Genomic DNA, 71,287 nt, shown 5'->3' on the forward strand with positions numbered 1-71,287 from the left:
GGGTTTATATTTAGGCTTTCTATTTTATTCCATTGATCTGTCTTATGTCTATATGGCACTCTTTTTGATTACTATAGTTTTCCCATAAATTTTGAAATCAGGAAGTGTGAGTCAAACAACTTTGTTCTTCTTTTTCAAGATTTTTTGTCCATTCAGGGTGCCTTGACGTTCTTATGAAACTTAGGATGTGTTTTTCTATTTCTGCAAAAGACATTGTTGGAATTTGGTCAGGGTTGCATTGAATCGGTAGATCATTTTCGTTGGTATTGTCACCTTATAATATTAAGTCTTTCAATTCATGGACACAGAATGTTTTCCATTTATTTTCATTTTCTCTAATTTCATTCCATAATGCTTTATACTTTTCTGTGTTTAAGACTTTTGCCTCCTTGGTTAATTTTATTCCTAAGTATTTTATTCTTTTTAATGCTATTGTAAATGGAATCGTTTTCACAATTTCCTGTTTGTGTGGTTCATTGTTCGTGTATGAAAACAACTGTTTTGTGTGTTCATTTTGTAGACTGCTACTCTGCTTAACTCATTTATTAGCTCTAATAAGTTTTTTTGGTGTGTGGAATCTTTAGGGTTTTCTACAAATAAGATCACGTCATCCATGAACAGAGACCATTTTACTTCTTCTTTTCCAATTTGGATGCCTTTTATTTCTTTTTCTTGCCTAATTGCACTGGCTAGAACTTCAAATACTATGTTGAATAAAAATGGTGAAAACCAGCATTCTTGTCTTCTTCCTTATCTTAGGGGGAAAGGTTTTAGTCTTTCACCTTTGAGTATGACATTAGTTGTGAGTTTTTCATATATGGCCTATTATGGGGCTGAATTACAGGTGTGTGACTTATGGATACAATTAGTCATTTCAGTGGAAGCCGGGGATAGAGATGGAGTTATCCAGGAATGACCCGTGGAGGACCCTCTTGTCCGATGGCATGGGCCTCTGTGAATTGTGCGGGAAACCAACAAGGCTTTTGGCAATTTTATACCAGAAGAAATACTGTCAACCTGGACTGAAGGAGACAGAGACAGGACTAGATGAAGGAAGGCCATGGGATTTCTGGAATTTGACAGGACAGGCCAATAAAGTTATCCAGCTGCAAACATGTGTTATCCTTCCAGAAAAGAGAAAAAAGGCAGGGCTGATACTGCCACTTTAGGACCTAGGGCACAGCTCAGGGGTCAGGGCTGCTTTCAGTTACAGAGGGGTGGGGCCACTGCTGCAGGTGAAGAGGATGAACCTGGTAGTCCCAGAAGGCAGGGCCACCAAGGTGGATCCAAAGAACAGAGCATGTTGCCAAAGAAGACTACTCCCATGTCTTAAAATCTAATAGAATCTTCCCTGCTAGGTTTTAGACTTGCTCGGGACCTGTGACCCCTTTCCTTTTTTTTTTTTTTTTTTAATTGAGGTACAATTGACATATAATTATATGAGCTTCAGGTGTACAACATAATGATTCCATGTTTGTATACAATGGGAAATAACTGCCATAATAAGTCTAGTTATCATTGGTCACCGTAAATAGTTACATATTTTTTTCTTGTGTTGAGAACTTTTAAGATTTGTTCTTAGCAACTTTCAAATATGCAATACAGTACTATAAACTATAGTTTTCATAACTACATCCCCATGACTTATTTATCCTATAACGGGAAGATTTTATCTTTTGAAACTTTTCACCCACTTCACCCTCTCATTCCCCCTCCCTTCTGACAACCACTAATTTGTTATCTGTATCCATAAGCTCGAGGGTTTTTTGGTTGTTATTGTCATAATTTGGTTGGTTGTTTTGTTTTGTTTTAGATTCCACATATAAGGGAAATCATAGCAACAACATGGTTGGTCCTCGAGGGCGTTATGCTAAATGAAGTAAGTTAGACAGAGAAAGACAAATTTCATATTATTTCACTTATATACGGACTCTAAAAAACCAAAACAAACAAATGTGACTCCTTTCCTTTTTTCAGTTTCTCCCTTTGGAGTGGGCATGTCTATCCTTTATGTGTCTCACCGTCATATTGGGGAAGCATATAACTTGCCCAGTTTTACAGATGCACAACTGGCGTTGAATTTTCCCTCGGGATAGATCATGACTTGAGGTTCCCACAAACCTGATTTAGATGATATTTAGATGAGATTTTGGATTGAGATCATCTTGGAATGGGTTAAGACTTTGGGGGCTATCGGGATGGAGTGAACACACTTTACTTGTTAGGACGACATGGATTTGGGGGATGCAGAAGACAAAATGTTATAGGTTGAAATGTGTCCTGCCCAAATCCATATGTTGAAGTCCTAACCCCCACTACCTCAGAAGGTAACTGTATTTGGAGGTAAGGTGTTTAAAGAGTTAATTAAGTTAAAACAAGGTCATGTGGGTGGGCCCTAATTCAATAGGTTGGTGTCTTTATAAGAAGAAGCGATTAGAACACAGGCATGCACAGAGAGACCATGTGAAGACACAGGGAGAAGAAAACCATCTACAAGCCAGAGAGAGAGGCCTCATAATAAACTGACCTTGCTGACATCTTAATTACAGACTTCTAGCTTCCAGGATTGTGAGAAAATACATTTCTGTTGTTTAAACCACCCAGCCTGTGGTCCTTTGTTATGGCAGCCTTGGTAAACTAATACATGGCTTTTATTATGTGGAAGTGATTTCCTTGTATTCTTAATTTGTTGACTTTTTAATCATGAAAAGGTTGTTGAATTTTGTCAAACGTTTTTTCTGCATCAACTGAGGTGATCGTGTATCCCCCCCCTTCATCTATTAATCTGTTCTATTGCATTCACTGGTTTGTGTGTGTTTTTTAAGTTGAACCATCCTTGCCTTCCAGGAATAAATCCACCTTGGTCATGATATATAATCATTTTAATGTGCTGCTGAATTTGGTTTGCTGGCATTTTGTTGAGGATTTTTGCATCAACATTCACAAGGGATATTTTTCAGTACTTTTATCAATGGGTGGTACTGGTGAAACACTGGAAAGTGGGAAGAAGGGAGAAATGTTTTTTTCATCTTGGCTTCTGATAATATCCCCCAGCAGTGGCAGCATTAGTGGGAAATGAATGCAGCTGAGGGTTACTAGTCTGGCAATAAAGTTCCAGCAGTCATTCCAGAAGTCTTGGCAGTATGGTATTTGTGGGCTCTGGTTCCAATGGCGGCAGCCACAGAGGTGGGGCACCTTAGGCTCCCAGATTCTTGTGGCTTTGGTTGGAGTATGGACTCTTGGCATCCTGCGATGGGGCAGCCCTGGTTCCAAAGGCAAATTCTCCCAAGAGTGCTAACACCTTCCTAGGCTTGGTCAGTAACCTCATCTTCCCTGTTTCACTCCTCAAACCCTTCCAACACTTTTGTATTCAATTCTTATGTTCAGTTTGTGGAGCTTGAATATTTAACATGGTTTCAATTTTTCTGATTGGGCATTGACTGAAACACCTTCTATTTTTATTCTATTTGCTAATTTTTTCCGTAATCAGTTGGGGTTGTTGCATTTTATCAAATATATTTTTTGGCATCTGTCAAGATGATTATGGCTTTTTCCCTCCTCTTTAATGTGTTTAAAGATTTATTTATTTATTTATTTATTTATTTGACAGAGAGAGAGAGAGGGAGCGCACCCAAGCAGGGGGTAGCGCAGAGGGAGAGGGAGAAGCAGGATCCCTGCTGAGCAGAGAGCCCGACACGGGGCTCGATCCCAGGACCCCGAGATCATGACCTGAGCTGAGGGCAAATGCCTAACCAACTGAGCCACCCAGGCGCTGCTGATATGGTTTAACAATAAATTGCAGTAGAAGATTTCTTAAAGATAAGTCATCCTTGCATTGGGGAACACTGGGGGTAAACGCTACTGGATTGTATTTTTTTTTTCTCTTCATGCATTGCTTGGTTCATTTACTAAAATTTAAATTAAGATTTTTCTTCTTAATTTTTAAATTAAGATTTTAATATTTATATGTATAAATGAGATTATCAGAAGTTGACAGTTTTTTTCTGTAAAAGTCAAGATAGTGGATATTTTACACTGTGCAACTGTACAGTCTTCACGGCAACTATTCAACTTGGCTGTTGTTGAATGAAAGCAGCCATTGTCAATACATAAACAGATGACTGTTGTGTGTGTGTTCCAATAAAACTTTATTTATGAACACTGCAATTCGAATTCCATATACTTTTCATATGTTACCAATATCATTCTTTCAAGTGTTTTTTAACCTTGAAAACTGTAAAGACTAGGCCTAGCTCACAGGTCATATAGAAACACTTGGCAGGCTGGATTTGTCCACAGGCTGTTGTTTGCTGATCCCTGGTCTACATTTTTCTTGTTGGAGAATCCTCTTCGTCTAGTTTGGAGTCAGTGTTATATTAATAGTGCTCAGTGAACTTTGAAGTTTCTATGCTTTGGAACAGTCAAAATTACATGGGAATTATCCTTTCACTGAAGGTGATAGAACTAGTTCATAAGACCACCAAGCTTTGGCACATTTTGGGGGAATTAAATTACTGAATATTGTTTCCAGTTTTCTCTGGTTAAAGGAGTTCTTCTACTTATAAACTTTGAACTTGTGAACTTCTATAGATATAAAGCTCTACACCAGTAATCCATTGGTTCCTCCTGCCACCAGGATTACATTTGTGTTTGGAAAGACCACTCTGGCCGTGGTATAGGGAGTGGATTGGACTGGGATGAGTGTGGATGTGGGAGGGAAGGCACTGTTGTCCAGGAAGGTGGTGGCCAAGACTGTAGATGAAAGAAGAGAAGTCAGAGAGACTGTAAAAACATTTTGGAGGTGTGTTGGGGTCTGCAAGACTACTTCCATGTTCAATGATTCACTAGGAGGACTTCGAGGATTTGGCATATAGTCCTACTCATGGCTACAATTTGTTACAGGCAATAGATAGATACAAAGAAAGATCAGCAAAGGGAATGGTCCCTGGAGTCATGTCCAGAGGAAACCAGGTGCAAGCTTCCAAGAGTCTTATCCCAGTGGAGTCACACAGGACATTCTTAACTCTTCTAGCAACGTGTTGTGCCAACACGTGTGAAATGTCCACCTGGAAGCCTCCCAGAGCCCAGAAATCCAGGGTTTTTTTCAACTGTCAGAAGTGGAGGCACTGTTTGCCTAGCACATACCAGAATTTCTGAACCCCAGAAGGAAATCAAGTGTTTAGCACAAACCAAATTGTTTGTACAAACAGTTTAAGCTCAGTGAACCACTCTTTTTTTTTTTTTTTAAAGATTTTATTTATTTATTTGACAGAGATAGAGACAGCCAGCAAGAGAGGGAACACAAGCAGGGGGAGTGGGAGAGGAAGAAGCAGGCTCATAGCGGAGGAGCCTGATGTGGGGCTCGATCCCATAACGCCAGGATCACACCCTGGGCCGAAGGCAGATGCTTAACCGCTGTGCCACCCAGGCGCCCCTCAGTGAACCACTCTTATCAAGATGCGGTGGAACTCTCCCCAAATCCAACTTCCCAGACGCCAGCCCTGGGCAACCTTGTGAGCACGCCTTTCCAAGGATAACAGTCTTAGGCCTACAATGCTAGTTCTTTTCTATGTTTTCTGACCCCTCACTATGTTTTCTGCACAGGAAGTACATTCTGTATTTTTCTACCACATTTTTACCCAAAGGTTAGAGACTTATTTAGGCTCTTAATGCTTAGGAGTAAATAGCTTTGTCATTGAGACATGTGCCAGAGGATTCTCACGTCCCAGGTAAGGCAGGTGAAGCCTGCACAAACTGTTAATTAATCCAGATGGGACAACATTGAAGACTTCCTCTCTGAATTGCACAGGGTCAGGTATTGGGGGTGCAAATGGTGAACAAAACCCAGCCATGATCTATGTGTGCCTTGATGAGCTCACAGTCTAGCGAGGAAAGAGAGACATTTACCAAATAATCACAAGGAGAACTATTTAAAGACAAAATGTGAACTCTTCCCTGAAGGAACGGCGTATAGTACAATGAGAGCGAAATGTGGGCCTCAAACATGGTCTGCAGGAGCAGGGAAAGTTGCTCCGAGGAACGGGTGTCTGCGCTGAGCCTTGAGCGATGGGTGAGCATTAGCTGGGGGCGTTGGTATTGGAGGTGGCGAGGGGAAGGGGGATAGAGAAAGAGTCCTAGGGCTAACACATAGACTAAATTAAATGAAATATGCCAGAACCTCGAGACACTGGAAAAACACCACCATTTTTTTTTTTTTTTTAAATCTTCTCTGTATCTGTTTACAGAGTTTCTACAAACAGACTCTGAAATCTTCAGGATAGCAGGTCAATTTCAGCCCAACAAGAAAAGGATGCGGAGATGCAGCTGGGGGGAGCTGGGAGCCCAAGCACATTTGCAAAGAGCTGCTCAGAGCAGAGGATCTGGGGCTTCTCTGATAAGCGGGGAGTCACGGAGGTGTTTTCAGATCTAGAAGCTTCCATTTGAAATCTCACACACCACCTCTTAGCACTGAAAAGCCCAGTGCTTTCTGCAAGTGGCACTGTGAGCGACCCACGCACCCTCTGCTCTCCATCCCCTAGGCCCAGACTCTGAAAGGGAAAATACCAGTGTCTGGGTCCCGATCTGAGTTCGGTCCAACAAGTATTTATTCATATATTTATGAAGCTCTCCTAGGCGCTGGCTTCTGTCACGGGGCAGGGAATGACAAGGTGAATAAAGCCAAGCCCTTGTCCTGGAGGGAGGTGTGCCTTAAGTGCCCAGTTTCCTGTCTTTAGGACGATGGAGGCAGAGCTGTCTACCCTTCCTCCAGCCAGCACCTGCGCTGTGCTCGGTTTCTCACTCCTGGCGTTGGCCCTCCCAGTGGCTAGCTTTCCACCCTCTCTCGGGGTCCGGGTCAGCTCTCTCACGGCAGATTCCTCGTCCTCAGTTTCTGTCTTACTGCCCTCAACCCCACGGTCCCTTTGCGGCTACCCAGGGATGAGGCTTCAGACAGCACAGGCCCTTGTCACATTGGAGAGTCTTTGCTGTCTTTTGCCATTTGCTTGGTCTCTTGTCTTGAAAAACAAAACACAGTAAGAACAAAAAGAATAGACGCATTATCGAATAGTTTGTGTTTACCTGCGGAAATGGAGCCTGTAGGCTCATTTCTTAGGTGCTTATGAGGTAAAATCTATGGACAATAAATAATTTATTAATGGAAATTTACAAGCCAGCTACGTATTTCGCTTGGAGTGCGGAGTTTCAGAATTCTACACAAAGAGGGATCCTCGGTCTGGTCCTTGAGTTTAAAATAGCTAGAGATGGAAAGGAAAGAAAGATTTCCAGGTGGAGGACACAGGGTGGGCAAAGGCGTGGAGCGGGAAAGGATCTGGTGGGTTCTTGGACCCGTGTACTTCCGTGTGACTGGAGCCAAGGGAGGAAGCAGGAGAAAGGCTTGGATGGTCTCATGGGTCACATTGCTCAGGAGTCTGGTCCCACGGGAAAAATTTCTCAGTAGAAAAATAAAGTGATAAGGTCAGCATTTTGGAAAGATTGCTCTTTATGTGATAACAGCCCGGGTCACACATGATAAAGGAATGACCTGGGAGAGTGGGCACCAGGAGGAAGGTGGACAGATCGAGGGGACATGGTTGAGTTGGACTTGACAAGACCTAATGACTGCTTAGAGGTTGGGGGGTCTGGAGTCAAGAATAAAAGTTTTCTGCTTTGGGAAGCTGCGGCTGGGGAAGCAGTGCGAACAGTGGTTCAGTGCCCAGCCCCTGGGCCTAGGAGCAGTGGAATCCTGGTTTCCATGTTAACTTGGACTTGCTATGAGCCCTTCTGTGACTCAGTTTCTTAATTTGTAAACTGGAGGAGGATTGCATCTACTTCAAGGTGTAGATGAATTGTAATGTTTCTTGTGGGCTTTAAATGAGTTAGTATATATGAAACCTTTGGGTGGGGAATGGCACGTAGTAAGCACTAATAAATGTTAGCTAATATGAGTAGGGTGGGTCATCAAAACTTAAAGGTACACAGCTGTGTTTAAACTATTAAATAGTGTTGCACAACTCACAAATTCTTACTGATGTGGTTTTGGAACACAGGTGAGGTTCAGTGGGGTTGAATCCAGAGCCAACGGCCAAGAAAGAATTCTTGAGACGTCTTTGGTGCAAAATGGTGGTTTATTAAAGCGCAGGGACAGGACCCTTGGGCAGAAAGAGCTGCTACCCCAGATTGTGAGGGGTGGCTGATTATATACTATGGGGTTGGGGGAGGTAAGGAAAAAGGGAGGTTGAGAAAATATTTTCATATGTTAAAGAAGACTCACAGGATACCGAGGCCTTGCTGTTGTCAAGTTAAGGTTGTTTACCCCTCCAGTAAGACATTAACATGAAGATAGTTGGGAACTTCCTGGAGGAACATTACACTGCCCACTTCAAGTATCTGTCTATGGGCTGCAGGTTACAAAGACATTTAATTGTATCTACATTCCCTTCCGGAAGCTAGGTTATTGATAGAAATGCTTTGTTCTTTGTAAATTGCTAAGACATTTGTAAACTGAGGGAGAATCACGTCTTGCAGGTTTGTGGTCTCCATAGGTTAACTATTTCTTTGTCCTTCAGGGCAGCCAGGAGTGCCTGAGGAATGTCACGTACATCCCATGGGGAGGTGGGGGGGGGGGGCGTCAGTTTCTGCTTTGTCCTCAGCTAGCCTTCTGTTCCCTCATCACTTACCTCTTCTGTTTCTGTTATTCTTCTGATATTGATCGTGGAAATTTGCATTGTTTTTCTCTCACCTTGTAACAACTCATCAGAAATGTTTATGACCTGGATCCCTTGTTTGCTGTGAAACCAGCTCTGCCCAAAATGCAGTGAGCTCTACTCAAGATGCTTTAATGGGTGTTTCCAATAGAAGAGTTGAGTGGTTATTCAGACAACGACGGAATTAATATATGAATACATTAACTTGGAGCTGCGCTTGGTGTGTTTAAAATATTATTACATGTACGTAGTCATTCAACAGATACTTGTGGTCCACCTAGGAAGTGTGAAGCAAAGCGTGAGGTGTTGGGAGTCCAGAGCCGGGTACAGGAAGGCAGCATGGTCAAGGGCAGGTGTGTGGCCCTCGGTGATGAGGAGTATTGAATTCAAGTTCTGTCTCACCCCCACCCCCACCCCGGGGCCTGATTTTGCTAAGGTGCTTTTATTCCCTCAGTCTGGAAGAATTACCTTCTACTTTGCAGGGGTGTTGTGAGTTGTATAAAGCCCTGGAAGAGCAGTTTGTATACAAAGGAAACCCTTCGAGAACTCTTACAGTCTCCGTGCCCTCAGGAGCTCCCCATTTGCACTATTATTATTCAGATCAGCCTCTGTTCTCTGGTCTGGCTGGGGAGCCAGTGCAGGGGAGGGTAGCCTGGTAAGTGAAATGACAGGAAGAACAAGCACTGGCGTAGGAGGACTGGGAGTTCAAAGTCCAGCACGCAGCGTTGATTGAGCACAATATCAGATACATTTATCCTGCAAGAACCTGATACAGGTTTAGCATCAGATGAGGGTGCCAAGCCGGTGAGATCAGCTTGCAGGCATAATCTTACAGAGCCGCCTCGCATCAACCCCACAGAGCAGGAGCTATTATTGTCCCCAATTTACAGGTGGGGAAACTGAGGCATAGAGAGGTGAACCTAACTTGCCCGAGGTCACAGAACTAAGAAACCAGGATTCAGACCGAGGCATTCCAGCATCGGAGCCTGCGTTTGGGACCACTTAGTACCCTTTTGCCTTCTGCCTCCTCCTCCAAACCTCATTTTACAGCCAGTGAGAGTGTGGCTGACGGTTCTTGACAAAATTACTCAAATCCAGGAAAATATAGGGAAAGGTCAAGTAGAAGAAAAGTAATGGATCTGGAAGAAAATAAGGCCTAGCCATTTCTTTTCTCCAGGCTGAGCCTAAGAAACACCAGGCCAGGGGCGCTTGGGGGGCTCAGTTAGTGACGTGTCTGCCTTCTGCTCAGGTCACGATCCCGGGGTCCTGGGGTTGAACCCCGCGTGGGATTCCTTGCTCAGGGCAGTCTGCTTGTCCCTCTGTCTCTGCCCCTCCTTCTTTTTGTGCTGTCTCTCTCTCTCTCTCTCTCAAATAAATAAAATCTTCAAGAAAATAAAAAAAAAAGGAAAAAGAAACACAAGGCCAATCAGGCTCCTTCCTTCCTTTGCCCGGTTTCCAAAGTGGCCCAGCCAAGCTCTTCTCTTGTGGGATGTGCAGCTTAGAGCTTTCTATAGGGTTTTTTTTTTTAAGCATCACATTTTAAATCGGCTTCACTCTCTTTTCCTGAGAGGCATTTGCTGCACCATTTCTCCTGTTCTCTGCTGAAAGCCCACGTGGACAGCAGTGCGGGGCTTGTGCTGCCTTACCGGCGCTTGCCGCTAGAGGGCCCTGCGCCTGAGATTTCAATTTCAACGCATCTTCGTAAAAACTGGCCCACAAAGTTCTGTTCCATGCAAAGAGTAATTTTGCAGACCCGTTGGTCACAATCTAGTTCATTTGGAAATCTGTGAAGGGGAAAATAAGATAACACCCATTTTACAGAAAGAGAATCTGAGAACCAAGCCCTTAGGGGATGGGGTGAGTAGCTTCCATCTTTATAAATTAAGAGTCAGAGGAGAGAAAGCGAGGGACAGGAGCTCGGTGGTCCCGAGTCCCAAAGGCCACGTGAGGAATTCCTGGGCACCGGTTCCCTCCCAGGCTTGTTCTCCTGCAAGACCCAAGGAGCTCTTCTTGCCTCTGCCTCTATTCCTTCTCCCCCACCTGCCCCTGGGGCTGTAGGACACTAGCAATTTGACTGGGTGAGCGCACCAGGCAGAAGCAGGGGCAGGTTAGAGAAGGACCATGCTCGGGAGTGGTCCCTCAGCTCACGCAAAGGTGAGGTATGCTTTTATTTGAGGGGAAACCCAGTCTGTTCAGTATCCCTTTGGGACTTCTCCATCCTATGACGAGTCTCTTTAGTTCTTCCTTCATGTCCCTCCCTAGCGGGGCTGCCTTTCACTCACACCTGGCTCATTGCTTCAGGTGATGTTTTCGCTGGTCTAACTCTGCAAGTCTCTTCCCTCCAAGGTGTCCTTACACTGACGTCTGCATTCCGACATTCAAGGCTTGCCGCAACTGGATTCCACTAGGCCTGCTGGCGTCTGTGTATCAATACGTGCAATGTGCACCTTCTGCTGGAGCTGGCCGGTCATGTTCACTTCTGTTCAATAGCGTTTATTGCTCACAAGCAGGGTACAAGGTGCCACGTTGGCTGGTGGCAGGTGCCAGGGGAATAACACGCTCACCTCGCAGGATCACTCTCTGGTCATGCAATCATGGACCTCGCCCTTCAGTACATACGTGCAGTGTGGAGGGAAACAAATCCCGGTCTATACTGTGAGGCACAAAGAAATGAGTGGCAGTGATATAAGGCCCCGGGGGGAAAAGGAGGGCAAAGAAGCCATCCTTAATTTGACCTGTGATACCAGGGAAAGCTTCACAGAGGAGGTGACGTTGGAGCTGAGCATTGACGTGTGTGGCAGGTGTCGGGGGTGGGGTCGCACACCGATGCGGAGGCGCTGTGCAGTCAACGGCAAGGGACAGTGCACGTGCTCCGCGCGTTGGGGGCGGCGCCCAAAACACCCCGCACAGACCCGGGCCTCTGCTTCTTTCCCGTGCTTTCCTCAGTTGGGTGCCATCCGTCTTCTTCATTCTCAGCCAGATCCTAGCCTTCCTCCGGAGTGCGGCCTCAGCCCCACCTCCTTCATGAAGCCTTCCCAGACTGCGCTACCTCCTGCCGCTCCCCGGAACGTGTGATTCCGCATTTAACTGTAGTGTCTGTGCTTGCCCTGCGCAGGGCAGCCAGACCAGGGCAGACGTTATGGTCGTCTGATACGTTGGGGGTCTTGCAGCCCCCGACACTGAGCTAATGGTGGTCAGGGCTAGACGGTTCCATGGACCCATTCACTGGGACTACCACCTTCCTTCTGCCTAAATGCAGCTTATTTCTGCTGCCCAGCCTGGGCTTGTTCGTGGGGATTTAGGAGTTGGCTGGCTCTGGTGCTCACACCTAAGGGAAACGGTTCTTCACATGGTGACTTGAATGTGCTGCTCAGCCATGGGTGATTCCTCCTCGGCGCTGGCGGGAGGGGCAAGGGCATTGAACCAAAGCGTGAAGTCCCTGACTCTCTGGACCGAGCCTTAGTGACAGGGGTAAAGCCAGTTTCATCATCTACACCGTCATCTGCCAAGTTCCCTCTGCCAAGAAGAATGGCCCACTTCTTCCGAGGTGTCTTGTTTCCATGGTTGGGTTGCACTCAGCTCCCCTAAAGTGTCCGAAATAGAGCCGGTCGATGCCTTTTGGTGAATGGGGTACTGGGTAGCGTCTCTTCTTCTTGCCGAGGCTGCTTGGAATAGGTATTAGTCTAGTTCTGCAGAGAAATGGAACCAACAGGAAACAGGTAACTATGACAAGGAGCTGGCTTGTGTGCCTGTGAAGACTGAGAAACCCCAGGGTCTGCAGCTGGACAGCTGACCGTGTCTCCAGCCTAAGTCCGAAGGCCTGAGAACCAGGAGAGCTGGTGGTGCGAGTTCCAGTCCAAGTCCAAGTCCTAAGGCAGGAGGACTGATGTCCCAGCTCCAAGACAATCAGGCAGAGAGAATTAATCCCCCTTGACTCTGTCTTCTTCTAGTCAGGCTCTGGAAGGATCGGGGATATGCACCCATCCCGGAGTGGGGATTCATCTGCTTTACTCAGTGGGCCAATCCGAATGTTAATCGCATCCAGAAACGCCCTCATAGATTTCCCCTAGAATCATGTTTAACCAAATATCTGGGCACCCCATGATGCCCCAGTCAAGATGAAAGCCTGGCCAGGAAGAAAATCTTATGAGGCTTCTGAAGCAGAGCCTGAAGAAAAATGCCCCAGCTGTCTAGTCCCACAGAAAGCGCATTTCCCAGCATTCCATTTGGAGAGCGTGTCTGCACAGCTGAGAACCACACCTCCACTGGCTTCCCAGGTGACACTCTCATGTCCGGGTGGGCTGGTCCAGCCACCTGTCCCCTGCACGAGGTTCCTGGGCAAAGGGGCACATAGAGGCTGAAAGCCTCATCAAGCCACGTGCTCAGAAGGGGCTGCGTCTGCCTCAGGGAAAGGGTGCTTTTGTCTCATTTGTCCAAGGTGCTGCGTGGACCGTGGAGGCCACGCATCAGGGCTCCTCACAGACATTGAGTGTGATCAGAGCATCCTAGGTGGTGTGTCACGGCCTAGGACAGGTGTGCAAAATATCGATCCTGTCTACATAGGGGGTTGCTGGGAAGGGTCATCACCTCCAGTCACAAAAAGTCACATATTGGGGTGTGATGGTTTGCAATCTCCAGGTAAGACGTGTACAGAGAAAGTCCGGGTCCGGGGCATCCGCCGGGGCATTGATGGCTGTTGAAGCTCCGTTTCCACAGGGAGAAGCCTGGCCGGGAGCCTAGATCACATTTTCATAGGTGGAAATTGCTGGAGGTTTGCTGTCCTGAGAGCTGGTTTTCCCCATCTGTGCACGAGAGGGAGTGGGAGCCGCAGGTTAACGGAGAGATGCTGCTGGGGAAGCCGGGCCGGGCGGTACCCGGAACAGACACAGGCACAGGGAGAGGCCTCGGGCCTCCTGGTGCTGGCGGCATCTGGGCCAGCAGGGCCTCGCCCTTTGCGGAGTCCCTCGACTCTGCTCCGGTCACCCACGCGCAAGCCCTTGCCCAGAAAGAAGCGGCAGGAGGGAAGGGGGCATTGAATTGATTTTGATTATCGGCTTGGGCAACATCCGGGCTCAAGCTGCCTGCCTTCCTTGCTCCTAGCTGAGCCTCGGCTCCTTCTGAACCCCCATAACTACAGCTCACATACTGGCAGGTCACCTCCACTAGCGCCCTGTGCTCTAATTACGTGGAGCACTGCAGACAGCCTTCCCACTGGCTGGATGAGTCTCAGTCCCTGGGGGAGACTTGGGCCTTGGGCTGGCAGCTGCATCACCCGCGGTCCCCAGGACTCGCCCCTCCCCCCACGGGGTCCCCCAGATTCACTGTGAGAACATGGCACAGGCTCTTGGTCCTGACGTGCTGGCCACTGACATCCCCTACTGCCTGGTCCCCCAAGGGCTCCCTGGTCTCAGGGGATGCGAGCCACAGCGTGGAGCGCTACACGGCCCTGGGCAGCACAGCGCGCTCCAGTGTCGTCGGGCTGATCGGCCAGGTGCCAGCACCGCCGAGGGCCCAGCCGACCTGGAGCCTCCCCACACCCTGCTCCCGAATAAAGTGGACCCAACAGGAAACACAATTCTTCTCAAATTACGTAATGACCAACCAATAACTGCCATCGATCTTGTCTAGCGGACGCGCTTTGAGATGCCGCAACCCAGGCCCCGATGAATCCCTCGGAGCCAGTCCTTGCCAGTGTCACCTCCTGTGTCCTCCCACTGTCCTTCAGATCCCGGCTCACACATGCGGCCCCCTGCCCCTCACTTCTTCCTTCCCCTTCCCCTGTCTTTTGTGCCTCCGTTGTCCCTTCGTCTCCTTGTCCCTCTGTCCCTCTCCTGAGCGTTGAGGAAGCGAAGTCCCTTCTGTCTCCAGGACGCGGGCTTAGCGTCCCACCCCAAGCGCCCTGTGCACTGAGCTCTCGTGCAACGGTCCTGCGAGTGCAGCTCCGAGGTGCCCTCTACCGAAGCAGCTCTGAGTCTCATTTCCTCACCCACTTGCAGCCAATTTCCTAATGTTTCCTCCCAGTCTTCATTTGTTCTCACGGCTTTCCCTTCCCCCTAGACTCCCTGGGTTCCTATTTATCTTTCATGATGATTTTGCTCAGTTATCAAACAGGAACACTGACAAAACATTTGATTCGCCAAGAGATCCCAAAGCTGTCCTTCTGACTGTCGCAGAAACGAGGGTCCTCTTAGACAGTGACAGATGCCCCACACCGAATGTCTTCCCTCCCCTCCATGCCTGGTCCAGAGCAGGACACTGAGGCACAGAGCTCTGTGAGTGTCGCTGTTCCATTGCAAATTGTTGTGCAGGTTGCACACTGCACAAGTCAGCTGACAGAGGAAACGGGAACGAAATTCAGCCTATGTTCTACTTGCCAGTCTGGGCACCAGTGTGGGACTGTGTCTGTCCAGAGGGGGGCACCTGTTGTCTAATTTTATTCTGTGAACCGGCTTGGGCCCAGCTGCTCTAAAGGCTGGAATTTCCACACCGCAGTTCAGACGCTTGGGGGCTCCTGCCCTTAGAGGCAGGCTCAGCATCCCCAGCAGGCCAGCTGGGAGCCGGACTCTGTGCAGGTATGAAGCACCTGTGGGCCAAGGCCCTCAGCGGTTAGTCCCGAGCAGGGCAGAGAGGAGCAGCAAGGGCACCCGCTGGCCCCAGCTTGGATGGACAGGGAACAGCAGAATGGCTGGAACGGACAGGGTACGGCAGAATGGCTGGAACGGACAGAGAACAGCAGAATGGCTGGAACGGACAGGGTACAGCAGGATGGCTGGAACGGACAGGGGACAGCTGAATGGCTGGAACGGACAGGGTACGGCAGAATGGCTGGAACAGCCAGGGTACAGCTGAATGGCTGGAACGGACAGGGAACAGCAGAATGGCTGGAAGGGACAGGGCAACAGTGATACAAAATCACAAAGGATTTACCTTATCAGTCTGCAATGTGGAATAAATCCTGTTCACTGGCTCCTCCTTGGCAGGGAGATCCTGCAAAACACCCATCTTCCCCTCAGTGAGGCGCCTGGGCAAAACCTTGCGAGGCACCCTTCCTGCCTCTGCCGGGCCTGCTGCCCCCCCTGCTCCCACGCCCAGCAGGAAGCCTCCTCTCCCGGCCCCAGCTCTGGTTCCATCCCACCTCGGAGAGGGTCAGGGCTGGGTGTGGGGCGGGAGGAGTGGGTGGCAGTTGGGTAAAACCCTCCAGAGCCAAGAGGAGGGGTTTGCGTGGTTCAGACTGAGTCTCGCTCACTGAAGATTTGGGCGCTGCGGACCTAGCCGCCCGTCAGTCCGAGCACAGAGCCAGATGGACCAGTCCACTCCTGTAGACTTCAGGGCGGCAGGCCGGTGCTTGTAGAAACCTGGTTCAGAGCGGAGGTGGGGGTGGGGCAGGCAGGTGGGAGGAGGGGTGTGCCCCCGCCAGGCCAGGAAGTTGAGCTCAAGAGGACCTGGAGTGGGGGGCTCCTGGGAGGGGCTCAGTTGGTTAAGCGTCTGCCTTTGGCTCAGGTCATGTTCTCAGGGTCCTGGGATCGAGTCCTGTATCAGGCTCCCTGCTCAGTGGGGAGTCAGCTTCTCCCTCTCCCTCTGCCTCTCCCCCTGCTGGTGCTCTCTCTCTCTCTCAAATAAATAAATAAAATATTTTTTAAAAAAGGCGGGGGGACATCTTCCTGTTCTGCCTCCTGTTCCCGGGTCGGTGGGCACCTAGCAGCCCTCCCTCGTGGAGGGCATTCCGCGCCTAGTCAGGCCTCTCGGCTCACCCAGAGCCAGACCCCCACGTGGCAGCGGACGGCCTCCACCCCTGGGACTGCCATGGGGGGACGATTGGCCACGTTCCTATCCTCGTAGAGGGACTCATGGCATCCTTTCCCTGACACGACGATGCTTGGTTGGCCTGCTGCCCCCGACTCCCTCTCCTGGGGGGGGGTGAGGACCCATGAGTGGCATCAGCTCACCTTGGATTGGGGGATTTCATCGTAGATTCTGCCCTCCGCGGGCGGGGCGTCTCTCGTGACCATGACGTAAGTGTATATTGTTTTCTTTGAGACAGCATCTGGGTCACAAAGAAACATGGAAGCACAGTGCGTGAGAGGCCGGTAGATTTTAGAGATGACCTAGTCTAAGCTTGTCTTTTTAAGGTAAAGAAACAAAGCCCTGAAAAGTCAAGTGGCTACCATGGTCCTGAGAGGGAGGCTCGGGTCCTGGGTCTGCCTCTCCCTCTTGTGGGGATTCCACGTGGTGTGGGGGGCTCCGGCTCAGGCTGGGCTTGCCCAGGGCTCGTGGGGACCCTCTGCTCTGGAATCCCCATGAGGCTGACGAGATGCTCCCAACCCGGGCGGGCGCTCAGGGGTAGCTTCCTCGCAGGGTCTTTCGTGGCATCTCTGGCACGTGGCACTGACGGCCTCGCGTGGCTCTCTGTCTTTTCATGCGAGGGTCTTGCTTTTTCAGCGAGACTGATTCTCTAGTGAAACGTTGTGTCAGACTCCTCCGTGCACCCCTTCCTGTCACCACCCCAGCGTGAAGCAGGGAGAAGATACTCGACACACATGCATTGTCTGCTCGACTGAGCCACGTGGTCAAACACGGACGAGGCTCCCTCTGTGCGCCGGGCCCCATGTGAGGCCACGGCAGGCAAAGACCAGAGAGACGAGTCCCTACTCCTAAGAATTCCTGGGCTGGGAAAGGCATCCATTCCAGTGTGTTCCTCTCTTGGCTCCTAATGTGGAACATTCTAGGGCGAAGTTGAAAAGAGAGGGCCAGAATTTGGGGCCTCGTGTTTCAGGGCAGCAACATACCCACAAGTAACAGTGAGCTGAGCGGCACACAGAGTGAAATCCTGTCCCAGACCCCGCCTCGGACAGGGCCAGCGCGCCAGACCAGGGGCTCTCTGTCCTCTCACTGGTAGATGGAAAACTAGCACTTCCTCCTTCCCAAGAGACTGTGAGCGATTGAAGACAGGTGTCTCTCGGAGGAACCCTGAAGATCGCCCATGGCCCGAGTCAGGTTATGGGACTTCTCCCCATCGCTCGCATTTGAGTTCAAGTCTCTTCCCTGGAATGCCTGCTTCCGTGCCCGGCCTGGGCCGTCAGTGGTGAGCACAGTGCTGACGTTTACTGAGTCCCTGCTATGACCAGGCCCCAGGCCAAGTACTTTATGTGGGTAATTCCAAATAATTCGCTTAATAAGCCTGTGCATCGCCTGCTGTCGGTACGTCTGTGATATACCACTGACAGAACTGAGGCCCACGGCGACGGTTCGTGCGTAGCTGATAAACGGTCAAGCTGGGCCCTGGGCCCAGACCGCCGGCAAACACAGGCTGAGTCTTAAACAATCTGCCATGAACTCCTCTCTCCCATTTGTCCCCCGGGGAAAGGGGTGGCTGAGAACTTACCGGAGTTCTTACGGAAGGGCTTCAAGAAGGCACCTGAGGAATCAGACCCAAAGGAGAGTCAGGAACATGGAAACAGAGGTGGGGCCTCTCTACATCCAGGCTTGTTACTATGATTGGTGGGAAAGGAAGATTTGGACAGATCGTGGGGTTAGGAGGAATGGGAGGGCATACTGATCCTGTGGGGGCCTTAAGACGCGGTGTCCTGCATTGCAAATGCCACAATTACTGAATGATCCAGAGGGATCTAGTGATGCCCATGGAATGCAAACTTAGTACCTGTTCCTCAGTGACTCTCCAAAGGGCAAAGTCAAAATATGATGGAACGGAAGTGACCCAGGAGTCCCGCTAGTTCAAATCTCATTTCACACGTGAGAGCACTGAGCCAGAGAGGGAAAGACACAGGTCCAGTGAAGCACAGCTTCTCAATGGCAGTACTAAATTCACACCCAGGTTCAGGGCCCACCAGATACTGATGACACCAGGAACGGATTCTGAAGCCCACTCAGGGCACTGTCATCCAGGGGTCATCGCTCTGGAGATGGTGACGTGGAGGAGTGGGGGTTGGAGGAAGGCGGATTTCCCGGAACAAAGGACCTCTCTACACCCCCTTGGATAAATGACTTCAGTCCCAGGAAGGAGGCAGGTGCATTTCCACATTTTACCTTCTGGAAAAATCCTACCTTGTCCTCTTTTGCGTAAAAGGAACAAAAGCACTGAAGGCGCAATGAGTATAAGCAGAAAGAGCACGGCCAGCCCGCTCAGCAGCCCCGTGTGGCGAGTACGGAGGCCTGTGGCAGTGTCTGGAAACAGAAGAGACAGGGAGACTTGGCTCTCAGGAAATAGGCCCATGGACTTGGCCACACTCGGGGGCACTATCAAAATGGGGTGCCCTCCGGGGGAGGGCCGAAGCTCCAAGGGAAACTGGATTTTCTGCTATTCAAAGTCGGCATGAGAAACAGAATCAGAGGGCCAAGCTGGGGCAGCCTCAGAACGCCCCAAACTCCTGGCCTGTCTCGGAAAGCTCTGGCCTCTTTTCCAGCCCTTCCCTGGGGACCAGGCCCAGCCTGAGGGAGGGACACTCCCCGCCCAGTGCAGGCCGCTCTTTGAGTGAGTCTTGGAGACTGCAGGAGACAGGGACAGAGCCGGTTACCTGCACAGAGCTGCTTGGCAGAAATGGAGTCCGAGCTGTTGCTGACGGGGTTCCAGGCCGTACACGTGTAAGTCAGCTCTTGGCTGTCGGGGGTCTGGAAGATTCGAATTACATTCCCCTCTTCCCCCAGGGGACTCCAGCTATATGTGACATTCTCTTCTTCTTTCCCCACAGAGCATGTCAAGGTGACATTACAGGTGCTGTTTCTAGATGTCATTAAACTCTGCGTAATTTTTGGCTTCCCAAGCCGACCTAGGAGGGGAAGAAGGCACGTGGGTCAGGGGCGAGCGGGAGCTCGCCTATACTGGGAGAGCCCCCTGTTAAATTTCCAGAAATTTTTTCAAGAGCGTTGTTAAACACAGCCGTCATGAAAAATGAAATTTTAACAACGTACAATAAAATAAATTATATTTTTAAAAGCTAATACAAACTCAAAACTCACGACTTTTTTTGGCCAATTTACTCTTATCTACGCTTTAAAAGTTAGCTACACGGATCATAGCTGTCTTTTGTAATGATATACAAAGTCTTCCCAATTCAGCAAGTTTTAAAACACAGGAGTATTTATACCACAGATACTGACAAATACTGGGGGCGCCTGGGTGTCTCCGTCGGTTAAGCGTGGGACTCTTGATTTCGACTCAGATCATGATCACAGGGTCATGGGATCGAGCCCTGCGTGGGATGCTTAGGATTCTCTCCCCCTCCCTCTGCTCCCCTTTACCCATCCCTCCCCCAAAAACGAAATTGGCAAACGCTCAAACTTGGGCTGGGTCCACTGCTCTGCAGATTGCAAGTCCAGACGCAGGAAAAAATGGAAGAATGACGGCGAAAGTCGATTAAACTTAAAAGTGCCTCCTGTCTGTAGCCATTACATTGTGAATAGCACCAAAGAAACTAGGAAATATTCTTCCAGTATTTGAAAACCATTTTCCAACTCAGCAAAGAGGTCCTTCACGTTGACGTGCAAGCGAAGCTCTGAAATGTATGTTTGTTGAGTACGTTTTCCTTATTAGCTCGCTCCAGGAACCCGGGCGCCAGGATTCTCGCTGGCTTCTTCATCCGGGGCACCTGTAGGCTGGAGGTAGGAACGTGCCGCAAAGCGCAACGAGAGCGTTCTGTGCATATGACCGGCTCTAAGGCTGAACGATAAAGACCAGTGTAGGGTCATTACCATTTACATACCAAGTCACGTGCCGCACGCCCTTTGTGCCACACACGCCACCAAGAGCCAGCACACCGCTGCATGAAACGGAATTAAAAAAAAAAAAATTTTTTTTTTTTTTGGCTCTGCTTTCCGGTGTGTTTTCATTGAGTTGTTTTGTTTTGTTCTAAAGTGCCCATGGTGAAAAGTTAACATCTCTTTAAAAGTTCATTTTAAAAAATGTTTTTACTGAAGCAATCAAAAGGTAAACTGTCCAAGTCGTAGCCTAGTAGAGGGTTAGGGAAGAACAATTATATTTAGGTTGAAGTAAGAGCTATCTGGGGCCGGCAGAAGGAAAGGGAAGATGTTCCCTTTCCAGCAGATAAGAAGATGGCCACATTCCGTGTTGGTAAATTTAGTTCATTCTTGGCCAGGCTGCTGTGTTGGGCTTTGTTCCTTCTACGCCTGCCATGTGGGAAGGGTTCAGAAGGAACCAGCATGTGGCTTTCTACTTCATGTGGTATTTTTAAAGCTGTCTGTGCCTGCGAGGAAGTAGAATATGGTGGGGGAGAAGCTGTACATGCTTTTCACTCCAGCCGCACCAGAAACCCTGGTCCTGTGAGGCTCTTGGCAGGATCTGTTCCAGACCAGCGTTAGTGATGACTTGGGAAAAAACTCCCAAGGAAGTTTGGAGTGACCTTGAGCGACAGTGATCAGTACAGATGTGTACAGGCCAGAATGAGCCAAAGTGTGTGTGTGTGCATGTGTGTGTGTGTGTGTGCGTGCTTTTCTTGGAAACTGGTTTACAAGAATGTTCAAGTCTCTGCTTGATATTTACTTATTTTTAGAGAAACCCCTTCTTGCTGGGTGTCGAGGTGGGAGATAGTGGTCAAGGGTAGGACCCCATCTCATTTTTCCAGCAGGATCGGAGTCGTTCCCTCCATCAGGCTGCTGGGCAGAGAAGGCCAGGGCTGTGGCTGAGAGTGGGGAAGCCACTGGAGACACGGGTCCGACCAGGCTCCCCTGCTCTCTAGAACAAGGACTCACACAGCTTCACTAAAGTTGAGCCCATCAGTTATAACACGGGGATGATTTTTTCCTGTAGGGTTGATTGTTGTGAGGACTAAATGAGCTACTGTGATTAAGGAACACTCTAATACCCACCCGTCCATCTGTCTATCATCTATCTATCTATCTATCATCTATCTATCTATCTATCTATCATCTATCTATCTATCATCTATCTATCATCTATCTATCATCTATCTATCTGTCTATCTATCATCTATCTATCATCTATCTATCTATCTACCTACCTATCATCTATCTATCTATCTATCTATCTATCTATCTATCTATCTATCATCTATCTATCTATCTGTCATCTATCTAGACACATTAATTATCTATGGGAAAGACAGAACAAGCCAGCAATAGTGACCGCCTCTGAGAAGGGAGAGTTGCAATGCCCTGGATTGTCTTTTACTCTGTGCATATATTGCCTAAATATGTGTGATCTCTCTCTACTTTTTAGAATTAGGTGGTAGAATGCCAGACACATAGAGTTCAATAAATGTCAGTTCCCATCTCATGAGCTTCTCTGCTAATTCCCCAAAAGGTACAGATTTTGTTACGTGGGCAATCCGGCTTTCTCTGAGACTTTCCCGTGGTCTGCCCTAACTACGGGTGGTATAGCAGCTCCCAGAGACGGAGCAGGTAAAACTGAACATATAAAGAGATGAAAACAGGGGCGCCTGGGTGGCATCCGACTCTTGATTTCGGCTTAGGTCACGATCTCGGGGCCCTGGGTTGGAGCTCTGTGTTGGGGCTCCGTGCTCAGCAGGGAGTCTGCTTCTGTCTCTCTCCCTCTCCTTCTGCCCCTCCCCCACCTGCATGCACTCTCTCTCTCTCTAAATAAATAAATAAATCTTCTAAAAAATGGTTGAAGTGTTAAATGTTGTGTTATGTATATTTTATCACAATAAAAAAATTTTAAAAGAAAAGTGGATTTACCATATGTTTTCATTCTTGGGCATTTATCCCAGAGAAGCAAAAACTCATTTCGTGCAAAAACTTGTACATGAATGAGCATAGCAGCCTTACTTGTCATAGCCCGGAACTGGAAACAACTGAAATATCCCTTGATGGGTGAATGGTTAAACAGACTAGTCCATCTATACCATGGAATACTATCCAGCCATAAAAAGATACAAACTATTGATACTTGGAATAATTAGGATGACTCTGAAATAAATTATGCTGAGTGAAAAAGAGCCAAGCTCAGCAGCATGTACTGCATGAGTCCGTGTATGTGACATTTGTGAAATAACGTAACGCTAGGTAGGAAGAACGGAGTAAGGTCTCCCAGGAGCTGGGGAGGGAACAGGTGACTGAGCGGCTGAGGGAGTCTGGCTGCGACGGTACGGGTCAGGATGTTGGTCGGGTAGCGATCACGCGAGGGCGCCCATGAGAGTAACCAGGCGAGCTGCCCATACACGCACACGTAAATGAGGGCTCTTACAACTGGGGGCTGTGTGATCTGAATAAGCTCCCCAGCTATGCCAGGGTCAATTTTCTGGTTGTGCTATCGTCCTACGGTTACGCACCATGTCACCACTGCGGGGGGGGGGGGGGGGGGCGGTGCTGGGCGACGTGCACACAGCCGCTCCCTGCACGGTTCTTTCTTTCTTTTTTTTTTTTTAAGATTTTATTTATTTGAGATAGAGAGCAGGAGCAGGGTGAGGCGCAGAGGGAGAGGGAGAAGCAGATCCCCCGCTAAGCAGGGAGCCCCATGCGGGGCTCTATCCCAGGACTCGACCCCGGACCCCAGGATCACGACCTGAGCAGAAGGCGGACGCTTAACCAACTGAGCCACCCAGGCGCGCCCCCCCCCCCCAGTTCTTTACACCTCTCTATGCATCTACACTTATTTTAAAATTTAAAAAAAAAATTTTTTTTAAGAGGTACTTTCCATACGCTATCTCACTTGATCTTCTCAGGGACCAAGGGAAGTGAATAGTATGACTGACTATTCACATTTTATAGAAAAGAAAAACCAGGCCCATGGAACAATGGGCTGATTGAAGATTACATCGCTAAAAACAAGCAAAATCACATCCTCCGCATTAGTATTGATGTATTTCTAGAAGTATTTATATGTACAGAAAGATTTAGGGAAGCCAAGAAAGAAATACAGGTGCTCTGTAGATGGCCCATTTGCATCACTTACGGAAGACTTGGAGGCTGTAGCGCCTGGTGGTGGTGACCATCCCCTCCGCGGTCTTCGTGTTAATGTCAGCTTTGTAGACGCCTGAATCCTCCAGCCTCAGGTTCCTGATCTCCAGGTTGTAGTTCTGGCATGAGACATTTATTCGCTCGTTGTAATTTTGGTGGGTCACAGACACCTTGGGTGCTGTTCCTGGGTCTCCTGGCGTTACGAAAGCAACAGATGTTTCAGAGTTCCAGACAATGTTGACAACTTGCTGTGATTTTTCGATATTTAAGGGGAAAGTGACTGACTCCCCCACAATCCCAATCACCGTGAGGACGTCTGTGTCACTTCCGGCTGCTTCCAGACCTGGGGACATAAATAGAAAACCATAGCCATTTACTGTTGCACCCTTTAGAGCCTCCTGTCTCCCCAGGCTTGAGCCTCCCTGGAGAGCCACCCAGATACCGCTCATCCAACCTCTGGAGGGTTGTTTTTGTTTTTTTGTGGGTTTTTTTGGGGGGGGGTTGTTTTGTTTTGTTTTTGACATTCTACTGTACATATAATATGTTGTGATGGCTACATTTTCTAAGGAATTCTCATTCAAAAATGAAGTTTCCGGTGAATTTCCAAGGATCCGTTTCATTAGAAACCTTTATCTAGACTTACAGACTGAAAGGTCTAAGGGATTAGAGGGACAAAGACCGTCCACCTAGGGAAGGGTTGAGAATTCAGTGTCTTTCTTTCCCAGGATCAGATTGCCAAGTGATGGAAGAGCTGGGACAAGAGCCTGGCTGCTGCGGTCTTTGCAAGAAGAAAGCCACACTTGTGCCTTTATTCCCAGAAGACAGAGGCAGAGAATGCTTTGGAGGCTCTGGAGTAAATATTTCCCAAGTTGGGGGAGGTCTTTTTTTGTTCACTACTCCATCTCCAGCCTCTAGATGGGTCCATGACATGTAGCGGGTTCGTAGTAAATACTTGTGGAATGAATTAATACGTGGAATTCACTTATGCCCTGCCTAGAATCTCTTGGAACAACTTCTGAAGTAAGCAAAATTCATTTATTCATTCATACGTTTATGAATGAACGCAGGGATTTATTCAAGGTCAGCTCTGTCCCAGATACTACAGCAAGTGGTTATTAATCAAATTTCTAATACAAATGTTTGCTGAGTGTCTACTCTTTTACGTGCGATGTAAGGAGCTGGGGGAGACAGTGGTGAGTAAAAATTAATATAAAGTTCCTGCTCTCTGGAACTTAGCAGTTAAAGGAAGAGATCAATGTTGATTGGATAACCACAGATATAAAATACATAGCTGACTCTTGAACAACACAGATTGGAACCATGTGGGTCCACTTATACATGAATTTTTCCCATAAATACAGCACAGTACTGTCAACGTATTTTCTCTTCTTTATGATTTTCTTAACAACATTTTCTTTTCTCCAGTTTACTTTATTGTAAGAATAAGATACGTAACACAAAAAAACATACAAAATATGTGTTAATTGACTGTTTGTTATCAGTAAGGCTTCTGGTCAAGAGGAGGCTATTAGTAAAGTTTTGGGGGAGCCAAAAGTTACACATGGATTTTCAAGCACATGAGGGGTTGGCATCCCCAATCCCCACGTTATTCAAGGTCAACTGTATAAGTATTATGGTGTTTTGAGAGAGAATAGCAAGGGGGCTTGACCTGTTCTGGGGAATCCAGAAACACTTTCTAGTAAAAGCTGAAGGATGATCACTTTTAAAATCTAATGGGGTAAAATGAGACGTTTATTTTTCTTCTCTCTTCTCCTCTTTCACCTCATGAAGGTAAACTGATTTAATATCTAGTTTGTAAAATGAAAAGCAATATAATTATAAAATGGCCGCCCTTGCCCTCCCGCCCAGTAACCCCTGGATGAACCCACGGATTGCTAATACAAATGCCTTTGCTTTCAGACCAACCAAGATTTTGCCTTAGAAGGACCATCCCAGGTGAGGCATGATGACTTAGTTGGGGTGGGGTAAGCACAGAAGATGTCACAGGGTCGTGGTGGAAGGCGAGGCTAAGGACCGTCATCTACAAACATTTTTTACGTGCTAACTATGTGCCAGAGGCTGTGTTAGGGACTCGGGGAAGAATAGGATGTGGCTCCAGTGCTCAGGAGCTCCCAGCCCAGAGAATAAGACAGATGTGTTTGCAAGTAAGAAATAACACAATGGTAAGAGCACAAGAAACAAACCATTGGGTGGACAGAAGGAGAGACTAAGGCCTCCTTCAGTGGCAAGAGTCGTAGTTTACCAAAATCCAGCTTCTTGAACATTAATTCTCTCCAGATAAACTGTTCCATTGGGCTGATGGGGTGTGGTAGAGGGGCCCTCGGTGTGTGCCAGCCTGAGTCCCTCTCAGACACGGGCATGCGACCTGTGCAGGTGGACAGGGCCTTGAGCTCAGCCCTGAGGTTGCTTGAATGCTGCTGTGCCGCCGTGAAAGTCTTACCGTTGTTTGAACGAGGACCCCCCACATTTTCGTGCTGTACTGGCTTCTGCAAATTAGACTGCTGATCCTGGTGCCAGATAGCCCGGGTCTTGCGGGGCTTTTTAAAAGTCAGAGCCTGGCACCTAACTGCCATTCCGCTCTGTAGATTCAAGTTAAATGTGTGAAGAGGATGTGGGTTCTCTCCTCAAGCCCCAGGAAGTGGTAGGCGATTTGAGAAAACAGAACTTCCTAGGGGTCATGGCAGTTGGGCTGCCACAAAGTGGGGCGTGTGTCATGTTGTTTTTGACTTATCCCCCATAGCAACTCATTCAGGAAGCGATGCTCGCGCATCAAAGGGCGGGGAGATGGGAGCAGAGGCAGGTAGGTCAAGCTGGGGAAAGTCCTGCCGCTGCTCTTGCTGCTTGAGCTGTGGGTGAGACTCCTGGGCATGCGCAGAAAAGGCCTCGGGCTCACCCATGCACAAGACGCAGACTTGGTCGCCTCCAGACCTTCCGACTGTGGTCTGCGTCGGGCGGCTGGAAAGCCAAGGAGCCTGGAGATGTAGGTGCTTAGAAGCTGGGCCACCTTCGTAAAGCCACAGAACCTTTCTGAGTCTCAGTTGCTTCATCCATAGAATGGAAACAATAACCGTAACATTCGTTCTATCTAATGAGTGACCAGCAAATCATATCATATGAGTGGAATGTCTGGTAACCATTAAGGCAACGTACATGTTAGTTGTTTCTGAAGTTGAGAACGACGATGATTATCTCATCCTCCTCATTTTCTTCACCATCATCCTCGTAACGGGTACGTGCCATGTAGGGCTTCCTAGGCCACCCCTCTGATGGCCCGGGGGGTACCAGGACCATAAATGTATAAAGGGCCATTATGAAGTGCTAATTCAAGTAAAGCCCAGAGAGAGTATTAGGTACCACTCCACTTAATGGGCTTTATGCTTAAGACTTTAGGTTTTAAAAAGAATCTTCAGGGGCGCCTGGGTGGCGCAGTCGTTAAGCATCTGCCTCCGGCTCAGGGCGTGATCCCGGCGTTATGGGATCGAGCCCCACATCAGGCTCCTCCGCTAGGAGCCTGCTTCTTCCTCTCCCACTCCCCCTGCTTGTGTTCCCTCTCTCGCTGGCTGTCTCTCTCTGTCAAATTAATAAAAAAAATCTTTAAAAAAATATTAAAAAAATAAAAAAGAAATAAAAAGAATCTCCATATCAAGTTACCCCAATATTTATTTTCCTAGGTGCTGTAATATAATGTAGGTGCTGAAGTATATGTAATATACTAATAATATGTATAATGTATATTATTATATACTATATTACTATGTATTTTATATATTATATAATTATAATAATGGAGGGGACCTAAGGAAAACCCATCTTCAGAGAGAACTTGTAGCACAAAAATGTCTTGAGGGCTTACCATGCAATGCACTAGGCAAGCCTCTGACCAACCCAGTTCCCTGCCGCTTTTTAGGAATTTCATAATTGCTTAGGAAATAAAACACACACATACGTAACTTTCCTTTGCAAAATGAGGTAGCAAACGGTAAATTCAAGTGAATGGTAGAGACAGTAATTGCAGTACAAACACAAAGAAAGGAGAGATTGCTCTGAGCTACAGTGGTTAGGGAAAACTAGAGAAAGTAGAATTTGAGGAGGGCTTTAAAGGAGTGAATAGAATTTTACTGAAGAGAAAGGGAAAGGATGAGTGTCTCGGGTCCTCACGTCCTGAATAAAAATTTAGAAGCAGGAGAACATGCGATGTGGGTTGAATGAATATAGATTTGCATAACAGAGTAGAAAGAGATAAGGTGGAGATATAAATCTGGTTTAGATCTGGGACAGCCTCGAGCTTGAGGTCTACATCACAGGCAGAGGGGAGCCATTAAAGTTTTTGAGGAGGAAGATTAAGATGATATTTTAGGGTCAGAGTAATAGAGTAATGATGTGTAGGAAGAATAGAAGGAAAGAGAAACTGGGCTTGAGAGACCATTCTGGAAGCTATTATAGGCGTCTGGGCATGAACCAGAGGATGATAAGATGAATGGAAAGGAAGTGCTGAATTTGAGAGATAGTGCAAAGAAAGATAGGGGATAAGGAGGAACCCGATAGAATTCAATTGTTCAACAGTATATTTTGAACATCTACTTTGTGTCAGTGAAAACTGATAGATACTGGAAAACTGGCTAAATTTATGCTAGAAAAAAGTCCAAAGGAGAAAATAGGTTAAAAAAAAAAAAAAAGAGGGGCGCCTGGGTGGCACAGTGGTTAAGCGTCTGCCTTCGGCTCAGGGCGTGATCCCGGCGTTATGGGATCGAGCCCCACATCAGGCTCCTCTGCTATGAGCCTGCTTCTTGCTCTCCCACTCCCCCTGCTTGTGTTCCCTCTCTCGCTGGCTGTCTCTATCTCTGTCGAATAAATAAATAAAATCTTAAAAAAAAAAAAAAGATTTAAAAAAAAAAAAGAAAGAAATATTGAATTTGAGGGGCCCCTGAGTGCTCAGTTGGTTAAGCATCCAACTTGTTTTTTTTTTTTTTTAAATGGTTTTTTATTATATTGTGTTAGTCACCCTACAGTACATCCCTGGATTCCGATGTAAAGTTCGAAGCATCCAACTTGTGATTTCGGCTCAGGTCATAATCTCAGGGTTGTGAGATTGAGCCCCACATCAGGCTCTGTGCTGGGCACGGAGCCTGCTTAAGATTCTCTCTCTCCTCTCCCTCCCGTCCTCCCTCTCCAATAAAAGAAAGAAAGAAAGAAAGAAAGAAAGAAAGAAAGAAAGAAAGACAGACAGACTGAATTTAAGATGATGGTGGACCATCTTGGTAAGTAGTTGGAAGGATGGAAGATAAGGAAAGAGAATGGCCTGAAAGTATTGCTTGGGAGTTGTGGCAGAATCTGCCGGTTATTTTCCAATGTGTGTTCTCTCCTTTTTTCTTAGTAAGAGAATGCTTAATTTTTAGCAGGGGATATGGTCACCCAGGATAAAGACTGCATTGCCCAACTCTCTGCTAGCTAACCTAGGTTATATGAGTAAGTTCAGGTCAATGGGATGAAAGTGGAAGTGTTGCATATGACTGCTGTGTCTTTAAGAAGAGAGCACTTTGCTTTTTTCGTCTCTTCCTTGCTTCTTGCAGGCTGGAATGCTATGAATCTCAGACACACATTTTGGATCAAGAAGAGGAAGGAAGCCAAGTACTGAAAATGGTGGAGCAGGAAGACTGAAAAAATATGTATCCCTCACTACCTTGTCAACTATTCAACCAATGGAACTGCCGATGCCAGACTTTTTCACATGCGCAAGAAATAAACTTCTTTCTTCTTTAGTCCACTCTTATTTTTGAGAGCTCTAACTTGCCATTGAACTGAAATCTAAGTAGATTAGGAATCATCCGCAGAGAGGAGGTGCTGGAGGGAGAGGTGAGTTATTCAGGAAAAGTAAGGCTAAAGTCCAAGGCTGCTTTGTGAACAGCCACAGGGAGGCGCTATCGAAAGAAACTAAATAGAACACACTGCAAGAGTGGCACAGTAGTGGACAATATCAGGGAACCCAAGAGGAGAAAGAGTCTCAAGAAGGGGTCGTCATGGAAGTTTAGTGACTCAGAGTGTTCAAGTGGAATAAAGACTGAAAATGGACTCTAGGTTTGTCCATTAGGAGGTTATTGATGGCCCTTGAGAATATGGTGCAACTGAGATGATTTGAATGGAGGCCAGAGTCTAGAGGATTGAGAATAGACTAAGTGCTAAGTAAATGGAAAATCTTGATACTGAAAGAAAGGGGATGAAATAGAATGGCAGCTGGAGAAGCTGGTAAAACTAATTTATCTGATTTCGTCTTAGAAGAGATTGCCTGCATATCTATGGACAATTAATTTATGACAGAAACCAAGGACATCTAATGGGGAAAGGGCAGTCTCTTCAATAAATGGTGCTGGGAAAACTGGACAGCTTCATGCAAAAGAACGTAACGAGACTGCTATTTTATACTGTAAACAAAGATGAACTCAAAATGGATTGAAGACTTGAATGTAAGACCTGAAACCATAAAACTCCTAGAAGAAAACATAGATAGCAAGTTCCATGACATGAATCTGAGTGGTGTATTTGTAGATTTAGCACAAAAGACAAAGGAAACAAAAGGAAAAATAAACAAGTGGGACAACATCCAATTAAAAAGCTTCTGCACAGTGAAGGGAACCATCACCAAAACAAAAAGGGAACCTACTGAATGGGAGAAAATATTTACAAATCATATATCCGATAAGGAGTTAATATCCAGTATAAATAAAGAATTCATACAACTCAACGATGAAAAAACAAATGACCTGACTAAAAAATGGTCAGAAGATCTGAATGGACACTTGTCCGAAGAAGACATAGAGACGCCACAAGTGCAGGAAAAGATGTTCAACAGCACTAATCGTCAGGGGAAAGCAAATCGAAACCACGATAAGATGTCCTCTTATACCTGTTAGAATGCCTATTATCAAAAAGAGAAAAAATAGCATGTGTTGAAGAAGTAGTGGAGAAAAGGGAACCCTCATACACTGCTGGTGGGAATGTAAATTGGTGCAGTCACTATGGAAAACAGTATGAAGATTCCTCAAAAAATTAAGCCTAGAACTACCATAAGATCCAGCCATTCCACTTGTGGGTACTTAACTGAAGAATATGAAAACACTAATTCAAAAAGATATATACACCCCTACGTTCTTTGCAGCCTTATTTACAGTAGCCAAGGTAAGGAAGTAATCTAATTGTCCATCAAAGGACGAATGGGTAAGGCAGATGTGGTGCACACACACACACACACACACACACACACACACACACTGGAATACATATATATTCCAGTATATCTAATGGAGTATATATAATATAGTATATATATATTGGAATACTACTCAGCCATAAAGAAGAATGAAATCTTGCCATTTGCAACAGATGGACCTTGAGGGTATTAGGCTGAGTGAAATAAGTCAGAGAAGGACAAATACCATATGATTTCACTCATATGTGGAATAAAAAAAACCCCAAATAAACAAATACAACAAAAACAAACTCATAGATACAGAGAACAGATTGATGGGTACCAGAGGGGGTTGGAGGGTGGGTGGGCAAAATGGGCGAATGTCAACCATACGGTGATGGACGCTAACTAGACCTTCGGTGGTGATCACTTTGCAGGGTATACAGATGTCAAATTATAGTGGTGTACACCTGAAACTTATATACTGTTATATACCAGTTTTGCCTGAGAGAGAGAAGAGGTTCGCTGGGGTGGAAGGTAGGGAAGAAGACCATGTAGACATTTCCCTGATCAGCCCTGCTCTAGGTTAAGTGCTCCTACTCCTGGGCTCTCTGGAACTCTGTTTTTCCTTCATGGTACTTGCTGTATTATGTGGTAGTCAGGAACCCACGTGTCTGTTTCTGGACACTGTGAATGACTTGAGTCCAGGGACTATACCTTCAAATCCCCAGGCCCAGGACAGTGCAGGGACACAGACCACTAATGCTTGTCATGGAACAGAGGATGGAGGCAGGTAGAGGGAGGCATAGGTTTTCAATCAGAAGAGGGTCGTGGGGCGCCTGGGTGGCACAGCGGTTAAGCATATGCCTTCGGCTCAGGGCGTGATCCCAGCGTTGCGGGATCGAGCCCCACGTCAGGCTCCTCCGCTATGAGCCTGCTTCTTCCTCTCCCACTCCCCCTGCTTGTGTTCCCTTTGTCACTGGCTGTCTCTATCTCTGTCGCATAAATAAATAAAATCTTTAAAAAAAAAAAAAAAGAAGAGGGTCGTGCCTCATCTGAAGCGGAAGGGGAAAAGGAGATGATGAGTGAAAGGACAGAGTATTTCGAGGTGTCGTTGGGGATGGGGATAGAAGAAAACCTGCTTGGTGAGGGAACACAGGTCTGAGCCAGGTGGCCCCGTACGCAAGTTCAACCCATGACATTTACCGAGGTCCTTATCTTACTTTACCGCAAGATGGGGTGTAATAATACCCACCCCATAGAACTGTTTGAGGGCACCGAGAGGTGCTTCATACACATGGACATTTTTGGAGTAGAGAAGATACAATAGAAGATCGTCCTGCTCGGTGACCCGCCTCTCTTTAGTAACGCAGAAGGTGAGGCTCTCTGCTGAGAGGGAAGAGCTGAGGCGGGACTAGGTGGGAGGTGTAAAGACGAGGAGCCCAGGGGTTGCATCCTGGTATATTGGAACCTAGCTGTGCTCTTTTGAGAAAATTATTGAAATGCTCTGATCCTCAGGTCCCTTACCTCTCGAATGTGGAAAATTATTCAATGCAACTATGAGGCTGTGCCGTTAGCACAATGCCTAGCACATATAATGGGAGTTGCTGTTATTATTCTGATGAATGTAAAAATTTTGAGGAACTGCTACTGTAAGGAACATCCTAGGGATGCAACGAGACATTGATGAAGGGGGTAAAGGGGGTGCCGAGCAGCCTTGGGAGGCCAGTGAGGAAGGGGTGTCCCACTTTTACAGCATCTCCCAGTGACTGTGATTTCCTGACTTCCATATACCAGACTACAGAAGGGAGGGGTGAGAAAGGCAGCACTAGAGGAGAAGCGAAGGCAAGAAAAGGCTGGAACCCTAGGGTGTGGGCCTGGGTGTTCACTTCGTGAAGAGGAACCTGACTGTGTGAGCTTGAGACCTTGGGAAAGTTAGCAGCCTCTCTGTGCTCAGTTTTATCCATTTTAAAATGAAGCTAATAGTGGCACTTACCTCACAGACGTGTTATGAGAGTTAAAGGAGTTAATATTTGTAAAGTTCTTAGAACTAGGCCTGGCCTATACTAGGCACCTTTACGTGTGTACTGTATAAAACAAAGACCCCTGGTTAGAGAGATGCAAATAATACTCCAGTCAACTCCGAAGGGAAAAAGGAGAGTCGGAGCACTGGAGTCCGGAGCAGGGAGCTGCTACCGAGAGCAGAGATGAGGAAGAACACGTTGCTGCTAACAGCCTCCTGAACCACCCCCCCTCCCCCGGCTCCTTTAGGATCCTTCAAATTAGCATTTCTTGTGCTTTGGGAGCCCTACCTAACCATCCCTTCCTCTCCTTCCACCCACTGCCTCCTAGACCAATAAGTGGGGGGAGAACCTCCCTGAATGCGGCAGTCACAGAAGGGCAGCAGGAGAGGGCTGCAGACCGCACCCATCGGGAGAGAACGGGGTACAGTGTGTTACACTGAGTGAAGGGGAGTAAAGGGCAAAAAGGAAGCAAAGGGTAGAGCCACCAGACTGGTGTCATTCTCCATAAGGGTGGAAAGTCCTTGATCATGAGGTTTTAAGAAGAGGAACCGCCCCCGCACAATAGTATACTCTTGTCTACTAGATTTTCTTACTTTCTTTTTTTTTTCTAAAGATTTATTTATTTATTTGGAGGGGAGGGGCAGAGGGAGAGAGAGAATCCTGAAGCAGATTCCCCGTTGAGCACAGAGCACAATGCCGGGCTCGATCCCAGGACCCTGAGATCATGAGCTGAGCCGAAATCAACAGTTGGCTATTTAACCGACTCAGCCACCCAGGCACCCCAACTTTCTATCACCTTTTTGAGATCTGGGTTGACTCGAATCCGTTTCTTCAAAACAAAAACAAACGCACACACAAATTCTCAAAACCTAGATGGGATCCTGGCCAACCACTATTTTATCACTACTTCCCTCTATTGGCGTATAATCGAAAATTGAGTATAACAAAGAAAATATGGGTACATAGCGCCACCAACATCAGTCTCCCAACCGATTGTTCATACCTCTTTCTTTTCCAACTTCCACACAGGTGAGCCTAGAAACCCCAAACTTGTAGGTTCATTCCTCTCTAAGGTTCAAGGAAGATTTGATTCAGGAAACACTTGAATAGCCTATGTGGCCTACCACTGAAACTTGGAGCTCTTGCGAAGGCACGCCGGCTGCTTGGTCAGTCACCATGCTGATCTCCAGGCCTGCTTCAGCGCACCAGCTGCCAAGGTGGGTCTCTACTGCCTCCTATGAGTCTTGTGTAAGCACACGGATGCTCCTTCCCAGCCTCTGTTTGGAAACTGGATTTTTTTTTTTTTTTTAATGTGACAGAGAGACAGCCAGCGAGAGAGGGAACACAGCAGAGGGAGTGGGAGAGGAAGAAGCAGGCTCCCAGCGGAGGAGCCCGATGTGGGACTCGATCCCGAAATGCCGGGATCACGCCCTGAGCCGAAGGCAGACGCTCAACGACTGCGCCACCCAGGCGCCCCTGGAAACTGGATTTTTGAGCTGATGTCTTGATATCCAGTTTCCCCCATACATAATATATTTTTCCATTTCTATAACTGGGCTTCTGCTCTTGAGATCTTTCTGAATGTCTGGGGTAATAATCTGCTTAAACGTCTTTCTAGAACAGAGGCTTTTTCTTTGTCTCAAAGGCCCCTCTCTACAAGGACTTTGGAATAGTGGCAAATTGGATCTCACCAGGACTCTTCCAGCCATGAAATCCTGTGTCTAACCCCTAGGACAATGCTCAGGACCTACTTATCCATGGACAGATATCCAGGTGGGCCCACTCACCTCTTGGACTTCTAAGACTCGACTTCTGGAATGCTTCTACTGTTCTCAACATGCAACAGGACATCAAGACCTTGTTGATATTGGACCTTTGTTTATTTTGAAGAAGTTAATTCAAGTCAACCACACCATATTGGTATGACTGGTACTTGAACCGTGTCTGGATATGTTCATTTCCTCGGATGTCTTGCCTCAGGGGCGTGCTTAAACTTCTAGTGTTGGCAAAGACCTGCCCACCAGCCCCATTCTCTGCCTGAAAGATCCTGTCTTTATGGGAATAAATCACCACTCTCCACTGACAAATCCCAAAATGTGATCGTGATCAATAGTAAGGGCATTATTTTTATTCCATCAAAGGCATCATGGCCAAAGGCAGCTTTGTTCAGTGGTTAAGTCTAAAGACATTGGAATTCAAATCCTATTTCCTCCACTTTTTGGCTCAACGACCTCTAGTTTTCCGTGTTTCCTCTGTGAACCTGGGGGTATTGAAAGTGCTCATCTTGTACGATATTGTGAGGATTAAGGTAAATAATAAATATGACTACTTAGAGTAATGCCAAACATGTCATGATTGCTCCATAAATGGTTAGTTATTACTATTATTGCTGGGGGATAGGAAATGGGAGCCAGCTGAAGGGTTGAAGAAACTGAAGCAAGAAAAGTGGAGAGAAAAGGAAGAATTAAAAGAGTATGAGAAAGAACATATAGAAGACAATGGGCATGGAGCAAAAGTGGTGGATTCTTCTGTCTTCCACCATAGAGACTGGGTGACTAGACGTTTACGGAGGCAGTCAGAAGCATAGTCACAAGTTAGGATGAGAAAGAGGAATTTGGAGCATATGACTGTGAGTCTTGGTTCTTTGAGAAAACTTTTCCAACATAGTAGACTCACGAGTTTGTGTACTCGGACTTCTCTTATTTCAGTGATTTCAGAGCAATTCTGTTGGATAGGTCATTTGCAAATATCTTTTCCCATTTAGTAGGTTGTCATGGAGTTTTATTGATTGTTTCCTTCACTGTGCAGAAGCCTTTTATTTTGATGTAGTCCCAATAGTTTATTTTTGTTTTTGTTGCCTATGCCTCAGGAGATATATCTAGAAAAAAAGTTGCTAGGGCCATTGTTATAGAGAAATTATTGCCTATGCTCTCATCTAGGGTTTTTATGGTTTCATGTCTCACTTTTAGGTCTTTAATCCATTTTGAGTCAATTTTTGTATATGGTGTAAGAAAATGGTCCAGTTTCATTGTTTTTCATGTAGACATCCAGTTTTCCCAACACCATCTGTTGAAGAGCCTTTTTCGTATTGCATATGCTTGCCTCCTTGGTTGAAGATTAATTGACCATATAATCATGGGTTTATTTCTGGGCTCTCTAATCTTTTTCTTTTTTAAGATTTTATTTATTTATTTGACAGAGAGAGAGAGACAGACAGTGAGAGAGGGAACACAAGCAGGAGGAGTGGGAGAAAAAGAAGCAGGGTCCCAGCGGAGCAGGGAGCCCGATGCGGGGCTCGATCCTAGAACCCCGGGATCACTCCCAGAGCTGAAGGCAGACGCTTAACGACTGAGCCACCCAGGTGTCCCTGGGCTCTCTAATCTGTTCCATTGATCTATGTGTCTATTTTTGTGCCAGTGCCATACTGTTTTGATTATTATAGCTTTATAATATATCTTGAAGTCTGGGGTTGTGATGTCTCCGGTTTTATTTTTTCTTTTTCAAGATTACTTTGTTTATTTGGGTCTTTAGTGGTTCCATATAAATTTTAGGATTGTTTGTTCTAGTTCTGTGAGAAATGCTGTTGGTATTTTAATAGGGATCACATTAAATCTGCACGTGCTAGCACTTGAAAGAGCATCAAGAAATTGAAAACCTAATCAGAGGAGGCCAGGAAGAGTAGGGCAGAAAGAGCTCTAGCCTTGGGATTAGAGGAATCAATATCCCTTTCCAGCCTTACAAATATCAGGTTGTGAAACTTCAGGTGAATTGTTTAACTTGAGTCTTAGTTTATACTTTTTCTGTGTGTGATGGGATTAATAATATCTATTTTTGCTTATGTCAATGGCTTTAGTGTCGATCACATAAGAATATAGGCATAAAAATTGCAGAATGCTTTGCAAATTAAGTGGCATCAGATGTCACCCTCTAGCCCTTCTCTGGAAGATTGGGGGCATCCTTGGACTTTCACTTAGCTTCTATCCAGCTCTCTTCCTCATCTACTTGCGTTTTTTGTCCACCATGTCAGGGTAGTTAGCACAGGATCGAAAATGTTGCCCCGCCTGGTCGTTGCAACCTCCATGAAGTTCAAGTAAAAAGAGCCACAGCTTTAAATGGTCAAGGGAACCAGAGCCCAAGGTGTATTGATTCTACTTTTTTAGGAAATCCCAACCCCCTTAGATTTTCTACGTTCTAATACATACCAGGAATTTGCTAGTGAGTTTTTCAGAGGGGGTAGGAAAGACTATAAGTAGGTTTAGAAATGCCAAGCATAGGGGTGCCTGGGTGGCTCCGTTAGGTAAGCGTCTGCTTTTGGCTCTGGTCATGATCTTGGCCCTGGGATCTAGCCCTGCAGTGGGCTCCCTGTTCAGTGGGGAGCCTGCTTCTCCCTCTCCCTCTGCCTGCCACTCCCCCTGCTTGTGCTCTCTCTCTGTCAAATGAATAAATAAAATCTTTAAAAACAACAACAAATAAATAAATAAAATCTTTTAAAAAATGCCAAACAGCCAATTTTTAAATACAGAAGGTAATTGTTTGGATTTAAGGAGAGACTGCAAAGACAAAACACTGCCAGAGCCATGTTGGTGTTGCCTAGTTTTCTTTCTACTAACAGCAACAACAGCAACAACTAGCCCTGTGTCCTTACAGTTTTCTGTTGAGCTGTAAGTAAGAAAAACCAAGTTTCAAGTTCTCCATTTCTTTTTTGAGACCTAACTTATTTGTCAAATGGAGTTAACAATCTCTTCCTCATTTACTTTGGAAAGTTTCTGAAGGATAGAGGCAGAGTAATAACTCTGAATGTGCTTTGAAAATAAAGGGAGCTTATAGAGACGAAGATCTTACCATGGTAATTATAGGTACGCGTTAGTCCAACCTGACAGAGCAATGAGATACAATTTGGAAGGGCATATCTCTGTCAAAAACTATACATCAGAATCTAAAGCCAAAAAGAAATGCTGTTTAAGTTATGCAAGGTGTTAGACGATACATTCTTTTGCTGGGCTTTCTGGGTGGGCCCACCAAGGGCTGACTTTCCTGAGCAGAAGGGTTTGCAGGCTGGGCACAGATCAAATTCAGAAACATAAACTCTAAAGCTGAAAAACAGGTTTGATCCTAAGTCTCTCCCCAGACAGCTGGATACTTTTTGAGACCCAGAGTGCACCTGTTAAAATAGATGGAGAAGGCATTTCAATGTCTTCCTTACAGGCGATTTCTAAAACTTAATAGAAAACGAGGAGGGCATCAACAAGGGTCAGAACTCACAGGTTTGCAGGCAAAGGAGCAAGATGCACAGGCAGCGCTGAGCCATGTTCTTCTAGGCTGTACTCTTGTGTGAACAAGAAGCCGTTCCTCCAACGAAAAGCCAGCTGCAAGTAAGTTTCCCTGCTCAGCTTATAACCACCACTGAGAAAGGAAGTATGAGCGAGCCGATTGGAGAAACATGGGTCTGGGCTTCATCATGATAATTTTTTCCTATTATATAATACAAAATGCCTAGCATTAATTAATTATTTATTCAGCAAATATTTATTGAATGCTTCCTGCGTGCCAGGCACTCTTCTGAGAACTGGCATATACAGAACAACAAAGCAAAGGATCCCTCTCCTTTCATGGAGCTCATGTTCTTATTGGGGAGATCAACAATTAAATAGGCAATTCCCATATAGTCTGCGAGGTGTTGCAACAGAGGAAATACAAGGAACTGGGAGAGCGGCAGGGGTCTCTAACCCAGGCAAGAAGAGTGTGGGGAAGGCTTTCTGAAGGAACCGACAGCCCAGCTGAGGGCGACTTGAAGAGCAAATTAGCATTCTTAGGTGAAAGGTGGTAGGAGGATTAGGGAATAGGAAGAATGTGTTGACACAATAGGGACCTAATAAATGGTAGCAACTCACATTGTAGAATTACAGTTATATGGGTGGCTCAGTCGTTAAGAGTCTGCCTTCAGCTCAGGGCGTGATCCTGGAGTTCTGGGATCGAGCCCCACATCGGGCTCTTCTGCTGGGAGCCTGCTTCTTCCTCTCCCACTCCCCCTGCTTGTGTTCCCTCTCTTGCTGGCTGTCTCTCTCACTGTCAAATTAAGAAAAAAAAAGTATAGAATTACAGTTATATAATTATATTACATATAATTCTACTGTATATAATTGTATTAGGTAATTATATTGGTTATATAAATTATATATTATGTATATGTGTAGACTATATAACGTAATGAATATAATTGTATTATGATTGAACTACATGTAACACAGGACCATTCTCTAGTGGAGGCCTCCACTCCCTGTTAGAAGAATAACAGGGGCCTTGTATGTATGTGGGGTGTCAGGGAGAGGTGATGGGAATAAATATTTGGGCCCATGCCCCAAGCAGTTTAAATTTGAACCCAACTATTTTGGGGAACTCTGGGGGAAGCTGAGGACATGGCCCCTGAGACCCAAGGGCAGTAAGATTGTATAAAGGTTTTCCCACTGAGCAGTGTCCTTGGCCAACTCGTGGGCCTCCAAAATCATTCATTGAACTATCGCCCTCATCATTCTCCTTACATACTTGCTCAAAATTCAGTAGTTGAATACCTTTATCTACATAAAGGTGGTAGGTGGTGAACTAGGCAACAGTTTGGGACCAAAGAAACGTTGAAAATAAAAATAAAATTTCCCAAATTAATTTCTTCATTTCACAAGATTGAACCATATTACTTTCATACTTTTAGCAAGATGTCTTCCTGAAATATGTAATTGCTACAGGAGCAAAACCACACACTATCATCTATTCATTGCACAGAGAAGGAAGAAGAAAGACTATGAAGTTGCCAAGAGCTGCTGAAAACCCCACTTTGTATCCTCTTTCTTCTTTTTTCTTTCTCTGTAGGAATGTTCAATCCACTCTGGCCATTTACAACTGTAGCTTGGTCTCATGTCTATGTCTTTAGAAATTCTAGATGGTATCCTACTCAAGGATGTATCTCCTGTTGAACCTGGACCAGTGTTTTATCTCTGTCTTTCAGCCTTAGATCACCAAACAACTAGTATATTTTTATCAAGAAGATAACTAACTTTTGAGACTCCTTCTCTTGACATGATGCAGAAAGATGCAAAAGTCCTCCTATTCCATAATAACAACAACAAAAACAAAATAAAAGTCATACTTTTCTATGGGACATGCAACGAATGGTGTATGTGCAAACCCTTGATGGACTGAATTCCAGTGGGGCAGGAGGTTGGTCTGGGGTTCAGACTAGAAGAGCAAGCCTGCCATCAACAGAGACTTCGAGAAGGACAAGTTTAGATGAAACTTAGATGGCAGTGTGCCCTGGCAAGACAGGATGGAATTTGGAAGCCTCCAGGGCAAACCCAAATCGTTTTGCCCAACAATTCCCATCCCCTCCAGAATTTTGCTGAGAAAGTGGCACTGAGGAGGGACTGGAAATCAGAGACATATTGTAAGATATCACATATTTCATAATAGTTGGATCCTAGAGTTTTAATACAAAAGTAGACAAAAAAATACTGAAACTACAGCCAACCCTGTCCCACCCCAAATATTAGCAAGATCTAAAAGGCTCTGGTGGTGAAGGAGGTGAAGGGTTAGGTTAATTACAGATGAATTCAATCTAACGCTGTGGCCCTATTCCAGCTCAATTTCATCCTAAGGGAAATATTAATGATCAGCTTCTCCCTCAAATAGCCATGCAGAGGGAAGGGTTTACATTCCCAAGAAAATAAATAAAGCAAAGCAGAATAAAAAATATTATAATATTATACTTGAATATATATTATCCTTTGTTTCAAATTCTGTTTTGTCTGATGGAAGTATTGCTACTTCAGCTTTCTTTTGGTTTCCATTTGTATGGAATAGCTTTTTCCATCCCTTCCCCTTCAGTCTGTGTGTGTCCTTACATCTAAAGTTATGCACATCCAATTACATAATGATAAAGGGGTCGATCTGACAAGAGGATGTAACATTTGTAAATATTTATAAACCCAACATAGGAGCACGCAAATATATAAAGCAAATATGAATAGACCTAAAGGGAGAAACTGACAGCAAGGCAATAATAGCAGGGAACTCTAATACCCATTTACATCAATGCATAGATCACCCAGACAGAAAATGATAAGGAGACATCAGCCATAAATGACCCATTAGACCAAATGGACTTAACAGATATGTACACAGACCATTCCATCCCAAAACAACAGAACATACATTCTTACCAAGTATACATGGAACATTTTCCAGAATAGGTCGTATGTTAGGTCACAAAACAAGTCTTCATACATTAAAGAGAATTGAATTCATATCAAGCATCTTTTCTGACCATAATGGTATGAAACTAGAAATTACACAACGAAAACTGGAAAATTCTCAAATATGTGGAGATTAAACAACATGCTACTGAATAATTAAGGGGTCAAAGAAGAAATAAAAAATTTTAAGGAATCTTGCAATGAATTAAAATGGAACTAGGACATACCAAAATTTGTGGGATGAAGCAAAAGCAGTCCTAAGAGGGAAGTTCACAGCAATAAATGCCCGCCTCAAGAAAGCAAATAACTTTCCCCCACAAGGAACTAGAAAAGGGAGAACAAGTGATGCCCAAAGTTAGTGGAAGGAAGGAACCAATAAAGGCTAGAGAAGAAATAAAGGAAATGAAAAAGGATGAAAAGAAAATAGAGAAGAAGGTCAATGAAGCAAAGAGCTGCTCTTTGAAAAGATAAACAATTGAAAGACTGTCACCAATAAAAAAAAGAGAGAGGTCAAATACGTAAAATCAGAAATAAACCTCCACATATACGGTCACATCATTTATAACAAGAGAGCCAAGAATCTACAGTGGGGAAAGGACAGGCTCTTCAATAAGTGGTGCTGAGAAAACGGAATATTCACGTGCAAAAAGTGAAACAGAATTACACCACAGACAGACTAACTCAAAATAGATGAAAGACTTGACTATAAGACCTGAAACCACAAGACCCCCAGAAGAAAACATAGGCAGTGAGCTTCTTGACATAAGCCTTGGTGATGACTTTTTAATCTGGCACCAAAATCAAAAGCAACAAAAGCAAAAACAAACGGGACTACATTACACTAAAAAGCTTCTGCGCAGCAAAGGAAACCATCAGCAAAACGCAAGAGCAACCTACTGAATGGAGAAAATATTCGCAAATTATATATCCGATAAGGTGCTAATATCCAAAATATAAAAAGAACTCCTACAACTCTGTAGCAAAAAAAAAAAAAAAATCCAATTAAAAAATGGGCAGAAGATCTGAATGGACGTTTTTCTAAAGAAGACGTACAGATGGCCAACAGGTACGTGAAAAGATGCTCAACATCATTAGCCATTAGGGAAATCAAATTAGAACCACAATGAGGTACTTCTACACATCCTTTCAAATGGGTAAAATTAAAAAGACTCACCGGCCTGGTTCATTTTATGTGTCAACTTGACTGAGCCATCGGACACCCAGATAGCTGGTAAAACATTATTTCTGAGTGTGTTGTGAGGGTGTTTCTAGAAGAGGTTAGCCTTTGAATTGGTGCACTGAGTAAAGCAGGGGAAGGTTGAATCGGCTCTCTGTTGCCTAACTGCCTGGGCTGAGACATCGGTCTTCGCCCTTGGCCTGGGGATCGCACCGTCAGTGCACCTGTTCTCAGACCTCCGGACTCTGACTCACACCACCAGCCTCCTGGGTTCTCCAGCTTGCAGGCAGCAGCTTGTAGGACTTTTCAGCCTCCATCAACATCATGAGCCTGTTCCTTATAATAAACCTCATTCTCTACCCATGTAGATATCTGATTGGTTCTGTTTCTCGGGAGAAACCTGACTCCCTGTTCCAAATGTTGGCAAGGACGGGGAGGAACTGGAGCTCTCACACACCGCTGGTGGATATGTACCTAAAACGGTTGCTGTAGACCGAATGTTTGTGTCCCCCTAAAATTCATATGTTGAAACCTAACCCTCCATGTGATGTATCAGGCGATGGGGGCTTTGGAAGGTGATTTGATCACGAGAATGGAGTCTTCTGGGGTGGGATTAATGCCCTTATGAAAAAGGCTGCAGAGAGCGTCCTTCTCCTTCCACATGGGAAAACAGCACCAAGACAGCCCTCTACAAACCAGGACCTGGGTCGTCCTGGCACCGCATCTGCTGGCACCATGACCTTGCACTTTCTGACCTCCACACCCATCAGAGAGAAACTTCTGTTGTTCATAAGCCACCTACATGCAGGATTTACTCATAGCAGCCTGAATGGACGAAGACACGATTACAAGCCCTTTAGAAACCGGTGGCAATTTCTTAACAAGTTTAACTTCACCTATCACATAATTAGCTCTTCTACTTCGAGGCATTTACTAGAAAGAAATGACAGGCTGTGTCCCTACAAAGACTTGTACACGAATGTTCGTTGCGGCTTTATCCGTAACAGCCAAAAACTGGAAACAACCCAAATGCCAATCAGCAGGTGAATGGATGAGAAATTGTGTGACGTCGATACAAGAGAATACTTAGCAGCAAAACATCGGTGCACACGCCAACATGGAGAATCGTAGTGTATCACGCCTAGTGAAAGAAGCCAGACACAAAGTCTACTCTCAGTTCCAGTTACAAAAATATTTTAGAAAATGTACTCTTCTCTATAGGGACAGAGAGCACATCAGTAGTTACCTGGTTGGGGAACAAGCGAGACTGGTGGGTAGGATCACAAAAGACACAAAATAACTTTTGGCAGTGATGGGTGTGCTCATTATTTTGAGTAATGTTTTGTGGTGTGTACATATGTAAAAATACACATATACACGTGTTTAAGCAATTTAAGCATATTTGGAGTCTCCTACACCTGTTTTCTTGAGTAGAGAGCACTTTGGGAACCGGAAACTCAATTTACACTGTGTTCAATTTTTGCGGCAAGTATGCAGATGGACTGAATATCCCCAAACGTCAGACTCGCAGTATTACCGCTAGACATTTTCTATAGCTATTGTCACCTTTCCTTGGAAAATGGTAGATGGTGTGTCATCTACTGATTCCTAGTCCTTGAGCTCCTATCAAGTCGTCGATACACCTGATGTCATCCAGCCTCCAACATAATTCCTAAATGTTCTTTTTACAGCAGCTCTGCAATAAGCCCATCGTAGTGTGTGGTTTGAGCGAGAGCGTGCGGATGACAAAAGGTACCCGCAATCTGCTTAAAGGATGGAGTGATCATAAAACTTTCAGGCTCCTAACAGCATAGCGTTTACATTCATGAAGCCAAAATTCCTTGAAATACAACTAGAATTTGTCAGAAGGATGGCCATGTTTCTTTTGATTCAATTTGACCTGGCCATTGGACATTTTCATGATGGTGCCCATGGGCCAGCTCACTGTAGTGTGTCCTTCTAATTTCTTCTTGGTGGAGCGTTACATCCACGAACAGGTCAGCCAGAAGCCACTTTTTCTATTGCCTCGTTCTTTCTCTGGCCAATATGTCATAATGCCTTAATAGACTGGCCTACACCTGGAAACCAATCGGTTCTGTTAGTGCCTACACATTACCTTTTAAGAAACATACACAAATCTATATTTTTCTATCAGTAATAAAAATGAATTAGTATTGATATCCCTGCCTCCTAACAAAATGAATTAGCGTTTCTCTCTCAGTGAGCTGGAATGATCTCCATATTCTGAACTTTATGGGTCAATTCCTTGTTCTCCTCTTCCTAGAATAATCACATAATTTATTATCCAAACCAAAGGATGTTTCAGATTTAAAAGGGCGCTTAGCGAATTAATACTATTTTATTTTTTGAAATATGAATATATGGGAAGACAAGTTGGTTTTTATTATAATTGATGAGACTGTAGGATACAGGTGAGGTTCAGCGGGGTGGAGTCTGGAGCCGACGACCAAGAAAGAATTCTTCAGACGTCTTTGGTGCAAAATGGTTTATTAAAGCGGGGGGACGGGACCCGTGGGCAGAAAGAGCTGCGGCCCCGGGTTGTGAGGGGTGGCTGATTATATACCATGGGGTTGGGGGAGGTAAGGGAAAAAGGGAGGTTGAGAAAATGCTTTCATATGTTAAAGACGACTCACAGGATACTGGAGCCCTTGCCATTGTAAGGTAAAGGTTGTTTCCCCGTCTAGTAAGGCATTAACATGAAGATAGTAGGGAACTTCCTGGAGGCTGCAGATTTTAAGGACATTTAATTGTATCTACATTTCCTTCTGGAAGCTAGTTTATTGATAGAAATGCTTTGTTCTTGCGATCGCTAGGACATTTGTAAACTGAGGGAGACTCAAGTCTTGCAGGATTGTGGTCTCTATAGGTTAACTATTTCTTTTCCCTTCAGGGCAGCCAGGAGTGCCTGAGGAATGTCACCTACATCCCATGGGGGGTTGGGGGGTGTCAGTTTCTGCTTTGTCCTCAGCTTGCCTTCTGTTCCCTCATCAATAATGGTGAACTGGAAAAATAATTTCATAAAAATATTTTCAAAAAATTATGTCTACAAATAGACATAAATTTGTTTAAAAACTAGACATAATTTTAATGAAAATTAAAACAACTGGGCTAGATCACATACCTGACCGGCCAAGAAAATCGGCTGATATCAAGGGCTATCGAGGAATGGCGAAAGGAGGAGCTCTAATGTACTGTCAGCAGGAATATAAATTTTGCAGAACAATGGCATACCTTTACAAAGTTGAATATTTGCATAAACATTTGCATAAATCATGCCTCTTTTTTTTTTTCCCCTTTCTTCTTCCTATTCTCAGGTCGGAAGTGTGACTGCTGTAAAAGTAAACCTGATACCTTGGTTCGTTTTTTTTTTTGTTTTTAATTCTGAGCTGCAGTGTCCTATGTTTGGCTGGAAATGTTCTACTTCATTTCCATTGTTACTTCAAACTTTTTACGTAAACTAAGCGCGCTCTCCTGACTCCTGAAGTCGGAGTGTGGTGCACGTCCTATGTGCTTCCCGAACATCTTTTCTTCCCCTGCTCAGGGTACGACACGTTCTGGTTGGCCCGGCCACTGCCCCATTGTGATAACTACTAACAGGAGCTCCTTCTTTTCACGTGGGTCCCGGTAGACCACGTGGGTGTCTCCCAATCCTGATGCTGCCATCACCGTCTGAGCTCTTTGTGATGAGGTGCAGGTGAGGTTCAGCGGGGTGGGGTCTGGAGCCGACGACCAAGAAAGAATTCTTGAGGCGTCTTTGGTGCAAAATGGTGGTTTATTAAAGCACGGGGACAGGACCCGTGGGCAGAAAGAGCTGCTGCCCCGGGGTGGTGAGGAATGGCCTATTTTATACCCTCAAGTGGGGAGGGGGCTAGGGATAGCGTAAGTCTCTAAGGAATTTTGGAAGCAAGGTCTCCGGGACCTTGAGGGGGCTAGCTACTGTTGGGAAAGGGTCATTTATTACCATCTAATAAAACTTGAGTCATGAGACCCTTCAGATGTATATCGGTGGACCATATGCTTGGGGGATGATTGCCAACATGTATCTTGGGGGGTTAGAGATAAAGGAAGTTTCCAAAGGAATTTTTATGCATTAAAGTAGACTAACAGGATCTTGGTGGAGGGGAGGGGGTCAGTCCAAGACTGCCTTTGGCCCTTAGCAAAGTATTAACATGGAGGCCGCTGAGTTCCTAGAGGAATGTCACCATGCCTGTTTCAAGGACTTGTCAATGGGCTGTAGGTAGTAAGGACTGTTCCTTTGTCCCTTAGGGGAGCCAGGAGTGCCTGAGGAATGTTGCATACATCCCATGGTGGGGGGGGGTTGCAGGGTGTCAGCTTCTGCTTTGTCCTCAGCTTGCCTTCCTATTCCCTCATCACTTGCGTCTCCCACTAGACAACGGGCTCTAGCACTTAGTAGGAACTTAACAACTTTGTTGGATGAGTGAAATGTTGGGTACAATTAGGAGTCTTCTGTGGCAGAAACTTACAGCAACGAGCCTGGACCAGAGTCGGCCCGCAATGCACACTGGGCTTCCTTATCTTTGGGGGAGGGGTCGACGCTCCCCCCAGCTGTCCGCGGTGTGCAGGGACGCCACCGCTTCAGTGGGTCTGTGACTAAGCCCTGCTCCTATAGACAGGGAGGCGGACTGGGTGGTGCGGGCGTCGGGTGGACGGTGCTGCCACATCTCCCTCTTGTGACTGCTGCGGGGAACTTGTCACAAAATCCTTCCTGGCTGTCAGGGCAGCCCTTGGGTGGGTGCCTCTGAAGATGTCCCCCCAGATGCCCTTTGAGTTGACGTAGGGTTTGGGCATCAGTATTTTTTGAAAGCTACCTGGGCGACTCTACTATTTATGTCACCTTGGGAATATTGGCAGGCCTGGGCCCATACAGCTCTCTTCTCTGGGGGAGGGTGGCTCCTGACCTTGGTGACTGGGGGGCCCACACTGCTGTCATGAATCTTCCCAGTAACACAACACAAAAGGGCAAATTCCTTGATGGACTGTCCGAATTTTATTCATTTCCAGGAGGTAGAAACAAAAACCCAGGAGACGTAACTGACTGTCATGAGTGGTTCTGGAGGCCGCCTGCGCGCTGCTCACCGGCCACGTCGGGGGCTCTGAGCAGAGTGGGTGTCCTCAAGAGGCTTGGGACTACACCTGGTGGCACTTCGGAGCACCAGCCCCTTAAAACCGAGAAGGGTCAGTTCCTCTTGAGTTCTCTAGAATTCAGACACGCTCAGTCAAAAGAAAACATTAGAAAAGAAACGCGGGGAAACTGGGCTCCGGAGTATCAGTTTCATTTTTCAGGCCTGAGGAAAAGGAAGGCTCTAGTCCCACCAGCCGAGCCTCGGGGGAAGGTGTGAGCGGAGGGCTGTGGGCTTTCCCGCTTGAACCCGGAGCCTGATGGTGCAGAGCCAGGCCTCAAATGTCACTTGAAGGGCAGCCTGGAAGTCCGCAAGACACCGCCGTCCTCCTCAGTGAGGCCCGGAGCCTCGGCCAGGGAACTTTGAGGGGGGAGCTGCTTCGCCTCCCCTTTCTCTCCTTCCTTCCGTCGGGCAGAATTCGGCCACGGGAAAAGCCCCCGTGCTGAGAACTGAGCCGCTGGGACAATCTGCGTTGCGCTGAGGGACTGAGGGCTCATAACCCCGGGGTTTACGAATCCTTGACAGTAGCTTCCTCAGGTTCTGAGAACAGACAGCGAAGGAGCCTGCGCGAATCCGAGGCTGGTGTAGGGAACTTTTTTTTTTTTTTGGCCTGCTCAGCATTGAATCTCACTTGCCTGTGTCTGCGGAATTCCCTAAGTCGTAAGACGCAGAACTCACCAACCACTATGAAAGTGGAACAAGTCAGACATTCAACTCCCAGCCTCCCTCGGAGGCAGAACATGGTTGTGTGACCTAGCAGTGGCCACTCAGTCCCAGGCTCTGAATTAGAAACTGGAAAGGAAGAGCTGGAAGGACGCTGGGCGGGTCACTTGGGTGCAGACAGCATGCCAGCGACACCGAGTTTCCAAGTCCGGTGGAGGCAGGGCGGGGGTCGGGGTCTAGCTCCAGGAAGACGACAGCGGCCCAGCTGGCCCCCAGCACCCTTGCACTGGGAAGTCGGTGCCCTCGTCATACAGTGGTGAGAGGGCTGCTGATTTTCCGAACCGGGGTTCACCAAGGTCTTCCAAGAACATACTTAACCAATTTAAGTGAGAGCTTCAATTAAAGCGGGCCTGCCTGAGAGCAGAGAATGGGAAGAAAATAGGACTTTGCTGAAAGAGGCCCTTTCTGTCTGCAGCCTGCAATTTAAGTCGTTCAGCATGCAATTATCTGACGCTGTTGGGTTACAATATGCTAATTTTCTACGTCAGGATGCATTTAGTGTGAGAAGGGGGTGCAGGTGCCTGGTAAAGACCCGGATGACGTGAGGCCACGGATGTCAACGGGTTCACAACACGGTGGGAGCATTTTAGCTGAGACTGCGCAGGCGTTGTTCAATGGAGTAAACAGAGAAGCGGGGGTTTGAGGATCATTGTGAGAAGTGAAAGATCAGCCTGGGACAAGTTCTGATTATGCCGCGTTCCTCTGTCACGCTGCCACCAAACACTTGTCACGTTTCTTTAAACCTAATGCCATCTGCACGGAATACGTTTACGTATTCTTATACTTAAATATTACATCTATAAGTATATATATGTTATATAATATTAAACTTAAATACTCTATAATTTTTTAACAATTTTAGGTGATTTTCCTTCCATTATTCAAAGCTCAGAGACTTGACAGTCATGTTGTCAGTTTATTGACCCTTCAGCTTCTGGATTTTCCAAATAAAATACTGACTCTATTAGCTTCTTTCATAGACTAGTCTCAGAGTGCTCCACATATAAAAAGGAGTTCACCCTTCACTGTCCGGCCAGAGAGAGAAAGGCAGACCCAGAGCCTTGATCGGTCTGTGTGAGCAGGTCTGTGCGGAGCAGGGCCGGCTCCCAGGACCAAGCACAGGCAGCCAAGATGTACCATGTTCCAGATGTCGCGGCTGGTGGTCAGCTGTCTGAGAGAGGTACTGGATGTCCCGAATTCCTGCCTTTGGCTCTTACTGTCCAGTCCCAGCAAGGAGCAAGACACCTGCGGGTCTGGGCTCCCTGGGCCCACGTGACCATGTCTGTCTGCTACACCGCAGAGCTGGAAAGCTGTCCCTATAGCTCTCTCTTCCAGGCCTGGGCTCTGAGGGGCAGCCTGAGTGCTTGGATAGCTCAGTCCCTTGTCCATTTGGGTCCGAGGAGCGGGCTGAGTGCTGGGAAAGCTCAGTCCCTTGTCTACCCCACAGGTGGCTGTGGAAGAAGCGTCACCGAGGAGTTGATCTGAGAAGAGGACAGATGTGCAGGGTGTCACGGGGAGCTTGGGACCTGGAGCCAAGTTCAGTGTTTTTTGTGGTCCCTCCATATTCCTTCAGAAAGTCCCTTCACTGAGTCCGTGGTGTCAGCTCTCTGGAAGTGTCACGCTGGCATAGACTGTGATGGAATTTGGTTCCTGGCAACAAAACAGAAATCTGTGAGCAGAGGCACCAGCTTCACAGGCTACAGATGGAAACCGTGCTCCTTCGTAAAAGGAAAGAGTCTCCAATATCGGGTGGAGCAGTGACTTGCTGGGAGCGGCACCCCAGGGCTCCAGCTCCCTTCCAGGTGTTGCACCCATCACTAGCGGGGAGACCCGGGACATGCCTCTCTTTGCTCTCTGCCCTGACCTTGCCTTGTAAGGAAAACCATTTGCTTTGCCATTGGGCATGGGGCACAGTTGGGAAAGCCAAGAGAACTCCGACTGAGCTTCAGAAAGGGCTAGTGAGACCCAAAGAGAGAAGGGAAGGATTGCAGCAGAGAGGGAGGAAAGAGAAATAGGACCGCAGGCAAAGATATCTTCTAGACAGGGTAGATTCAAGAGTCAAAGAAAGGGAGGAATGGAGGAATTCAGGAGGTTTTTTCTGTAAAATGTGAAGTACAACAGACTTTTTGATGAAGAAAGTGTCACTAAAAATCTGCATTATTTCTTAAAGCTTTTAAAAGTCAGATTCATGTGTTTCCTTCCCCAGGGGATAAGACAGTGTTCTGAGACTAGACCTCCAGGTGCAGACGGGGCTTCCTCCCAGGCATTTCCAGGGGTCTGTCCAGTAAGAGCTCTGAGGCAGAGGGCTCAATGTAGGCATTTCTGTGGCCTTTGGATCCTCAATTAGCCCCTAAAATGCTTTATTTAATAGAATCCCCCCTGGAGCCAAGATTTCAGCCCAGAATTTCTTTCTGTCGCTTCAGGAGAAGGGATAATTCCTGCGGAGTAAGCTGAATCCATGCTGATCTTGCAGTGGGGGTAGATGGCGGGGCTCGGTCTGGGCTGCGCACCGTGTCCTCTCCCAGGCTCGTGCCGGGCGCAGACCCACTGCTAGACACTCGGATGCAGTCGGGCTGGATGGAGCCCCCTCACGAGCCTTTCTACAAAGCTGTCCTGTGATTTGATTATGCAGCTGGACTCAGGAGCTCTTGGACTCGAGATGCAAATCCCAAAAGTGAACACGCTCTGGGACCACTTGGGGACGTTGTTTTTTTAATGTACAGAATCCTTGTAGAAAGCTCTGGGAATCTTTATTTTTAGAAATACGCCTGCTGATTGTGATGTGGTTTTTGGACGGCTCTCGAAGAAACACTAGCGAACAGAGAGAGCGCTGGGTCCCCATGTGAGCAGCCAGGAGGCGTCTCCCGGAAGTCCCGCAGCCAAGGCCATGGAGGGTCCTTGTGACCCACTTGCTAGGGCCTGCCTTCTCCACTTCAGGACGGTTCTATTTCAGCTCTACCCAGGTCCCACCATTCCCCTCCTCCACCTCTTCCCTCCCCGCAGAGAGGAGGCTCAGAGAGGTGCCTCACCTGGACAGGCTCGGGGACAGGTTCTGTGGCAGCAACGTAAATGGTGGTGCAGGGGTCCTGAGCTGGCAGGGGACCAGGTGTCTTGTGAACAGACTGCAAGAGAAGCAAAGAAAGAGGAAATCAGCTGAGCAGAGTTGTTTCCATCCGATTCTCCCCATGGAGAAGCACAAGATCCAGAAGGTTTGAGTTAGCGAGCCCCTCAGAGTCAACTGGTCCAGCCTCCTTCCCAGGTGGAAATGCTCTTGCAAATTCCCCAGAATTCAATTCTCAAGGCTTTGCTTGGCCTCGCCGGTGGCATCGTGGAGCTCACAGCCTCGAGAGGCAGCCTGCTGCACCATGAGCCCTTCCCAGATGGGGTAAGTCTTCCTCGTGCTGAGCCAGAACTTGGGGGGCTGTCACCAGAGCAGTTGCAGGGAATGAGATCTTCCTGACATTTGTCTCTCTCCCGTCACCTACAACACACCGGGTTCCTCCTATCCCACACTGCTGTTGCTGCTATTCCTGACTCTGACAGGGTTTCCTGTGACTGCTCGTTCCTGCCCAAGTACTGACCTTAACAATAAGCATACGTATCTAGGTGTTCACAGTGTTTTCCACGGGTGCCCCATTTGTCTCATGTCAACTCTGCGCGTTAAATCCCGTCGTTACGTTTCACAGATGGAGGAGCTAAGGCTCCAAAAGACTTACTACTTTCCTATGTGCGTGTGTAAGAAATATCAAAGCCAGGAGTCCCACGAGGCCGCTCAGCTCTTCCCAGCATGCTATTCTTCTTTGGCTACCCCAGCTTATAATGACCTCTCCTCTACCTAAATTCCCAGATGCTTAAAGTCTAATTCATACATGATGGCACTTAACTGTACGATATTTAAAGCACTCTGATATATTTACATGTTGTATTTTCAAACAGGCTAATTATTCCTATATTTCTTCCCATTCCCCACAAAAGTAGTGCTGGGCATCTTTTTAAAAAATCCGTTGATGTTACTTTAAATGACTTACAATCCATAATACCAGGACGAGGTCGGTGCCAGGGTAAAGTGACACCACACCCCCATAAAATAGAGGTCAGAAGACTTATGCTAGGGATGTCATCCTTTCAACAGGTTTCAGGGGCACTGGTCTGGCATATGGCTACTCCCCACTTCTCCTGGCTGTAGAGCAAGACTAGAACTAAACATGGGCTTTATTTTTTTATTTTTTATTTTCTTTTTTAAGATTTTATTTATTCATTTGACAGAGAGAGAGAGACAGCCAGAGAGAGGGAACACAAGCAGGGGGAGTGGGAGAGGAAGAAGCAGGCTCCCAGCAGAGGAGCCTGACGTGGGGCTCGATCCCAGAACACCAGGATCACGCCCTGAGCCGAAGGCAGACGCTTAACGACTGAGCCACCCAGGCGCCCCTAAACATGGGCTTTAATGTGAGAAAGCTCAGAATCTTGTCCTCTGATGGACGAGGTAAGGAATGGAAAAAGTTTACAGGAGGAAAGAAGATTCAAAGTGGGATATGATCTTTCTCTTTATATATTTGATGGACTGTCATGTAGAAAAGGAATTAGATTTCTTCTGTAGAGTCCTTCGGGTTTAAGCCAAGATTGGAATTTGGAGGAAACGTTTTGGTTCAATATAGTGAAGATCTTTCTAATACTGAGAGATGCTCAAATGTGGAATGGATTGCCTTGGGAGGCAAGGAGTTCCCCGTTACCAGAAGCGCCTGGGGTAGACCAGGGCTTCTCATACGTGAATGTGCATATGTGTTACCTGGGTGTCTTGTTAGAAGGCTGGTTCTATTTCAGAAGACCTGAGGTTCTGCATTTCTAATAAGGTCCCGGGTGATGCTGTCGCTGCTTGTTGATAGACTATATCTTAGTAAAAAGGAGCTAGCAACGCTTTGGAAGTAATGATGAAAAGAAAACTCAAGCAGTAATTGAGTGATTCAAATAGATGACTTTCAAGATCCCATACAACTCATAGATATTATATTTTGGAGAAAAAATGAATTTAAGGAAGAATTACTTGCAATAATGAGCTAGATGAAGAGAATGTGAAATAATTTAATTAGGAGACCTTTATCCACCCCGCCTGTCTTCCTTTCTGCGAGGACTTTGGTGTGACCTGACTTATGGGCACGGGGAAGAAGTTAGTAACTTATATTTTTAATGTGTAGTTAAGAAGTTTTGGAAAGGAGGAAAAAGTATAAAGGAAACCACCTGTAAGTCTTTCTACTGCAACACAACATGGTTAGCACGTTGTTGGTTTCCCTTCAGGATTTTAACCCGGATTTAGGGAATTCTCTTAAACACAGTTGTAATAACTTAGGACCTTTTTGTACCCCCGTGTCTTCAATTACAGCACGAGTCCAGCATGACTTACAAGGAGCTCCAGGGGTGTTATTCTCACACATTCTTTGTGACCAGTGTCCCCCCGAGCTGTACAAGGCAGCAGTCCTGATAAGACCTACGAGAGTTCCCTAGCAGACAGCAAATGTGTGTTACGTAATTCTCCATTACCTAGTCTTTATAAAGGTATCATATCACCATTATGAATGAGAACAAAGGAAATATTAACATTTAATCACTGTCCACATTATTAGTCTTTATATGATATCATATGACATTGCAACTATGAACAAAGGAAACCGTGAAGACAGTGGTAGGCGTAAATGCGTATTGATGTGTAAAACAATAACAGTTATGTCTCCTACATGTAAAACATACATGAAATTAAAATAATGGCCCAAAAAGGCACATAAGTCAGAAGGTGAGGTAACAGGGAAGATGAAGTATTGTCCAGGAAGAGAATAAATATTAGACTTTGGTGAGTCAAGGATGCATTTTATAATTTCTAGGTTAGCAACTAAAAAACAGGAAAAAAAGTTGCTTAATTACTAAAAGGGAAAAGAACGGGATAATAAAAGTATAATTTAAAAGATTCTGCCCTCAGAAGAACCTCTGACTCAGATAGCTTCACCCATGAATCTTACCCAATATTTAAGGGAAAAATAACATCAATCCTGCCCAAACGAAATAAACCCTATAATGGGTTGAACTGTGACCCCCTCCAAAAAGATAGATCCCTCCAGAATCTCTCAACGTGACTTTATTTGGAAAAGGGTCTTTGCAGATGTAATTAAGGTAAGGATTTCAAACTCAGGTCAAGCTGGATTAAATCCAACGATGAGCGCGTCCTTGTAAGAGACAGGAAAGGAGAAGACCCAGGGACACAGAGAGAAGAAATGTACGTGGAGGTGGAGGCAGAAGTTCTAAAGCTTCAAGCCAACCAATGTCAGAAAGCGCCTGGAGCCACCAGAAGCTGGGAGAGGTAAAGCAACCTTTTCAGAGGGAGCATGGCCCTGCCCACACCTCCATCTTGGACTTCTGGCCTCCACAACTGTTAGAGAAGGACTTTGTAGCTCTAAGTCTCCGTGTCTACAGACGTTTGTTACAGCTGCGCTAGGAAATGAACATGCACTCCTGCTAATTTGGTGAGGTTAGCATAATCTTGGTATCAAGACCTCACCGGGGCATTATAAGCCAGGAACATCGTAGGCCGGTTCCACTCGGAAACCTAAACAGGACATCAACAGCATCTTCTCAGCAAAATACGAATAAAATAAAACCCAGCAATATTAAAACAGACCAGACTACATGGCTTCTATTCCAGGAATGCAAATGCGATGTAGTCTTTGTAGATCAGTATGGTTCAGGTAAATAAAAAATATCAATATAAGAAAATCCATAAGATCATATCAACAGATGCAGGGAGAGCGTTGATAAAATTCAACTTCAATTCCTTAGCAAACCAGGAATAGAAGAGAACGTTCTCAACCAGATGAAGAGGCAGCTATAAAAACCTTCAGCAAAAACCATATTTAATGGCCAGATGTTGAAAGTTTCCCTTTTGAATTTGGAACCATCCAAGGACGCCTCTTTCAACACTGGGTAGGGTGTCTCAGCCAGTAAAACAGGAAGAGAAGTTACGTGATTGGAACATGAAGAAATATACTGTAATCTTTTTTACAGATGATACAATTGTGTGCAGAGAAAATCCAAGTCATCTATAGATAAATGACTAGAATTTATAAGTGGGTTTAGCGATGTTGCAAATAGAAGGTTAAAGTACAAAAGATAAGTATTTCTACATATCGATAATATATAGAAACGAAAATCTTTTAAAAAGATAATGTTGATGATACTATTCCAAAATCTCAAATGCTCAGATACCAAGTAATAAATTATGGTGGACAAGTCCTCTTATGCAAAAAACTGTAAGACATCGTTTAAAGAAGACCTACGTGAAGGAAAGGATGTATTATTTTGTGAATGGAAAGACTCAGTACTGTAAGTATGTATGGTCTCCTCAAAGGGATCAGTGCAGTTCGGATTAAAATTCCAGCAGGATGTTTAGGTAGAACTTCACAAACTGAATGTAAAATATATATATTGAAAATGCAAATGACTGAAAATGGCCAAGAACGCTTGAAGAAGTAGAAGAACAAATGAGAAGACCTTTTACCAGATATCAAACTTACAATGAATCTGTAATCTATAACGAATTTGTAAAGACCGCACGGCACTGGCACAAGCATAAGCAAACAGGAAAGGGAGCAGGAGAGAGAGCCAAACAACGGATCCTCACGTATACGGACCCTTGGTTTGTGATGAAGCCACCTTCTCTGGGAGGGGCAAGGGCGATCTTTTCAATATATGGTCGATAGGACATCCATTTGGAGAAAAATGAAACCTGACCCATCTCACACTCAACTCCAAAAGTCATTTTCAGGTACATAACAGATATAAATGTGAAAGATAAACCACACAGCTTTTAGAAAATGATAAGATATCTTCATTACCCAGGAGTAGAGAAAGATTTCTTAAACAGGACACAAAAATTGTTATCTATAAAGGAAGAGATTACTGAATTGCTATACAGAGTTAATTAAGAACCTTTCTTTATCAGGTGTCACTGAGAAATTGCAAAGGCGAACCACAGAAGGGGTGAAGGTATTTGCGAAAATGTAACTGCTAAAAAATTTAAATTTTTTTTAAATTATAAAATAAAATGTAAGTGCCAAAAAGCTAAAAGTATCTAAAGAACTTGTACTCATCATTTAAAAAAGCCAGAAATTCAAAGGAAGATGGGCAAGAGATTTACCAGGCTCTTTAAGAGAGAGGACAGTAATATGACCAATAAACATAAGAAGCATTGTCCAACTTCCTTAATAACTAGGGGAATGCAAAATACAACTATAAAAAGACACATTCAACAGAATGACTAAAATTAAAAAGGCTGGTAACACCTAGTTTTGATTAGAATGTGTAGCTGGCCTAAAAGTAAATGGGTGCCCTCACTTTGAAAAGCAGTTTGGCCTTAGCTAGCCAATTTGAGGATATGCATACTGTATGAATCAGCAATTCTACTTCTAGGTACATACCCAACAAAAATAGGTACACGTGTCTACCAAGAGACACACATGTCAATGTTCACAGTTGGAATTTTTGTAATAGTCTCAAACTGGAAATAACCCAAATGTCCATCAATAGTCAACTAGATAAATGAATTCCAGTATATTCATGCACTGCTATTCTATAAAGCAATGGAAATGAATGTATTATATCCAAGCATAAAGACGTATGAATCTCATGAAAGTAATATGGGGGGGGGGGGGCAACAGACCCAAGAGGAAAAATACTGTAGAATCCCATTTTTGTCAAGTTAGAGAGAGAGTACACACTAAAATATAAGTCAGGATAGTGATATCTTTGGTGAGAAGAGAGAGAACAGAGATGAAGGGAGGTCTTGTGGGGGTTGTTGGCAATCTTCTGTTCCTCGATCTGGGTGGTAGTTATATGGTATTAGAGCATTCAATACTGAAAGGTGTAATTTCTCAAATAGATCTGTAGATTCAATGCAATCCTAATAGGATTTGCCCCCTTTTCTGATACTTGAGATTTTATATATATATATATATATATATATATATATATATATATATATATATATATATTTCTGATTCTGAAATGTATACAAAAGTACAAAGGGACAAGACTACTGTTGAAGTTAAAAACTGTTGGAGAAAAATAAGTGGGAACATTTGCTTTACTAGATAACACGATAGGGTAATTCATTGAGGTGACATTTATACTTTGTGCACTTCTGGTATATATGTCATAGTTTACAGTAAAAAGAGCAGCATCAGACAGTAGATAGGGAAGGCACCCTGCTAAAGTTGAAACTGGTTATCTAAATGTGTAAATGCAAGGGCGGGGGCTGCTCTCGGGACTCTCCTGTATTTAAATGGAGCCGGGTTCTCAGCCGTGGTGATGGCCTATGTATTACACCCTCCAAGCCACTAGGGGGCAGCAGAAATAAGCGCTTTGTCCTAGAGTCCATCCCTGGTTACCAGAAACGCCTTTATTCTCATCTGGTGCAATTTTCCAAGGTGCTAATCAGAATTTGCTTCCTCTGAATGGCCAGATTCTGGCCTGTACATCACCTAGAATTGCCTTCATGTCTGAAGAACTAGAATGTCTTACCATCTAACCATATTCCTTTAGCCTCCCTCTTACTCCTAATATACCTATCAACTTCATCATGACTAGTTTTTCTTTTTTTTTTTTTTAAGATTGTATTTATTTATTTGACAGAGAGAGAGACAGCCAGCGAGAGAGGGAACACAAGCAGGGGGAGTGGGAGAGGAAGAAGCAGGCTCCCGGTGGGGCAGGGAGCCCGATGCGGGGCTCGATCCCAGGACTCTGGGATCACGCCCTGAGCCAAAGGCAGATGCTGAACGACTGAGCCACCCAGGCGCCCCATCATGACTAGTTTTTCATCCCTCTCCCTCAGTCCAACTGCCCTCCATCAAGTTTTGTCTTCTTTCGCCTCCAGCCTATGTATCACTTTCCATCTACGAAGCCAAAATCCTCAAGATCCTCCTTCCCTGTCTCCACGGCACTTTGCAAACTCCTACACTTGGATCAGACCAGCACATCATACAACAGCCTTTCTGAACCTTCCCTCTGTACTCAAGCCTGCACCCTTGTCCCTAGAGAGGGGAGAGTGTGGTAACAGGGAATCACAGACCCTTGGAACCGGGGCTGGAGGAGTCATGGGTCATGTGTTTCTTGCTTCCTCATTTTTCCCTTATGAAGACACGGATGACCAGGAGATTACCCAGTGTTTTCCATTATTTCAAATAATAAATAGTCCCATTTGAGACGAAGTTTAATGCCTTTTGCAAGATGGACTGACCAGGAACCCCGTGGGAAACATGACAGGTTGACCCCAGACAAAGAAAATACAGAACTTACACCTGATTTCTGGACTTGGGCGTAAATAGTAAGGCTTTTTGCTTCCATGGTTGGCTGGTAATGATTTGCTTTACCTGCGGAAAAGAAACCACAGTGGTTACCCCTGTCTGGACTGCACAGTCTGCTCAGCCCGGTCTGGTCTCTACCCCCCACCGCATACCCGCTGTCCCCAGGAGTCCCAAAGGAACGAACGCCAAGTCCCAGCCTCCCCCGACATGCGTCACATGACTTTAGGTTAGTTACTCCATCTCTCTATTTCTATTTCTCTATCCGTGAAATGGGACGGAAGTACCGGCCCCCCAAGGATGTTGTGATGATCACAGATATTATCTGTAAAGTGTTTAGAACAGTGCCGGGCACGTGGTAAATTCCCAGTATGTGTTACATGCAATCGGAATGCCATTCTGTTATTTTAATCTCTATTGTTTAATGTGCACATCTGGTCTCCTAATAGGATTCTAAGTTCTCCAAGGACAGGACTCATTACCCTTTTGTACTCTCCCACTTGTCGTAAGTCGCTTCCCTCAGCTTTCTCACCACTCTGTTTCTGGGGCACCTGATGCGTGGTTAGGGGAAGGGATATAAGACGGATGATCCCCTGGGACTGATTGGAAACTAAGGTGACAGTGTCATTCTGACACCCACCATCCAGAAACTTTGCTCAGAGTCAGAGTCTCTGGAATTTAATCCGTCGCAGAACATTTTCATGTTTAACCAGTTTTTCATTTTTTTTTCTTTTTAAATTATAGAAACAATTCACTCTTGTTACAAAAATTAAAATTCTACAAGGTAAAAAGTGTGTCCCTCCTCCCCCCTTAACCAATGCAGTTTCATTCCCAGAAGCAATCGCTTTTAAGTTTGACGTATATCCTTCCAGACCTGCTCTGTGCAAATATGGGAACGTGCCGTGTCCGCAGGCTGATGTGGTGGCCGCAAGCCACGGGGGCTACTGAGCACTTCAGCTATGGCTAATGCAACTGAGAAACTGAGTTCTAAATTGTATTTAATTCTAATTAATGTAAATTGAAGCAGCCACATGTGACGAGTGACTATCATATTAGACAGTGCGGGTCTGGACATTTGCTATACAGATATTTTTTATGCAACGGGGCCGTTCTCTCCACCCTTCTCCGAAACTGGACCTCTTCGCTTATGCGTGTTGAGGACGCACTCTCTGCTAGTGCAGTAGGCCCATCTCATTCTTTCTAATGCTTCCTGGTGTTCTTTACACGCATGACGCCGCGGTGAGAAGCTGGAGGAAGAGTCCCTGACTAAAGCACGGAAGCTAATTTGGGGACTACTGCAAACTCCAGGGGGAGGCAGTGGAGGCTTGACCCAGAGGAAACCACACAGGGTCTTTAGAGTGGACTTGTTTTAACATCAAGCAGTTTATTTTCTTAAAAAACCTAGAGCGCGTCTCTGAGGGAATAACAGCGCCGAGGAGAGGTACGCTCTTATTTGGAAGAGGAAGGCTGAGTATGTACATATGTGGTGAAAGTACTGGAATGTGTTGCACGTGGGTATGGTCCTTGGGGTGGAAATGATGCGCAGCCCTTGGGGAAGCTCAAAGAATCCAAAGAATGTCCATGCGTGACGTTCTTGTGTGGGGGTGGGCATGGGGGGCCTGGTGGGTCCAACTTGGCTTTGTGGCCAGGATCGATCCTGGCTGCCGAGTGTGCACGCGTGCGTGTGCGTGTGCATGGGTGGAATGGAGAAGAGGGGTGGGAGCGATGGAGGAAATATCAGAGGGGGTGCGGATTAGGTCTGTGAAATCGATGCTCTCGGTTCAAATCTGGGAGTGTTGGCAAAGTTAGCCACACCTGCCCTGCATTGTCCTCAGGCTGTAGGGCGACAGAGTAGAGGACAGACCCCGGTCCTCAGGGACTGTGACTTTCAGGTCAGCTCCGGCTGAAACTTAGGATCGCGGGGACAGTCGGAAATGCTCAGACAGACGGAAGAAGAGGGGCTGAACGTTGCTTCCGAGAAAACCAGTGGATCGCAGTCGTTCAGTCGCGTCTTTTCCTTCCCAGGGTCAGAGCATGTTTCGGGGGTCAGCTCCTCTCGGCTCAAAGTCATGAGGCCAAGGGCCGAACGAGAAAGTTTGTGGCCTTCGGATTAGGGAATCTATGTTCTAGCCTTTATTAGCTGAGTGGCATTGGACAAAACCCGTCATCCAGCGGACCTCTTATCATAACTATAAAATGAAGACATAGACTGCCGAGTGTCCTTTTCAACTGTGTCCTGAAGCACAAAGTTGTCCTTTGTTAGCAGGACTTCATGTACTTAAATCTGCTCTAAGGACTATTCCCGGATGCTCCTAGTGCCGCCCCCTGCTGGCCATAGGACTTAAACGTTGATGTGTTAATTCACTCCATTAAAAGATCTGTCTGTGTATGTGTCCATCCATCCGTCCATCCACCCATCCTGCACCCGTCCATGATCCACCGTCTAACCACGGATGCCACTGTATTTGGTACTTTCTTTGTGTGGACTCGTGGATCCCCATAACGAAACCGTGCGGTACATAATATCATCCCTGTTTTGCAGACAAGAGCTCATTTATTTAGTCAGAGCTTGTCAGTGGCAAAGTCTGCATTTGAATGTAAGTTTGTCTGATGCCAGACCCTCTGTTTTTAGCCAGTATATTCTGGATGTGAAACTGCCCAAGAAACCACGTGAAAACCTTCGGAGCCAGGCAGCCCTTTGCAGGTGACGGCATTAGAAGGCGCCCACAGACTCTCCTGAGCAAAGCCTTGCAGACGGCACAGCAATTAATACAGGTTTTCCCACAGGTTTGAGGCGAGACTTTCATGTTCCTGGCTTACAAGGAACACAGGGCGGCTGGACACGAGGATGGATATGTGCGCTGAGGAGGGTGACAGGGACTTGGGGGGGGGGGCATTACTCCCTTCAGAGCACAACCATGCGCTGAGCAGAATGTGGTTGAGGAAAGAATGTGAGTTAGGATCCTGGCGCCCAGCCCCGCTAGGCTGGCGTGGCTGTGTTCATCTCCCTTTTCTCCCTCCTGGTATCTCACTGTTTCCTTATTATCCAAGCCAAATGTGGGTGCCCTGCCCCACCCCCTTGGGCTCTCATCACGGTTTCTGTCTGAATCACCCTGCCCCCACCGCTCCCCAGCTAACTCTCATTTGGAGGAAATGAGATGAAAGTAGGTGGCTGTGCTGTGATCTAGCCGTTCTTATACAAGTGAACCCAGCTCTGAGTGCTGTGGTAAGGGCTTTTTTGAGAAGGTTACACGTGAGAACGCTGATCTACTTGAGATTAAGATCCCATCAGCTTGGTGGCGTGCGGATCAAGCCCTGTCCTCACCACGGGGAGGCCAGCCCAGGGACCGGTCAGGGTCTGGGGGCAGGACCTTCTGACTTCGGTGTAGGTGGGTGACGAAAGTGTGGCCGAGCACACCGCCCTGTGACGTGGAATCAGGGGACACCTTGGAGGAGAGGCCAGGAGACACATCCTCTAGGCACTTCAAGGGAATAACTGGGCCTTATTGGCTACCCAGGGTGACCTTCCGTGCTGTTTGGTTTGGCCTTAGGCCATCTCACAACTTGTACAGTTTCCCAAGATGAGTCAGAATTTGTGCAAAAATCTTAGTAAAGAGCGTTCCCTCTGCTGTGGGTCTTCCCAGTGACACGTGGGCCTTTCCAGTGGCACGTGGCCTGGTTGTTGGGAGACATACAGTTCTGGTTCTCTCGTCAGCTGGCTGGGTGAACTTGCACAAGTCACGTGGCTTCTCTGTGCCTCTGTTACCCCATTGCTAAGTCATGTAGAAACAACTAGCTTACTATTCTCAGACGGAGATTGCAAGAATAAAGAGAGATTGTAGAAAGATTTCAACCCTTGGATGAAAACATCTTATTCTACCACCCTTTTTTGGGTCCGTAATTATAACTTTTCTTGAATGAGATCCAAGAGTGCCCTGGATTCTGCGTCTAGTGAACATTGTCAAGTCTGTTGTCTGGTCCCCTTCAGCATCCTCTCCGCCAGCACTGGTCACCCTGAACGTGAACCATCTGTGTCATGTCTCCCACGTTCAACCCCTGTGGCTCATCCCTCTTTCCATCCCCATGGCCTAATGAGGGATCAAGACATACTGAATTAGACTGAATTGAGCAAGGTCCCAAGATAGGTGTATTTAGTGTTAGTGCAAAGTGCTTTGGGCAGAAAGCCACAGTGATGCCAGCTAATACTTGCCTGTGCAGAGAGGTTCCCTGCTTACCACAGAGTCTGATATGAATCTCTTTATTGTCAGACACCTACCTCTTCTTCTCAACAGCAGTATTACCACTTCGAGAACCAAGATGACACCAACGATGGCCCCTGAGAACAGCCCAGCATACAGTCCCCATGGTCTTGATTCTGAAAAAAAAAAGTCAAAGGGCAATCTCAACAGTACTGTAAGTTTGAAAACATCCTTCACGGAAGTGGGGAGACCAAGCCCCGTGTTCTCTGTCTATATTCTCTCTCAGGGGACACATCCATTCTGATGGTTTCAGACAGCAGCTGCAGACCACTGACGATTTCCTACCTCTTCTCTTATTCTAATTTCTCTCACCATACTTGACTTTCCTAATTTCCTATGGAAATGTCCTAACTTCCATAAGTTAGATTTTTCTTTTTCTTTTTTTTTTTTCAAGATTTTATTTATCATCAAAGAGAAAGAGAGATCGCACAAGCAGGGGCAACAACAGGCAGAGGGAGAAGCAGGCTTTCCGATGAGCAGGGAGCCCGATGCGGGACTTGATGCCAGGACCCTGCGATCATGACCTGAGCCAAAGGCAGATGCTCAACCAACCGAGCCATCCAGGTGTCCCCGTAAGGATTTTTCTATTCAAATGCTTGATTTGCACCTGCATGACTACGTATCCAAAATCAGACTTCTCTTTGTCTGTCCCAAGTCAACATCTCTTGCCCGTTTCCCTGGTTTTAAGTCTCTGAGGCGTCCTGCATCCATTTTGGTAAAGAGAACATGCCAGTTCCACCTGCTGTCCCCATACTCCCACACCAGGCTCATGTGATGCTGGGAGGAAGAACTACCGACTTTTGTTCTTTAAAAATAAACACAATAGTGCTATTATTGTCTTCCCATGCAAATAGCTGTGTTGAACGCAGTGACCCTGAACGGAAAGAAAAGCGTGTATGTTTCCCTCTCAGGGATTCCAGTGCTTAAGGCAAGTCCTGGAGTAGCAGGCAGCCAGGCTCAAAGTCTCAGAGCCACTTTTTTTTTTTTTTTTTTTTTTTGCTTTCTCTCTTATACTCACTTCACCAACTCCTTCCTAGCCAGGAGCAGTACCCTGGAAAACAGCGATGACACCTAATGCCCCAGCAAACAAGACATTCCGCTTACTAAGATAATAAGACTATCATGGAGCATCGTCCGTGGCCCAGGGTTTATTTTTAGTGCATTGTGTGTACGAATGGGTTTAATCCTTACAACAATCCTTCTCCCACAATCCAACAATCATTACTCCCGTTTTGTGCGTAAGGAAGCCGGCGTGGAGATCTTCACCTCCTAGAGCTTGGTCTAGGGGTAGAAACGTGGCTGAATGCTGAAGACAGACTTTCGTGGAGAGTCAGAGAGGCTTATGGGCTTGGCGTGAGTTACCTCAGGGTAATAAACAGAGGGGTCAACCTGAAGCACCAGAATTCTAAGTAACAGCATGAAGCCTCTAAATACAGTTGACCCTTGAATGACATGGGGGTTAAGGGTACTGGCCCCCCAACACAGTTGAAAACCATATACAACTTTTCATTCCCCCAAAGCTTAACTGCTAATAACCTACTGTTAGCCAGAAACCTTCCTGATCACATAAACAGTTGGTTAACACATATTTCGTATGTTCTATGTATTATATACAGTATTCTTACAATAAAGTCTGCTAGAGAAAAGAAGATGTTAAGAAAGCCATAAGGAAGAGAAGACACATTTCCATTACTGTGCTGTGTCTGTTAAAAATCTGCGTGTAAGTGGACCTGCCCAGTTCAAACCTGTGTGTTCAGGGGTCCGCTGGAGGATGGTAGCAGGTGTTAACATTAATGCATCAGGAGGGCTTATAAGGATGCTTACGGAATCTGGCTGCTTGTTGGTGAACTTGGGGTGGATTTTTGGGGGCGAAGCTGAGAGGAATAGGTGGGTTACGGAGGAATAGAGTCCTTGCAAGCACAATTCAGACGTTCACAGGGTTGACCAAAGCTACAGGCTAACGTCAGTGAATTGATAAAAGGCATCCCACCGAGTTCCAGGTGGGCCCTCAGCCTGAGAGCTAGCCAGAGGTTCCCTCCTGGGTTTGAAAAGATTCTTCCTTTTTCTTCCTAGTTCTTTTACTCAACAAGTCATCCCAAGGAATCTTACCAAACTAGCTTTGTGAACATCTTGATGCTAGCTTCCCAGCCCCAAGTGAAACATGCTTGAACCCTGCCAGATACCAACTTCGGCAGACAGTCACGCCATCTGACCTGATCAAAAAGCAGGGGGGCAAGCAGAGAGCTGTAGTAAGACTCCTGAATTTGTATAAAGCCCAAGATTTGAACATGGAGACACCACAGCTGCCGGAGCTGTGCTGCAAGTGGGCCCACTCTGAACGGCCTGTGGTCACTGAGACCCCTCCTCGCAGGCGGGCCGTGCGTGTGTGTGTGTGTGTGTGTGTGTGTGTGTGTGTGTGTCTGAGACAGCACCAGAGAAACCTCGAGTCCTCAGGGCTTACGCCGCCAACATCAGGGATGCATGGAGAACTATCTCAATCCCAAGACGAGAAGCCGAGACAGCAGCCACACACCACCGTGTTCTGTCAGCCCGTGGAACTGACCCAGCCAATTGTTAACAGTCGCTGTTTTGACACTGTTTCCTCTTCCTTCTTCCCTCACCTATGTGGGGACCTTCTAAAACAATGGTTCGTTTAAGAACAAAGACTCCAACCATTTCAATCCTTTTAAAAGGTAGTATCTCTCTCCAATTTCATTGGAGATACAAATAAAGGAAAGCCAACGAACTGGGGCATGCCTCTGAACTCCACAGTAGCAGACGACAAAACTGCACTGGGGACACCTGCCGAGCGAGCCTTTCTCCTGTCGCCCGGCGCCCGCTGCTCTGCTGTTCACCTACTTGCATGAACTAAGCATGGCTGCTCCCCGGCCCTCTCCGTCCTTTCCAGGGAGCCGGGAGGATGGAAGCCATCTGCTACCCTTGTCCTAGAGCGTAAATACCCAGCTTCTGCCAGTCCAGCCGGATCTGAGAGGCAAGCTGGCCTTTGTCCTGAGACATATTTCATAAGCCCTCATTTTTCTCCTAGTCTTTGGGTACAAAGTACATGAGTCTGTTCCAGGATGTAAGTGACAGGTCCACAGAGGCTTCTCGTTGTTAAAGGAGCTACTGCGCTATCTTACCCAACCCACTAATTTTGTGTGGAGGAAACTGAGATTCAGAGGTGTCCCCAGAGTAGCAGAGAAGCCGATGGCAGAGCTGGGCAGGATGAGAACTGTAGACTTGACATTCTGTGTTTTCGCCTATGGCCATGGGCCCCCACAAGGAAAGCCCTGGGAGGTGCCCCCGCCATCAACATCCTCCCTCCAACACCTGCCTGTTCTTGTCCCCTGTGCTGTGCCCCCTCCCCTGCTTCCCTCTGCACCTTCAGCTGCCGACCAGGCCTGCTCGATGCTGACCCCAGGCCCATCTTATCCCCTCTGTGTCAGTGTCCCTGACCATGCCAACTCCCATTCTTCCCTCTCCCTGGGACTCTGCGGCTCCTTGGTTTACATCATGTGTCTTAGAACCCGAGTTGTGACGCTACCGTTGCTCGGCAGACCATTTTCAGCGAGGTCGTTTGGAACCAGACAAGTGGATTCAGATTCTGGACCTACCACTTAGCTCTGCGACCTCAGACAGACTGCTCATAACCTCTGGGGCCTCAGTCTCCTTGATTGCAAAATGAGCATGACAATATTTAGTTCACAGAGTCTTTCTAGCGAGCCAAGGAAATAATTATGGGAAGTGCCCAGAGCAATGCCTGGAGCACGAATGTGGTGCAGAAATGCCAGCTCCTTCCACCAGCCTAACTCCCCCACCTAGCTGCCAGCCTCTCCGAGGCCACCTCTTTACCTCTTCTGTGGCTGTCTTAGGACTTGGCACACAGTAGGTCCTCAGTAAATTCCTGTTGCTTGGTTGGAAGGACAGAAGATAGGTTTGCTCTCACATCCAGAGAAGTCCCTTTGCTGGTGCTCACACTCCAGCCCCACCCTGTTGTTTGCTTATGACTTAGTTTCCCTACCTGGCGGATCCAAGTGGTCTTGCACTGGGCGCTCATCTATTTGGTACTATTACCTAGGGATACACATGTTCATATGAAAACTAAATATCGGGAACTCTATGCCCTTAGCAATTTGGATAAATATGGACAAACGCTGCTTTTATGGCTTGTTGGAGTCAGGCTGCCCATGATTCCTGCAATTTCTGGTGAGAACTTCCTCATGGTCCTCCACGTCTCTGCTCGTGTGGTTTGGCTTGCTGTGGTCTGGGCTCCCTGGGGGCAAGGCTCAGTGCCTTCGTCAGTTCCACACAAAAAAGCCAAAAGCTCACACCAAGAATTTTGTGAACGTGAATCCTCTACTGAAGCATTGAAAGGTCACAGGGAGCTGATTCCATCGTGAACCAGGCAGCTGTCCACCATCTGCCAGGCTCAGACCCTCTTTTTCTCTTCCTAGATCTGCACAAGCCACTTCTGTCCCCCTTCTCATACAGAATCATCTAACCCACAGCTGCATTCTTTGGGGGAGGGTCTCACCTTCTGCCCTCTAACATTTAAATTAAGGTACCCAGTTCCTTATGCTTTCTTTGCACTGCTCCCCACCTGATACAGTGTAGGGTTAGGGGGCACTGAATGAGCACTTGAAAAAGGAAGGTTAATTAAATTAGAAGCTATACAACAAAGCTGGGGGGAACACTGTCCTGTATCCTTTGGTTAAGAACGATCACAGCGCTGAATGTAAGAAGGTCTCAGAAGGAATGCAGGGTCACTTCTGAATGGCTCAAAGCAGGAATGGAAGGGAATGAGCGATGACCTACTTAGCATATGCTTCACGATAATGTAATGGGACCAGGAAGAGAGGGTGTGCCTGTGCCGTCAGCACCACCTGTGTTCCCATTTTCAAACCACCGTTTCCTGTGACCGAAGACTCCAGCTCTCCCTCTTCTTCCTCAGTGAAGACTCTCAGAATGGCGTTGCTCAGCAGTCAGAGCAGTGTTGTTCCAGGGCCATGGGCCAAGAGGTTCATTCACAAAGAAACCCAATCTGAATATTCCTACCCAGGAGGTTGGGGCCTTTCCCCCGTGGAGCCTCGTAGAATCAGCCAAGGAGGCTGGTTGAGAACTCTGGCGCCATTGACAAGGAGTCCCCACCCTTTGTCCTCTACCCTATTGGCTGTGGTTTAAAGCGTGAAGCTTGGCAAGTAGGCTGCCTCCAGGGGAAATGCTGGAGGGCCTTTTTTACCCCAAAAGTCTTCCGCCACAGAAACACAAAAGCTTCTCTCCCCCCTCAAGTACCCAAAACTTATTCTTTGAAGAGATAAAGAAGTAAACAAAAAAGACGCTGAGAAACAAATATAGTTTGCCCTCAGGAGATCCGAGACGCTACCATAACGGTCTGAGAATGCCAGATCTCTTTCCTGCCTTTCATGTGGTTCTGTCAGCAAGGCGCACAGCTCCGTGAGGAAGCCAGCCATCTTCAAAACAAACACCTTCTCGTTCATGGAGGCGTCCACTCAGATTTGGGGGTGGGGGAGGGGCGCTCACACAAACCATGCACTAATTTAAGGTCTGGGACCATCCAAGTATACATTTTTACAGAGTTCACAGTTTCTAGAAAAACCCCTTACCCCAGGGCAGTGTGGCAGAGGATACCAGCTGTGCCCACAGTTTGCCCCCATGCTTCTGTGGCAGCACAAACCTTGTCCGGTCACAGGGCTGTCCAGCTAAGGACTACCTGTCCCAGCTTCCCTTGCTGCAGCTGTGGCCATGTGACAAGGCCCACGAGAGGTACCAGGTTCCATCCTCCTATCGCTATCGTCATGATTACTGGACTGCGCGTACCATGAAGAGGGACCTGTCTCTGTGTATGGAACATCTAGGTGACTATAGCAATGGGTTCTCCCATTATTAGAAAGGCCTTGTTAGAAAGGGGGAGCCCCTGGGGCTCCGTGGTAGGTGTCATTTGTCTCTTCCTCTGAGCTAACCCAGACTTGCTGAGCCAACTTTCTGCTAACCTACTGAAAAGGGTCCTCTTTTCAAGATGAACTTCCAGGGGCATTCCCTTTGAGCTAAATTACTTAAGGTTTCGTATTATTCATTCTAGCATAGATATGACTGTTCCAGAAGATGGTCATGAAGGACAGCAGCAGGCCACACACGACTGACCCACATGAACCGGTTTGCATGACTCCCCGAGAGTCCTCCGTAGCCAACTAAGACTTGGACTTTGCAATAAAATGCTTCATAGCAAGAGACATTAAGATGTTTCTTACTGTAAAATAATGAAGTGGAAATTGGAAAAAGGAGGAATATGTGACTGAGAGCCTGGACAAATGTCCTTAGAAAAATGTTATGGTCAAGAGACCTTTAAGAAACCCTCAGACCCCACCACTTGTCCCAAGGCTGGAAAGTCCCTTGTATGAAGTCTTCATTAAACCAATGGTCGCTGCTTTGGTCCAGGCCTTGTCATCTCTTGATGGATCCCTGCAGGGACGGCTCTTCCCCACAGCTAATTTCTCTTTCTGCTGCCTCTGCCCTGCCCCCACACCAGTGAATTTTCTCTCTGAAATGCAAAGCTGATTACGATACTCCTCTCCCTAAAACGCTGTGTCACTTCCCCTCGCCTGTAGGATAATACAGGACGAGACCCAGCTGCCTCTGCTTTTCCCTGTGCCTGGAATGTCTTTCTTTTATCTGCTTGGGCAATTTCTGTTCATTCTTCAAAATTCAGTTGATGTCACATCCTCTGTGATACTCTCTCTGATTCCTCTGGACAGTGTCCATCATTGCTTCCTCTTTTTACTTCCGTTCTGCCCATCACACTACATAACCTAGGATCAGTTATTTACAGAAACTATCTCCTTCCTTAAGGGCAAGGATCATGTCTATTTTTTGTCTCTGCGTACTCAGCACCTAGCATAAGGTTGGCACGTAGCAGAAGTTCGATAAAAGTTTTGTCAAACTAAGCACAGTATTTTAAGAATTAGTCATATGCATTTGCGAACAAAAATCAATAAACTCATAAAACTGGGCTTTCTGTCTTTGGGCAATGTGGCACACTGGGAATGGCACGCCACAGACCAGCCGTGTGACCTCTGATGTGCTGTTACAACAGTCCCTCAGCCTTGGAGGCAGGGAGGAGGGATCTCTGTTTGTGTTATGGATTGAATTGTGCTTCCCCCCAAATTCATACATTGAAGTCCTCAGAACGTGACCTTATTTGGAAACAGGGTCTTTACAGAGGTAATCAAGTTAAAATGAGGTCAGCAGGGTGGCACTAGGAGTGGCACTGGATCCCTCCCAAATTCGTATGTTGAAGCCCTAACTCTTAGTACATCAGAATGTGAATGGATTTGAAGATAGAACCTTAAAATACATGAATAAGTTAAAATGAAGCCATTAGGGCAGGCCCTCATCCAATCTGACTGGTGTCCCTATAAGGAGAGGAAATCTGGACACAGTAAGGGGCACCGGGACGTGCATGCACAGAGAAAAGACCATATACAGGCGTGGCAAGAAGGCAGCCCCCTGCAAGCCAAGGAGAGAGGCCTCAGAAATAACCCAGCCCTGCCAACACTTGATCTTGGATTTCTAGCTTCCAGAATTGTGAGAAAAGAAATTTTTGTCATTCAAGCATCTGGTCTGTGGTATTCTGTTACGGCAGCCCTAGTTACAGGGGGGCCCTAATCCGGTATGATCGGTGTCCTTGTAAGAAGGGGGAATTTGAACAGAGAGATGCCTCAAGGGGAGACAGGGTGAAGAGGCAGAAGAAGACAGCCACCTGCCAGCCGCAGAGAGGGGCGTCCACGGACCCCTCCCTCGCAGCCTCAGAAGGAACCAGCCCTGCCAACACCTTGATTTTAGACTTCTAGCCTCCAGAACCGTGAGGCAGTAAGTTTGGGTTGTTTCAGCCACTCCATTTATCATACTTTGTCCCAGCCCCACCAGACTCCCACTCCTTGTGACCTTTTGTTAGCACTTGTTACGAATGTATGTGCGAACTGAAATGTAGACTCTGGACTCTGCACAGAATGTCACTAAGTCACTCTTTTCATTTTACAGATGATGAAACAAGGACCCAAGACAGTGACAAAGCTGCCTCCTGTCAGGTGGGTCTCCTCTAACGACTGAGCTGAGATTCTGACGGGGCTTTCCCAGGGCGCCATGTTTCTACTTCTTCATGTTCCTTCACCCCTCACAGAGCCGCTCCACACTCAGTAAATCTGGTCATGTTGTGCATACTTGGTCCTTAACGTAGCCTAGGTAAGTAAGAACATCTTTACATGTTTCTTTAGAAAGCTCTGAGCCAAGTGACCTATCAAGACTTTGGAATGCACTAATTAAATTCTTAAACCACACGGAGAAACATGAAGAGAGTTCTTCGTTTTTTGAGGTAGGCCAGGGTAAACACTTGATGCCCCGTCTTTGCTCTAAGAGGGTTGCTCTGACCATGGAACGCTGTGCCCCCAAGAAAACCCCTGCAATTTGTGTGTATTATCTCTTGCACTGGTATCTGTGAGGATTCCGGGATCAGACAGATTACTTGC

The 71,287-nt window shown here is 46.3% G+C and overlaps 2 protein-coding genes across 5 annotated transcripts in view; both read right to left on the reverse strand.

Moving 5' to 3' along the window:
- Positions 1 to 8,104: 8,104 nt before the first annotated feature.
- CD84 (CD84 molecule) lies at positions 8,105 to 38,252 on the reverse strand. Of its 4 annotated transcripts, XM_045784515.2 has the most exons (9): positions 38,103 to 38,203; positions 23,918 to 23,955; positions 23,608 to 23,805; positions 19,235 to 19,486; positions 18,765 to 18,884; positions 18,085 to 18,117; positions 16,649 to 16,746; positions 15,630 to 15,689; positions 8,105 to 13,504 (listed from the first exon to the last, which is right to left on the reverse strand). In XM_045784515.2, the coding sequence occupies exons 3-9, from the start codon at positions 23,645 to 23,647 to the stop codon at positions 13,439 to 13,441; spliced, it is 669 nt and encodes a 222-aa protein (XP_045640471.2). In that variant the 5' UTR covers positions 23,648 to 23,805; positions 23,918 to 23,955; positions 38,103 to 38,203; the 3' UTR covers positions 8,105 to 13,438. The 4 variants fall into 4 exon arrangements, with proteins under 4 accessions (XP_045640471.2, XP_045640470.2, XP_045640473.2 ...); XM_045784514.2 differs by having other exon boundaries at positions 23,608 to 23,955; positions 38,103 to 38,252; XM_045784517.2 differs by lacking the exon at positions 23,918 to 23,955 and having other exon boundaries at positions 38,103 to 38,197.
- A 9,033-nt stretch (positions 38,253 to 47,285) lies between these two features.
- SLAMF1 (signaling lymphocytic activation molecule family member 1) overlaps positions 47,286 to 71,287 on the reverse strand; it is a 35,243-nt gene continuing 11,241 nt past the window's right edge. The window contains exons 4-7 of the mRNA XM_045784449.2: positions 62,762 to 62,860; positions 58,481 to 58,554; positions 51,175 to 51,267; positions 47,286 to 49,795 (exon numbers count right to left, since the gene is read on the reverse strand). Of these exons, the coding sequence (XP_045640405.2) occupies positions 49,745 to 49,795; positions 51,175 to 51,267; positions 58,481 to 58,554; positions 62,762 to 62,860 (317 nt within the window). The 3' untranslated portion in view covers positions 47,286 to 49,744. The remainder of the gene's footprint in view (positions 49,796 to 51,174; positions 51,268 to 58,480; positions 58,555 to 62,761; positions 62,861 to 71,287) is intronic.

This window comes from Ursus americanus, chromosome 2 (assembly GCF_024610735.1).
Source record: "Ursus americanus isolate L20-20 chromosome 2, mUrsAme1.1.p, whole genome shotgun sequence".
Lineage (NCBI taxonomy): Eukaryota > Metazoa > Chordata > Mammalia > Carnivora > Ursidae > Ursus > Ursus americanus.

Coding starts and splice junctions, on each gene's coding strand:
- CD84 (XM_087855678.1), bottom strand. CDS start 26,206: ATGGCAGTTAGGTGCCAGGCTCTGACTTTTAAAAAGCCCCGCAAGACC. Junction 18,118..18,764: donor TTTACGCAAAAGAGGACAAG/GTAGGATTTTTC, acceptor CTGATTCCTCAG/GTGCCTTCTTGAAGCCCTTC. Junction 15,690..16,648: donor ATGAAATCCCCCAATCCAAG/GTGAGCTGATGC, acceptor GGTGTTTTGCAG/GATCTCCCTGCCAAGGAGGA.